The following is a 71,316-nucleotide window of genomic DNA, read 5'->3' as shown; positions in this document are numbered from 1 at the left end:
ACTAAAATGCTACAAGAACATCATTTTCTTTGGAATGGGTCTTTAAAAAACAGCATTGTATTTCCATCACTCCTATTGACCACCGTCAGTGAGGGGTTTTTATTGTTTGGCTTTAAGAGTGCGGGCCAGCCTTTGTTAGATTTTGCATGCCACAGAAGATCAATTTAACTACAGGTCTCTTTACAACCAAAACTCTCATCACACTAGACAGGCTGAAGCAACAAAATGTCCGACTGTGGATGCAGTATCAGAAGAGGAACGGCTACAGTTCTTAGAAATTTATCTCTCCACTATTTTCAAGGTCGGGCTAATATTTTGCCGCTTACAAACGCTGCTAATGGACCTTTAGAGTGCAGCAGATTTATTATGAAGGATATTGATGTGCCTCTATTGCTTCTGGTACCTCTGTGCTCTGGTTGATATCTGTGCCATCATTTCTCTTCGTTTATCATAAACTAGATGTCATTTTCTTGCATGTTTTGAGTTCATTAGTGAACAGGAGGTGTGCCTGAATCGCCCAACAGGTGAAAGTGGAAGATCCGAGTCCACGAGTCTGCTGCAGCTCTGCATGTTTATTGTACAGTCAGAAAGGCTGATTGTTAAACTGCTGCAGCTTTGTTCTCAGAATGAATTGCATTTATTCTTTTAGAATTTTCGCCTATTTTCCCGTTTCTTCTGCAGAAACCACATCGAGTGGAAAGTGAACGGGACAATAACTTGACACTGCCTCATTAAACAGCCCTTTATATCACACACAGTCTTTGTGTTCTCACTCAGCACACTGTTGGTTGCAAAAAATACTGTATAACACATCCAGCTACAGAAGTTTCTATATTGTTTGTTGACTATCATTTTGTATTATTTATGCTTAATTTGGAGTTGGAAAAACACCCATAACTGTATAAATATGGGAATTTTGACTTCTAATAAATGGTTGGAAATTCCTTTTTTTAAATTGAGAACAAATATATATTTTTTGGTTTTCTTGAAGGGTTATTTTATGTATTTTTTGTCATCAGATATCAAACATTTTAACCCATCCAACTCATTCAAATAAAGTTTTTATCCAAAGTTTGTTGCAGGCACTGATAGGCTTGTTTATTTATTAATTATTTGGAAATATTGACTCACAGTAAAAAATGGAATTTAGGTTAGGAGGAATTTAAAATTCTTGGATAACCAAAATCTTTTTGCTTTTGTCACTGTGGAGGATTTAATAGTCTGCTTGATATTTATTTCAGTTGTTTTGCAATTATGAAATTCAAATGTACATTTTGTATTTAAGTTTAAGTTTTATTAATTTAAATGGCACCTTAAAGTGACATCAGTCAAACAAGGCGCTGTACATAAAAACATTTTAAAAAACAGTACAAACAACAGCTAAAATGCTAAGCTTAAAAAAACTCCAGAAACTGAACCATAAAGAAAGACACTGTATGAAAACCTAACTGTTCTGCAGGTGAGCCCTAAAAGTCTTTAACATCTTAATGTTATTTGTTGCATATTTACAACATAAATCTAGGAGTCCACTTAATTTAGCATCAACTTAAGCAAAAAAAAAAAACAGAAAAAAACACACTGAGGGATATTTTTCTTATATAATTGGGGGGAAAAAAGTCTGGCATAAAGAGGTTAAATTTGTCTGTGCATGTGTGAGATAAGTTTGTGAATCCTGCTTAAAACATGAGTTTAATATGCAAATTGTGCCTTTAAGTTAAGCCAATTTGGACTGTGTTGCACGAGTCTGCTAGAACGCCGCTGAAGCTGAAGTCTGACTCCAGCCGCCCAGCATCTGTGAGGCCCCTGCTGCTTCATACATAATCAGAAAAGCTCACAGCAAAGTTAAAGTTTCAAAGATTGCATCTTTTCTGGGATTTAAAAAAACAAACTTTATATGAGGCCTTAAAGGTGATGAATGCTACTTCTCTTTGTTGCAATCATGTAGCCAAAAAGATTCAAAATTTCTTCAAGAAATAATTAAATCCCGAAATTCTTGATGCACAAACTTGTTATTTAAAGGCTGAATTATTTACCCGTGAAGGCTTGAACAGATCAGCAACCTCTTATCTTTACCTTTAGAAGTGTTTACACCAACTATACATCAAATGTTCCTGACCTTTTCTAATTAATTTGACCAGTCGTGCGATGCTCCAAATGCTAAAATGCATTAACATCCCAGTCATTTTGTTTCTGTTTCCCACATTTCACAGCAGTTCAAGTTCAAAAGCTCATCAGAAATTCAAAAATGATGTTTAATTGTAAGATTTAAACATTTATTAACATGTTTTTTGTCTCTGTACTTCTCCCAGCTAAATGTCAGGAATTAATTATTAACCAAGCTCTCTATTTTTATTTGCATTCTACATCCCAGCCCTGCAAGAAGGAACATTGTAGATCTCATGCAATAAGACCAGCACTTATTAGCTGATAGTAATACTTTCTGTCTTATAAAGCCGCGCGCCACTCGCTTTGAGTGCAGAACCTAACCAGCTCGGTGTTTCCACGCAGTATTTGCATCAGCTTCAACAACGCACCAATCAGTTTAAGTGATGATGGCCCCATAACTCATGGTATTTACGAATGAGCGTCTGAATGCAGCACACATCTGACATGGTGCTTCTCAGACACAAAAACGACTGTGTGTGAAGTGATTACTGCAGCTACAAACACTGATGAGATTTCTTTTTCTTCTTCTGTCAGCTTCAGTGTCTGAATGCATCCAGAATAATATAATTATTCCCACTAAGTGTCAAAAGATGTGAGATCGCCTCAACAACTGTGACAGGGATTCGTGATATCAGTCTAAACTAAGCAGAGCGCAGAGTTATTATGAAAAGATCATTTCAAACGATGCGTGGAATAATAACCAAGAAGTTTATTCACAAAGTGATTGTTGAGAAATGCAATAGAGGCGCTGAAACTAATACGATGGGAAATTATTTAGAGATTTTTTAAGGTTAGGCAGGTAAAATATAGTTTACAGTAGTTAGCACCACATTTTTCTGTTAGAACATGAGCTCAATGATTAAAGAAAACATAGTAGTTTTACTTGAGAACTTTGGTCCATTTGCAGTGAAGTTCTCATAAAAATAGATGCTTCACCAACTTCAACCAGAATTCCATTTTCATAATTTAGATCAACTTTGTACATTCATTAACTTTCATCCATGCATATAAAAAGTGATTTATGTCAAATAAACTGATAGTGAAAGGTTTACTTGAACTTAAATGTGATACTAAAGGCCTTCAGTGAGCTCTTTTGAAACGTAGTGGCGGCTTTTTACAGTTTTGTTGTCTTGAAGGAAATCATATCAGTGCACATGAACATATGAATTACTTTTGTGGATATGCCGTGAATCCGAGTGGCCATAACCTCTTTGACTATGAACTTTGTAAATTGCCGGGAGCTGTCGAGTCATTCGACATCTCCCGTATAAATCTGAATTGTAAAGTGAGTATATAAATAATACATTTAATAAATTAATACATAACACTTATTTGCATATTTACAAGCAATTAGATCTCTAGCAGTTGTCTCATACTAAAGTCAGAGTTCATGATACATTCTAATTTATTTTTTTAGTGATTTCACTTGCAACAGTTCTACATGTGATATACAGAATCATCATGCATTAAAAGCAGATTCTTGTTTTAGAGACAAACAAAATAGACTTTTAGTTCCAACTTGAACAAATTTGATGCAGATGAAATAAACTACAGGTTCGCCTGATGAAACATGATTGTCTGCCTAAAATTTCTCAATCAGTCACAAAACAAAATTCAATAAATCAAACTGCATAAAATATAAGAAAAAGTTCCAGTGATTCTACAATTACTTCTTAGATTTGACTTTTCACTAAACTTTATTTGTTGGTTCATTTTTTGCCAACAACGTGCTGGTTTTTATTATAATAACATAGAAACAACAAGTAGCAGTTAAAAAAAAATATATATAGATTCCTGTTTATGTTTTTATGTAAATAACTAGAGAGAAGACAAATAAATGACATCAGAAAACTTTTTGACAGGTCCATTAATGTCATTCACTTATTTTGGTTCCGGACAAAATTCAGGATATAAATACAATAGTTTGTTTTATGCAAAGCAAGAGAGGCAGTTTGAAATGATGAAGAAGATAAGGAATAGACTGATACTGAAACCAAACAGCATGAAGAGTAGGATCATTGTGTTTTAATGGAACAGGTCATACACTGAATTTAATGGTGGACGGATGTTTGAGGGAAACATTGACATTTTCCTCATTTTAGTTGCTTAAATATGTTTGTAGCACCTCACAAATGCTTACTTTTACTTTATAAATGACCCATTCGATTGACAGCAATGTTCAACCCATCCCTTGTATTAATTTTAATTAATTTTAAAGTTCATTGTGAAAGTCTGGTTATTATATAATAACTTCTACCCAAAGATAGGGCTTTAACAAGAAAGAATGTCATTTGCAATCTGATGTCAAAAGCCAGAATGCGACTTAAACGAATTCAGCTTTTAGGAGTAAATCTATGTGCAACAAAGTCACCGAATCGTCCTCCAGGTCTAAAGTTAAAACACTTTTTAGCATTTTTCTTTTGGCTGCCTGATGCGATAGTACTGTAGAGACCCAACAGAAGTACCAAATGCCTGCTGGGCTGAGTGCAGAGCACGGCAGGTAAGACTGTTTCTCTGACTCACTGTAGTTTTTACATATACTAAAAAGCCAAAAAACAAAGCAGAGAGAACAAGACAAACTAGAAAGCTAATCTAACGATAGCAGAGGAAAATGAAACCTCTGCGGTTTTGCAAAAAAAAAACAAACAGCAGTTAGACGATGCTGCTGCTCCAGATGACAAACAGCTGGGAAAATGTAGCAACTGTAAACAAAGCAGAGGAAAGAAGTGATTATTGCGTTGACTTTGTCTTCTGTGTCATTGTAAATGCAATCATGCAGTGATGATATGACAGCACAAACTGTGCATCATCCTTTGAAACAAAAATGAGAACAACATAGTGAAAGGAGGAACTAGAGAGGCTCCAACAGGAACAAACATGAGAGAAAAAACAGCGAGAGACGACAAAGACACGAGTCAAACCTCCCAGGAAGACTAAATGCAAAAGAGAGGTAAAGACCATTGAACTAAAAAGAAACCCAAAAAGAAAGAAACTTTTTTTTTCTTTTTCTACTTGTTCTTTTGTTAATTTTCTCTGAAGATTTTTTTCTGGGAAAATCGTTAAATCCTAAATTGCTCCTGGCGATCTAATCTAATGCGGATAAGAACTCAAAGCAAATAGCACTTTGAAGACTAAATTTAGAGAAACTTTTGAAGTTTAAACTTAAACATGAATTGCAAAGTTAGAAAGTAATTTCTGAGAACCACAAACTCATAGAAAGCGACTGAGTTAGGTTTGCTGCTTTGTTCAGGTTTAAAGACCAAAACCAATGAAAATGGTGTTTTGAGCATGGTGCTTTAGCATGTTTTAAAGAGAATTAAGCTTAAAATTGTATTTCTGAGTATTTATCAGTCCCTCCAGGTGTTGCAATTGCAACTATTAACCCAAATTCAAGCAGACCTGTTGCACACGCTGCAACTTTACATTTTCACTGCAACTTTACTTCAGTTTTGACTAATCCACCGTGACAACAGTCATGGATGATGATGCAGCTTTGCGACTGTTTCCCTTCTGACACTTTGCCAGGATGTTTCTAATGCACACGTCACAATAAAAAAAGTCGGAATGTGAAGTTTATTAAATAGGTAACATTTTTTAGGCGCTTTTGGAAAAAATATATATTAAAAATATTGCAACTTTTGTCGCAACTTTTCACAAAAGGGGGTTTAGGCTGCAAAAATCTTAAAAATCTGCTGCAAAATCCCAGATGGTCTGATTTATTTATTCACATCGTTGTGAGTCAGGAGCAACAAGAACATCATTTTTTTTAAGTTTATTTGTGATCCATTAGCAAGGGGGAGGGGAAAGGGGGGTGGAGTTGCTCAGTGTCAATGTTACCACTTCTCAGAGGTGTATTTCTGATTAACACCTGCAGAAATTATGTCCTAGAAAATGAAATTATTTTTGTTTGTTTTGTTTTATTTTTTCTAAAAACAGCATAATCTTAATTTAAAACCACTGAGAACGCTTTTAGAATAGATCAAAAGATGATCAGAGTAGAACATAAAACAATTACAGAAAGCTAAAATAGAATAGTATTCTTACAGAATAAATGAAAATTGACTTTATTCTTTTTTTTAATCTTTCTGTCACTATGAAGAAAGGCAAAAAATCCATTCATCAGGGCTTCACTTCTAAGCCATCATTTCCTCCCAAAATGAGTGATTGCATTTATAGACAGGGTGGAATGCAACAGACGGGAGGCTTCACGCCATTCGTCAGCACTCATCTTCCTCAGCAGGCTTTCATTTCAACCCAGTTGGTGAACGAGTCAGCCTTTTATTAAAGGGGATAATATTAAAAAAGTAAATGAAAAAAATGCAGACAAATGTAGACGAGTGGGGGTTTTTAATGTGTGCGAGGAAGATTTTGGTGTTTGTTTGTTTTTTTTTTTTCTATTGGAGATCTGTGTTTCTATCCCACTCCGACAACCCAGGCTTCCGTGGACTCCCTCTGTGTGCCCGACTTCACTGGATTTAGCGAAAGAAGCACAACTTATTGGATTATGGAGTCCACCGTCAATGCTCATATCGCTGAGGGCTGTGTGTGTGTGTCTTATGTGTGTGTGTGGGTGGGAAGCTTTTAAACCAAAGTATAGATGCTCATCTGTGATGTATCTACCTTTTTCCTGAGCAGCGTTTCTTCGCGGAGGCCCACTTTTCATGTCCTGAAGTTGGAAGTTCAAGGCTTTCAGGCTTCTCGTGTTGGATTTAAAGTGTTGTGGTTGTGTCAGTGCGCGCTGGATGACATGTTTGCATGCACTGTTTGTCTGATGTTCCCCCAGTTAATGATACAATGTCTGTATAAGTGTACACATGCAGACACATTTTGTAGATCATACTGGGACACAGTATTTTTTTATGCGTGTCCTTAATCTGTGTAGTAAATTCCAATTAAACTGATTTTTCTCCCCAATGTTGACCTCCCTCTGTCCTCTTTTTTTCTATTTATGCCATCCTTCAGTGTGGATGTATATTTTAAATCATCATGATAGCTGTAGGATATTGAGTAAGAGCATTTTGGAGCTTTTTTTTTTTTTTTTGCAGTGAGTCATTTATTAGAGCAAAATATTGAGGAATTTTGGAAGAAGCTTTGCATGCTGTTGAACACAGGAGGGAAACGGGTCAGCTGAAAATGTGCCGTCCTTGGAGAGAGATCTCAAAGTAGAACACGAGAGCTTTTCCAGTTGGATTGAAAGAGATGCACAGACTAGCATCCCCCAGCATGCAGGGATAACGGAGGGGGTCCGGTATTGGTCCCGAATGTTCTATCATGCAGGGCGTCCTAAAGCTGCTCCTCAAGGTTTCATCCTTTGAATAACACGTGGATATGTCTAACAGGCTCTTTGGCACTGACACTCCATGAGTCACATTGTGTTATTTTTTCAAGTGTTTTGCTGCTGACAAGTCCAGACTTTCTCTCGCCTCTCCCCTCCCTGCTTTGGCCACTTGTTCACAGCCCCCGCTATGCTGTGTGCGTGCAATTTGGACATCTGTCAGGGTGGTTTGTTTTCCGCCCGTGGAGTGATTAAGCCACCTTTGCCAGATTTGGGAAGACATAAGCGGACTGGGGCAAATCTTGGAGGTGCCTAAAGCCATCAACAGTTTCATCTAGCAGGCTTAGAAGGATAATTAAGGACGCATTAAGCGAGGAAAGGGGTGCTCAGATGCAACAAGTTCAGAGCATTTAGGTCATTTGTCACGCATGTAGGCAGCACTCTGGTTCTAATCTCTCCTGTTCTGCCAATGCTGGTCTTATTGAGTGTCCCAGTAATGTCTATTTGATCCCACCTTGTCTTGTCACAGTCTGGTCGGCTTGCCGCCCTCTGCCAGAAACACCTCCTGAACCAGAGGGGGGGGTGGGGGAAGCGGCGCAATTAACCACCTGCTGGGAGAGCAGCCATACCTTGCAACCTGACACACTAATTAAACCGTGGGAGCTGCAGGGTTGCTCGTGGACATCTTTGCGATGCAGATTTTTTGGGGTGTGGCGCTCGTCAGGCGGATCCGGTGCACAGCTTGCATCAGGAGGGCAGGACTGATTTGTAATTTGCTTTCTGAACATGCACCATACTGAGCACTACTAATTTGTTCATACTCTTAATGAACATTATTGGCAAGATCCCATTAACCCAGCACTTAAGTTTTCTAATGGCTAACGTCACGCTCCGCGCTCACATCACACTGCACAGGCTGCTGTAATCAATACTGAAGAATTCCTTCAGTCTCCCTTTTCATTTCTGGATCATCTCAGACACTTTGAAAGGTTCACTCGAGATCACAACTCTTCCTTTTTTGTAAATCATAAATAAACATTGTAAGACAACCGTCGTTCAGTTCCCGCCATTTGAGACTCATCTGACAAGTTTAATCACTTAACAAAGGCTTGGAGCATTGCTGGCAGCTCTTTGTATTTTCTAAAAACAAATCTACATAGTTCTTTTCGGTGTGTCGCCTGTCCCTGAGCAACAACAATAGGTGTGTATTCATTTGTTAAGAAAATATGTTAAAAAAGGGCTGGGGCAAACAGATACACAGAAAGATTCATCCATATAACCCTTTCATGGTTGCTGGAGCCTATCCCTACTACAATTGGGTGAAAATGGGGTACACACAGTTTATGTGTTACACTTTAGAGTAACTAATTAACCTCCACACATGTAAAGAAAGGTCCTGGCCAGATTCAAACCTGTGACTTCCTGTGAGGCCAGAGTGCTAACTACTGCACCACCTTATAGGCTCTGGAGGAGGTTTCAAAGAAATGAAATACATTCGGATAATTGTAAAAGTTTTGGTTTTAGTTCTGGAGGAGAGCAGAGAGAACAATTGTTTGTCATGTGGAGGTGAAACTACACCGAAGCATGCTTCGTTGTTGAGTCACTCCTGGTAAAACATCAACAAAGTTGCTCAACAACTCATATGTTTAATCATCCTGCCATGACGACTGATTGTTTAATCAAAAATCCTCCTGTTTGCTGATTTCAACATTTTTAATAAATTAGTTTCTAACAAAATAAAAATGTAAATATTTTCTTAAACGTCAAACAAGTTTGAAGACACGCTTTATAGGAGTGGCCACAAAATGAACTCTGATCGGAGAAGGAGTGGCCATGTTCCCTCTGCTGACTTTGACACCAGAACACCAGCAAAGTGACAGGACACCCAGGAAACACAGTTGTTTGGATCGTTTCTCCTCTTTCAGGTTTGTACAATTTATCCTGTTTTTCTTTAAACTGGTGGGCTGATTTTCTTGGTAGTTTTTTTGTTCTTCTGGTGAATAGTGAGTCATTTCAGGACTCAGTAGATCCGAAAAAATAGCTAATTAAAAGCTGTTTTATTGTGAAGTGTGTGCTAAAGTGTGAGATTTCACACTGACAAAAACCCAAAAGACATTTTATATTTTTTTAATGAACATATTGTGCTCTCAAGGTTGTGATGAAGCTTTCATCGTCAGGCCTGCGGCCAAAGGTGGCTGTGTTGTTTCTGGTCTTAATCCAGCTGAGGACAGGTGAGTCTCGTCTCTGAATGTTGATTTAGATGGTAAAGGGGAAGCAAATTTGTTTGTTTTTTTTCCCTCTTCCTTTTTCCAAAGGACATTGACATCAGTGAATGCTCTGTTAGAGAGCAGGTGTTTTCTGAGGGTTTTATCTATGAGTCACACAAAACTCAACACTGACGATCAGACAGGTGAATCGCATTCTGACATGAGGCCAAACCTGTATGCACGAGCTGTGCGGGTGTCATGCTTTGCATATCCTTCTTTTACTGTACCTGTGGATCAACCCTGAGTCGTTTTTTTACTGTCCTCCAGAGTGAAATTAGTCCTGGGCCTCCTTCCAAGCCGTCTATTTTCATCTACAAACAACATAAATCTGAAGTCAAATGCTCAAAGCAAAGCGAGTAAACTGAATCGCAGTGTTTCTAAAACCCCACCCAGCAGCAACAAAACCCACACATTTTCTGTTTTAGAATCAGCTGTTAAATTGTTGTGGAGCTCGATTGATTCCGAAAGTTGTAATTTAGGCCCCTCCCTCTCCAGTCTATTACAGCACGATGACGCGCTGCCTGAGCTCCAGAAAGAGGGCGCAGGATTGAAATATTTTCAGCTCTTTGTATGGAGCTTAGCGAGGGAGCTCATTGTGAGGCTGGGAAAACACATCTTCCTGACAGCAGTGTTCTGCCCAGGGGGGGCTTTCACAGTGTAAAGCATTTGACTGACTAATTTCAGATTTATTTATTTATTTACCTTTTCATCATGTCTGCCTTTTACACAAATTCACAAGAAAAAGGAAAAAATATGTTTGTTAGTGTGGCGCTGAGTTTAAAGCTGATCTGAAGATGCTGTCAGGAAAAAGTGAGTCAGCTGTGTGTGTCCCAGCCAACTACTTCTTTCATGTTTACTCATCTGCTTTGAGTTTGTTTTTTTTACTCCAGAATAAAATTAAGATGTTACCCCACTTTTTTTTTTTTTTTTTTTTTAAATGTCCCTTTTTATTTTTTTTTGTACTCCGGCTATAAACACTTTCAATCTCCAGTTTGACTTGAGAAGCCAATTAGTATCACATCAGCTCTGTTGCCCGACTCTACTTGGGAGCAGAAGCCCAAAGCTTGAATGTCATTAAGTGGGGAAATATATATATATTAATGAAATTCAGGGGAAAATTAGCTTCTTTCTGTCTTCCTCTGTTTGTCTTGTGAATGCATGGTGGACTTGGTTACTATAAAAACTATTCAAAATACATTTTCCTGACAGATTTTTATATTTTATTTTATGACAGAGGCAATGCAGATAACTTCCTCAGGGCCACAAACTATTCAGAAGCCCGTGGGTGATACGGTCCAACTGGGTTGCACCTTCACCCCTGGTTCTCAAGACACCGGAGAGCTGGATATTGAGTGGAGTAATGTCAGTCCGGATATGACACAAAAGGACAACCTGGTGAGCTATTTTCTTTAATTGTTAACAGTGATAAGATATTTCCTTTTTGTTTTTATTTGTCAATCATTTGTATGCTTTGCACTCCAGATTTTGTCATACTCAGCGGGTCAGACCCACTACTATGACATCAACGCGAACAGGATCAAATTCAGTGAAAATCCGGTGCAGGGCGACGCCTCCCTCTCCATTTTCAGCGTGACGCTCTCAGACACAGGAACGTACCAGTGCAAAGTCAAAAAGTCACCTGGCGTGGACATGAGAAAAGTGACCCTGGTGGTGATGGGTGAGGAGGAGGAATTTCCTTTTCACAGGTTTTACCTGTTCCTTATCTTAACTCTTTGGTTCCACTTTTAAAAGTTGCCCTCATATCAGAGGAACATTTTTGGCCAGTGAGTTCACATTTTACACATACAACAACAACAAATCTTTCAAAACATGAATAAGGTTTGATAATCTACATGGAAAACATTTTGTGTAAGCCGTAAACAAAGTGTTTACTCAAAATAAAAAGAGTTTAGGAGGCCTTCTGTTTTGGCAGTTTTCTGAGATGTTTATCTCAGATTTGTGTTTGTGAAATGCTAAAGAGGGCTTCTGCTCTGATCTTTCAGAATGAACTCATCCCATAGAGGAATTTTTAGAGTTTCAGTAAGATTCCAAAATAGGAAATATCTCTAATAATTGGAAAGTGAACTGAATCGCAGATCGGACAGATAATACGAATATACTCGAAGTATTGAGAAAGAATTGATCTGAGATAAATAAAAAGAACTGTTGTTCACCTTTTGGTATATTCTGTCAGGAGTTACCACAGCAAATCACCTTTCACCAATGATTTGGCAGTTTTACAGCAATGCCCTTCCTGACACAACACTATATTATACCCGGGATGGGGACGGGCACATGGAAACCCAAACCCAGGCCTCCTTGAGGGTTCTTTACACTGGAATAAGCTCATCGCGCCCTCTGGGAATCAAACCCTGGCTTACCCTGTTAGCTAGTTGCAGCCTATTGACCCATCCAGTCATTCGTTATATAAAAAAGGAGCATATTTTGAAAATTGTGCATAAATGACTTAAATAATAAATAAAAAATTACCTGTGATTTTCACATTTTCCCTCACCCTCCTTGTCCTGCTCCCTGCAGAAGATGGTATTTTTCCCCGCACCTGCAGAAACTAACCTTATGTCTGCACGTTGTTCCATCAGGAGGTGGGAAATGCTTCAATTTGTAAAACTAAAAGCATCAAATCAATTTATTTGTTTGAAAAAATGTTTTCAACTCATAATACAAATCAATTGATTTTATTGTTTGGTGGTTTGAACTTCGCTTAGCAAAAATGGTACACTTTGGAAAAATAGGCATAGCAAGTGTACTATACCATGTACATGTAGAGTGAAGTATACTAACTAAATACTTCTTCCGGCTTAATTTGAACTTTTTAGGTAAAGGCTCCATGTAAACCTCAAGGGAGCTGCCTCACTTTTATGTAAGACTAATACATTGAAATAGACTTTTTGCTAAGGGTTTACAAAGAGTTGGACTGAAACCAGTTTGATTTTGCACAACACTCATTCCAAACATACCAGTGACTCATCAACGAAGTATCTCAGACAGAACAGATTCAGCAGGTTTTTTTTTTTTTTACCTGCACTAGTTTCTGGTGGAAATGAGAAGAAAATCACTTTGATCAATCACAGACGGGGCCCATTTTCCACACTTTAACCATGTTACATTTCAATAATCCAATCTTTAAACTGAGCACTGGTGATAACTCAGTACTGAGTGTGAGGAATCTATATCACATAAACTCACGTTTAACTAAATCTGATGGGAAACATAATAATCTGAGATGAGACCCAACTTTCCGGTATCCGTGACACTTAAGAAACCGGATTATTGGGTTACTTGAGTGCATGTGAACACACCTGAAGTGTTGCAAAGACGCTCAACCTTCAACTGAACTGAGTGGTGAGACCTTGATAGAGCCGTGTAAGAAACAAAGACTTGCAAGTAGCAATAAGTTGAAAAGATTTGAGGGGAAAAAAAAGGCTAGGATTCCATCTAAACTATGTGAGCCTGACACAGACTCACTGGAACCAAAGGCAGTCAAAAGTGGTTCTACTGGCTTTTCAGCAGCATGGGGCGTGTTTGTGTTTCCTCAAAAGTTGTTGAAATTCTTTTTTTTATGGTTACATTTATCATCTTTTGTGTTAGATAAATCAATGTTGTGGCTACTTTCTCATCCCAAAATCTGCTGTTTTTTTTCTTTTTAGTCCCCCCATCAGTCCCAAAGTGTTGGGTTGAAGGCAGTGAAGAAAAGGGTGGCACTGTTTCTATGCGCTGCAACTCCTTGAAGGGATCCTCTCCTCTCATGTACACATGGAAACGAGAGACCGGAGGTGCAATGCCAACCACGGCAACCCAAGGTGCGTGCCTCCACCTGCGCTCACCTGAGCGTTCATCTCTGAGGTGTTCTCAGTCTCCTTTTCTTCCCATGCAGACCCACAGACAGGAGAGATTCTGTTTAAGAACCACACAGACAGCAACGCTGGGAAATACGTGTGTGAGGTAAAAAATGCAGTCGGTCAACAGCAGTGCGCCTACTTTCTGAAGGCATACAACCGTAAGTCTGACATTTTACTATAAGGAAACACGTTTTTCATTTGCTTTTGCATGTGATGCAGTATTTATGCTAATTCCAAAATCCCGCCAGAGACTTGCTGAAGCTGGGACTCCACAGAGAAGTCCTCGCACTTGTTTGATGTTCACACGCGCCGTGTCCTGTCTTCCAGCTACCGATAAAGTGGGTGTCATAGTGGGTGCCGTGTTCGGTGCTCTGCTGCTGCTGCTTCTCCTGCTGTTTCTCATCTGGCTGCTGATCTGCTGCTGCCAAAAGAAGCGCTACCAGAAAGAGGCTGCAAATGAAATTAGGTATTGCATCAGAGCTGGAGACTATCTCAGGCCCAGAGGGAGGGGAATCTCACAAACTGAAACCATGTTTTTTTTTTTTTTTATTTAATTTTAGGGAGGATGTCCCAGCCCCAGAGAGTAGACCCACCAGCAGACAATCCAGCAGACGCTCCACCTACCAACCGGTGGTGGGATACCGGACTCATCATGGGTTGCAGTACAACTCCTTGGTGACCCCCCAGCCCAACGGCAGTGAACTTGGCATCACCTCCACAGGAAGCATTAATGGACGAGCTCAAATGAGTGACACTGCTCCTCGCCTTCATTACGACCCTCAATATGGATATGCTGTGTGACCGCCGGCATGAAGCTACCTGTCAAGTTTAGGACGAGTGACTGGGGGTGCAATAATACATTTAGGCGCTGAACAAAAGGAATGTCTGTGTTACTATGGCTCACACGGAGTCAATGTCTCACTTTTGTAAACACTACAACCGTCTACATCAATTATTGTAAAACTGGATGTAATCTGTAAATACAGAAAAAACATTTTTTTATCTTTTTTTTCTCAAAAATGGTAATGTAACATTTTATTGTTTTTTTTTAAATATAAATATGTACAGGTTTTAGTGAAAATAAAAGAAACATTTGAACAAGTATGAAGATATTTTGGCTTTCTGAAGTCTGAGCAGACAAATCACAAGAAAATAATAGTCTGAAACACATCTGCCCTTGAAAGCAGAATGAGCTGGCACCACACATTGGTTTTGTGTTGACACAGAAAATTAAGTGTGATAATAAAAAGTCGCTTCGTCGACGCGGTCAAAAGGTTCAAAGCTACTTAATTAGAAATGGTAATTTATGGGGAAATGATAGAGACATGTGCAAAGCACTTACATTGGTGCGTGGATGCTTTTTCTAACCGTGAGCTATGAAGGGAGAAAAAAAATGATGGCATCCTTTTTGTCCATCTGTTCCTGACTCCCTTTTTTTTTGGAGAACAAAAAGATAACCATGATTTTTTTGTGTATTTCTCTTGTATTTTGCGAACTAAGAAAAACAAATTCCAAGCTGAAGTGAAAGGGCGCCTGGAGCCTCATCTCCAAAGGAAAAAAAAAATCCTCTGCAAAGCCTTGATTCCACCTTCAAACTCGATGTGTTGAATTAATAAGAAGAGCCAAGAGTGGTGTGTGTTAGTGGGCTGTCAGCAAAAAGATCTTCCCTTGGTCCCCTTAAGGACTTGAGCCATCTTGTACTATATGTAGAACCGGTTTCTTTTTTTGTGCCATTTGTACTCTCACCCCATTCCCGCCCACACAGCTGACTTTGCCACTTCTTCACTTCACATTTAGACATATTGACCCAGGGCATGTACATTTTAAACATCTATCTGTTTGCTCAAATTAAATGTTTCATCAAGTGCAGATCCTCCAGGGCTTTTTATTTGCACAAATTAGTGCGTCCTGTGATAGACATGCATAACCCAGGGAAGGAGATGAAGCAACTTACTGCAAATATTATTCTTGCAGCCTTGTTCCAAAACCACATAATCTCTTTTGCTAAATAAAAGTCTCATTGAAGAGCAGAGATCTTGACAAGTTGTCAGAGCACGTTTTTCACATCGGGACACAATGGGTGTAAAATGTTAAAAGGGGCTATTTTTTAGGGGTGACACTATTTTAATCTGGCCTGTAAATGATGCACAATTAAAGTAATATTCTGGAGAAAAGATGAGCTGCATTGCATTCCCTTTTTAAACTTCAAAGTGATGCTGCAGCCCAAACTGCAAGAGGGATTTAAGATTAAAAATGTGTTTCAAGTCTGTCCAAAAAGTTACCCTGCAAAAACTGCAGCAACAAGGCCCTGTATGACCTCCGTTCTTGAAGGTGAGCTCGAGCGGATTTACTTGGCTTATCAGGTAAATAGGTGGTCTGGTGTTTGCAAATTTTGTGGTGCTGCTGGCGGAAAAGTGATTTGCAAGCAGGCTGGAATGGCTGAGCTGTCACGCTGCCCTGAGAGACGAACAGTAGAGTCCCATCCTGCCCGACCTGTGTCAATGCAAATACCGTTTCACCACTACCTGGGCTCTGGTTTGATGCAAATTGAAAGCTAACATATAAATCCCTGTGAGAGACCTCTTGAACGCAAGGGTTTTCCCCATCTTGTGCATAATGCACACGGCTCCATGTAGTGATTAATTGTTAACAGAGAAAAAAAACTTGTGAATCGAGCACATTGGAGGATTCAGCAGATAAGCAGAGACCTTGTGTTGGATTCGGAGGGATAAAAAAGCCTCATCAGACGGGAAAGAGGCTTCGTTTGAGGTATAAATGGAAGCCGTTTCCCGCACAGATCACTCTAATCTTATTTAAGTTTGGTTTTGCATCTGCTTTATGTTGCTCAGACGCTAAATGTGTGACTCTTTTCCGCAGGCTCCTCTGACAGTGTGACGGATTCCCTTATGTGACAAATGAAATAATCGTCTGGTTTGGAGCGCGTGCAGAACTTTTTGCCTGCTTGTCATCTCAGAAGAAAACAAGTTTGCTTTTACTCTGATGTTTTAATCCCCGCTGATCACACATCTGCAAACATGTTCGGATTGAGCAAATTGACCGTTTGGGTTTTTACAGGTTTGGTAGCCACGGCGACCATCTTCTTCAACTCTTACATCTTTCTCGTGAGTCTGTGGCGCCAAAAAGACAAAAAGCAGAGGAGCCCCAGTGATATCATCATCATAGCTCTGTCGGTGTCCAACACGATTTATCAGCTGGTGTCCTACATCTGGATGACCATGGATATTATAGATGTTCGGTGCCGCATTGACCAGATGTTCTACACCATTCTGTTGCTGGTCATCATGGGTTTGAAGTTCACCATCTTATGGGACACCAGCTTCCTTGCTTTCTACTACAGCACCAAACTGGTCACCGCGCCAAATCGCTGCTACACGCAGATCCACACCGCCATCCTCAAACACGTGACTCTGGCAGTTTTTGTCATCGCTCTGACAGGCCTGGCCACCTGCATCCCGGTGCTCATCGTGTTCCACCCCAACAACCAAACCGCCGTGAATAAGGATTGTGGGATTTTACTGCCCGATTCCACAGCTGGACAAATTTACAACATCGTCTTTTTGATCCTCTCGGATGTCCTGCCGGGGCTGATCATGCTGAAGTGCTGCGTCTCCATCTCCTTCCATCTGGGCATGCATCTCCACCACATGAAAGCCAGCACCAACGGCGCGCACCCCCCAAAGCTTGGCAGTCAGATGCGGGTGATCCAGATGGCTCTGACTCTGGTCATCAACTTCCTCATCTTTCTCATCGCCGATCTGTACGTGAACTACCAGATCGTTGTGAACCACGACAGCTCAGTCGGGGTCACAATTCTGGTCATGTCAGCTTTTGCCGCCGTTACAGCCACAGTGCTCATCTACGGGAAGAAGACACTTTGGAAAGCTCTGATCCATGAGATTAACAGCTGTCTGGATGAGTATCCATGTTTGTCCTTCCTAAAATTGCCCGAAAAAAAGGCAGCGCCCCAAACTCCTGAAAAAAACAGGTGAAAAGTTCTTTGATTTTCTGCTGAGGGTCTTTCTTCTGCAATCAGCCGGTTGAAAGCTATTCAAAAATGTGAATAAGTTTTCCCTTAATCTTTCCTGTAAAAAAAATAATAAATCGTGATGTTCTCTTGAAGAATCACTTTAGTTGCTGGAGCTGTGAGGCATTCAGGCTGAGAGCTTGCTGGGGCAGAAAAGGTAGATGCTCAGAGCAGCGAGGTGACTGGCGTGTAATGCAAATCACAGCCGTATCAAACTGCACCTGATGAATATTAATATTTCAGCAGAACAAATAATAGACAGGCCCACAAAATGTATCTCCAAGCATGGCTGCCTGGACATGATGTAAGTCAGTGCCCATCTAAAATGCTAAAAAATACATGCGACTGCAGCGAGAGCGCGGGGTTTATTAATAAAACAAGACGCCACACGCAACCTGACTTCTTCTTTTCTCTCATGACTGAGCGGATGAGGCTTTTCTTCAGCCAGGTCTGACACGGCTGAACTGAGGGACCACATTGACTCGCCTGGAGTTGGGACAGCGCCAAACACTTGTACTTTTTGAGCAACCTCAGTAGAGGACGGCGTTCCTGCACTGCACACCTCAAAGGGTCGTTGAGCGGCCGTCCAACGGTGCATGTCATCGTGAAACTGGGCATCCCTATAGAAAGCTCTTTTCTGAGAAAAAAAAAAAAAGAAATTGCAGCAGACTTCTTTCTGACGCTACATTAGTTCACACCCTCTGGCACCACCTAGTGAGGTTCAAAGCAGACACAATAATGCAGCTAATCCCAATGCATACAGACACTTGGGATCCCTCCAGCGCTTAAGTGGACAAAATAAGAAAGGGCACTTTTTTTTTTTTTTTCCTTTGATGCAGGGGAATTAAGTCGTGCCAGGGCCTGGACCTCCATCACTGCCATCTTCCTCGGACTGCTGGAGGGAATTCAACATGACGGGGCAACAGTGTCTCTGTGTGATAAAATGTCTGCAAATATGGATGGCATGAGCATTATTCATTTAATAATTTAGTTTAAAACGTGTCAGGGAGCACAAGAACTTTTACAGCACAAACAAGATTGTTTTCATTTTGGTTACACAGATTTACTTCAGCCTCTTTGAAGACCCACACCAAAGAAAACTATGATTTTGGTGTTTTTAATAGGGATGGGTATCGATAATAATTTCCAGAATCGATTTTATTCATGATTTTTTTTATTATTCTTACGATCCACTCAATTCAATTGGATTCAATTAAATTTTGAGTTTACACGGTTTACACATTTAGACACATTTGCTTAGAAAAACATTTGTAATTTATTTGTACGTTTTGAAAATATTTACATTAGTCTGATACAGTTGACATACTGTAAACTATGTTAGGTAAATAATAAGATTTTGAAAGCATACATGGATTCTCAAAAGGAGAAACTCCAACAAGAATGAGCAAAAAAAAGTGTTTTAGATCACAAATGGTTACTTTAACAAAACTATCCTTAAAGAGTTTGGAAAATTCATGTTTGTGAGTATATGAAGATGTTCATTTAGTCAGCAATGTATGTTTAGGTTGACTGAGCGTTAGCATTAGCCGTCCTATGGGAAATTCATTAAACGTTAGCATCAAGCTAGTAGACTTTAGCATTATGTGCTAAATCAATCTCTATTCTTATGGATCGATTATTGATCTATTAAGCTTAGATTGATTCAAATTGATTTTATCAATGCAGCCTTGGTTTTTAACATGTTCTTGTGTCATTTTTGTCATGATGGAGATTTATAAAGAAAGTTTTAAATTGCATTTGTGAGTTTTCTTTATTCAAAATGTTATTTGTGACATAAGGAATATGTTGGGTGGACCACAAGCTCCCTGCCTGGAGCTCTAAACAATCCACCAAAACATTTGGCTAAATACTGAATAATCATAACTGAAACACCATTAGGAATCCTTTCAAAATAGATCAGAAGATACTCAAAGTTTAAAGTAAATTGTTATTCATATAGCCCTTTTTATGGAGAGCAACTCACAAAGTGATTTACAATATTAAAATAAAAACAGAAAAATAATACAAGTTGTTTAAAGCAGGTAAACCCAATAAAACATTCTCAGACATTTTATGTAAAAAGATTCTCATCAGGGGACCATGAAGGAGAGTTAAAAGATCAGAAATGTAGTTGGGGTTTGTCCGTGCAAGGCTTTAAAACCAAAAATGACCTATTCTAAATTCAACAGGAAGCCAATGTATAAATAAAAGAGCAGGACTTTATCTTATATTATTCTCCAATTTCTGTTGGTATCTCACAGCTACTAATTTATGTTTGACAAGATTATGATTTAGTTTGATTTAAAATGTTCATTCCATTTTTCATTCCCAAACCAAGTTTTTTTCTTTTAACAGAGCTCACCTTTGGATGAGAAACTAACAGAAAGAAGTTTTCCCTCTCAGAAATATTTAACAAAAAAATAAAAAATAAAAAAGAATGGCAACATCGGTCAGTTTTAGATTTTTTTAAAAATTGGTTCAAACTGATAAATCTTTTAAAGATCATAACTTTATTGACAGACATCCAACTTTATTAATCTATAAAATCCACAAAGCAAAGTATTTTACAAGTAAAACTTGTTTAAAGGTGTCAAAGTAAACAGAAAATGAGTGCTTTCTGCTTGTTTAATCTTATTAGTATGATTTATTTTTAATTGCATTTTGGCTCACTTTGATGCAATACTAGCAACAGGATGTGAAATTATTTTAACTGAGAAATTGTGTATTTTTTCTCAACTGAAACAGAAATCAAAGAGTTTTGATTGTTTTTGTGGATTTCATAAGTCCATTAATAGAAAAAAAAACCTATTCAGGTGTATTCCTTATCAGAGCTTTTCTAAGTTCATTGGATGCAGGTTGCTTTGAGAAAACAACAACAAAAAACTCTTCTGTTCTGGAGAAGCAGCTTTGTGGGCTGCAGGGAGGGCAACACTTTCCACAGACCACAGGTTAGGAGTGCAGAGACTCTCACGGCTCCAAACACAGCAGAGACGGAGCAGGAAGACTGCAGCCCAAACCCCCACACTGAGCTGAAATAACAAAAGGAATCCACAAATATATGGAGAGGATTCTATCACAGTGAGGTCTACCTTCAAAAGTAGGACTTATTCAGAGGATTCTAACATTAGAGCTGTATATTTTTCTTTAACATGTCGGGCTCTTATAGCGTGTTTTGACAAAATGCTTTTACACCTGACAGAAATTCTGATGGAGAAATGTTAAAAACGTTGTTGGGAGCAACGAATAGAGTCGAACTGTGGAAAAAATGTCAGAGAGAAGGGACTGTGAGGATTGGTGCCGTTTAGTTCAGTTTTCATGGGTTGCTTGGTGTTAAATTAAGGTCTTGTCATCCCACCCTCCGCACATTCACATCTTGATTTGCTAACCATCCACAGCTGATGCTGCTTTAGTCAATGAACCCGTATGGCCTTGGTCAGGTCATCTGTGACATCATCTCGCTGCTCTGTCCCATTTTTTTTCTAGGTTTCTTCCCCGTTAAGTTCTTTTAGTCACATTAATAAATATTAATCAAAAGAGTTTCTGCAACAAGTCCTTGTCCTGACAAGAACAAACCAAATACAAAATTGTGCAAAGCAATAATACTTGGCTTTTAAGTATTTTATGGCTTTATAGTTTATCATTTGTACATCTTTACACTTTCCATCTTTTAGTCTACACCTTAAAATATTAGCTACAGCATTTCCTTCCAAGATATTCTACTCTTTGGTTGTTGTCGCTTTTAATCTATGATGTCTTAAGCAAGCAAGTATATTTCTAAAGCACAATTGTAACCCGAGGCAATTCAAAGTGCTGTACAAAAAAATCATTCATTATAAAAAAAAAAAAATCAATTGTTAAAACATAAGTAAATTCATAAAAATCAATAAGATTAAAACTCAGAAATGTAAAAATGGTTACATGCATTGTAAAATGCATTGCTAAATAATGAAGTTTTCAGCCCGAGTTTAAAGGGCAACTGAACCCTGAATCAACTGTTTTTGGCTGTTGACCTCAATAAATGGAGCTTTAAAAGTGTTGTTTGTTGGTCATTGCCAATTTTTTGACGAATTAAAATAAAACTTGAAATTATAGTCATAAATGGTCTGTGTGCTGCCCCCTACAGGTTGAATCGAGGTATTACAGTTGTATTTCGTGATTGGTCAAACCATTTGAGTTCTGTTATTTCTGAAGTCCCACGTCATGAACTGCAGCTCCAGTAATAGGTGTGTTTGAGATACATCGTCGGACCAGCGCGTTAATAAAAGGTGCTCTACAAGTAAAGTGATTGATACAAATAGTATCAGTTATCAATAAGTTGTTGCTTACCTCGCGGCATATCCGGTGAGGGGTCACCACAGCGAATCAGCTCTCACTGATCCGGATGTTTTAGTTTGGCCAGATGCCCTCCCTCACACAACCATGTATTTTTTCCTGGTTGGGGACTGGCACAGGGCCGCCCCATAGCTACATAGGTAGGCAGTAGCCAGAAGGGTCTTATCTTAGGACCCAAATTGGATTAACCTCAAGGTGTAATTTAAGCAATTGAAGTCTATAGTGGAATTATGAATATATAAATACTTTCTGAATCCTTTTTATTCTTATTATAAATAGATTGAATTAGATCTTTTTTATGACATAATTAAGGAGATATTGGAGCAAATCTGAAAGCATGACACTTTGATAAATGCATAAAGAACTGAATGATGAGAAGAAAAAATGTAGTATTATTTCAGAAAACACTGCTGGGTGCAGCCTCGCCGTACTGTAACTTATGAGTATGCACGAGGAAAAGTTGAAGGTTAGTCAGCTGAAACGGAGCTGCAAAGACATTTCTGATGCAAATGCGGTGAACAATACCGTAAAGATTTAACGTCCTCTCCATCAAGTCGGAATGAAGTCGTAAAGACGGCGCATTGTGGAAACGGTTTCCATGGAGATGTTCCTGAGCATCCAGCTACATTTGGCAGTTACAACACCGCTGTCCTCGGATGAGCGAGCATCACTGCCATTGTTAACCGCTCTAAGACTTTCATGCGGAGTGACGTCCCCCACCGGACGGGAGCGAACAGGCCGTTAACAACCCAGATTATCCTGACCGGACTCCAGCTCGCACAGCCAGCAGAGACACGTTCTCCCTGCAGACGGCCTCCACACATAAGGAGTCCATCAGCTGGAGAGCTGCAGCTTGAACATTTACTAACATTTATCCAAATTGAAATGTGAAGTGAATGAATCTCCAGCGTCGGATGCTTTGACCTTGAATGTGTGATTCGTCACGCTGGAAGCATCATAATGAATAGCCTGTGTGCGCACAGAGGGAAATGTGCGCTCCGTGTGTTATTAAGATCACAGATGAGTAATGGAGAAGACACCTTACAAAAATAGTCAGCCATCAAGAGATGAGACTTGGCTGGCCTTTCAAATATGCTTTTATTTTGATTCAGTCAACAGGAATTTGATCATTACAAAAAGAAACAAAGGTCTCTACATCTCTTGAGACATTTTTACACATTTTGTACAATGTCGTGTAAAACACTTTACATATATAAAAAAAGCATAAAACCTAGCATCTCAATAGGCAATGCTAATCATATTTAAAAACACTATGCATGCACAGATGAAGCTCTCCTAAGATGGTTCATTGTTTCTTTAAAGAGATTATCGGCGGTGCGAATGAAGCCGTGTGATAAGAAAAAAAAAAACGCTTCAAAATTATTTCGTATTAAAAATGTCTTTGTAAAAATATCTGTTATAAAAAAAGGTTAAGAGATCAAACAGAATTGAAGAAAACCAGCTTTCAAAAAGGAACAGATTTTTAAAGAAGATCTGAAATATTCAAACATCAGAGAAGTGTTCTTGGCTCTACAGAGGTCCAGCCTAACATGTACAAAAAATATTCTCATTCATGGTCTTGAAACCAAACTTCTCTGTTTTGGGGTTGATTTTTTTGTGGATCCCAAAGCAGCAACTTGGCAAAAAGGCTTTTCAAGTTATTATGATTTTAAAAAATCCTTACATTTTTAAAATTTGGTTTGCAGGAAGCAGAGGAATGGATAGGTTCTTGACAACAAAGCAATGTTATTCCAACAACATTTTCTAACTTAATTTTGCACAGTTTACAGAGAATAATCCAGCTAATAATGGCAGGTTAAAGCAAACCTGATGTGCTGATGTGGTGGTTTGTTTACCACATCCACACTTCCACCAGGAAACAGGATGTAGCATATTTTTGGAACTTTAGAGGTAAAAAATAAAAAAAATGCACCACATTCAATAATGCCATCCAGTGTCTCTGCAAACCTCACGGTTTAAGAAAACTGCTTTGGTCGTCTCAGTCGGCGTGCACGACATAAACACTTACATTCTGTACATTGTATTCCCTGCTCTTAATCAAGTGTATAAACTGTAGCTTTTCCTGATCATACGTGACTGCTGTCACACAGCAATGAGGAAGAACAAGTTATCCAGTGTCATTCCAATCCACGCACACATAAAAAGAAAATATCATTTTGCTCGAGTCTTTCATGTCTTTTCCCTGGCACTCAATATAAATAAACCATACCGACTTATCTTTAAGCAACAGCTGCTTCGTTTCCCTAAAAAGCGCACGCACCACATCCAAGACTGTACCCAAAATGTGCCCCCAAATCATGCACCTATTTCTGCTAAACAATACAGTAACCATGCAAATATTCCTGCTTTTTTTAACAGCTCAAAATCTGAGAAACAGGAGGCTGCTTGGAATGACGTGACCTGCATCAGATCCCGGCAGCAGAGAACGTTGAATCCGCCCCACGCACTCGATATTGGCACCCTACTGTGGCACTTCCACAAAGCCGGGGAAATATGAAACGGCCAAATCAGAGCGCTGCTGAAATTTTTAAAGGCCTTTTAAAGGTTTAGGTGTCACCTTGCTGCGAAGGGCTCTCCTATGAGGGAAACATTGACTTTCTAGTCTTGGGAGGCGGCGGTGGAGGCTTGCTCTCAATTTTCGTGGGTAAAGGAGGTGTGAACTGCAGGAGAAGAGAGTTTCTGTTAGGACTTGGAATAAAAAAGGGAATATTTTACATTTATTTGCTATTAAATATGCATTAGAGAAGGGCTGCTATTTTCTCTGCGCAGATGTACCTCTGAAGACAACCCTGGGTTGTCAATCTCGTGCGGGTGTTTCTTGGGAGGCATGGGTGGGGGGGTCCCTGGGGCGTCAATAGTATTGGCATTGTTGTCACTGAGAAGTGATGAGTAACCTAGCACAGGAGGAAGGAAGGAAAAGCCTTTCAGACCACATGCATCTGTGCATCCTTGCAGGAGCTGATTAAGAATATGCTTACACAAAGACAGAAATATTCAAATATTCTCTCATTTTTTGTGCAAAAAGCAAAAGTTAAAGGAAGAAAAAAAGAGAACACTATTGCATGTGATACATACTGGAGCTGCGCGGCGTGTGCGGAGTGTTAGGAGAGCCGGGGAGTGGGCTCAGTGGGTTAGAAAGGCTGAGCTGAGAGCCCTGGAACAAGGAGAGGGTGAGGCGTCTGTCTCCAAACTGTAAACTTTTGGGCCTCTGTTGCTTCTCTAGAGGAGTCTGCAGCAAAAAAAGCAGAAAACAGATTGCCTGTACTTTCAAAAGAAACGGCACAAAGCGTCCACAAAAGCTAACCTGATAGAGAAATGCTCCATCTCCATGAGGAGATGGAGCGTGGCTCATTCAAACTAAAGCCCTTTCATGATGCATTTCTAAGCACACTGTAGTTAATTACTTTTTTAAATGTATTTACACAAAGTGAATTCTAATCACACACAACCCTTTTGGTTTTCAAGTAGCTGTTACTCTAAAAACATTTACCTTTGTCAGTCACGGACTATTCCTAAAATAGCTTTAGTAAACCTGCAGGGAAATTTCATGGTTATTGGATTCAAAGACAAAAATAACGCTGATAAATACCTGGAACCACTGTGCATCACGGGTTGTCATGGTAACGACATGGTTAAATTTGCTTCCTTGTCTATTTAGTGCATTAATCCATTATCAAAGCTAAGAGACGGTTTTATTTGTTGCTTTTTTTCCTGCACAACCAAAGAAAGCTTCATGTTTAGAAAATTCTGCTTCAAGACATGAAGTTTTAGGCTTTGATTTTTGCTCAAGAAGAGATACTGGTCAATTATGCATAAACCTGCAGTTTGATCACGAAATTATTCACACCATCAAACTTTCTAGTGACAATTTTTTAGGTAGGAGCAAGAGCAGACTGTTGTGATCTTTATGAAGGCAGTGATCCAAAGTAGTTTAAAATTCCTGATGTTTTACAATTGAGATCAGCATTACTGTCCTGGAGCATGTTCTTGTTTGATTTGGAAATAAAATAAAATGTTTTGTCATTTTTTTGGGTTTAAGATTTACTGCTATTTTTTTTTTGTGAAACTGGCTACATGGAAGAAGGAAATGAAAAAAGCTCTCTGGTAGTTTCAGTCTTCAGAAAAAAAACATTGCTTTGTAATGGCAAAAGAAATGGAAAACATCAATTTAGAGAATAAGCCAATTTGGTCCTTGCTTCCTCCAACAGAAGAGAACTCGTAAGGTTTCCAATTTTTGTCTCCATGTAATGTTGCAACTAGATTCACAGCTTCTAGTTGCAGCAAAAAAAAAAATCTAACTCTGTAAAATTAAAGCAATTGAGTGAGTACATAAAAAAGCCTTTTGAGGATCTGAACCCAAACAGAACTCATGCACAAACAAAAATAAACAGTTCACATTAGGCCATACCTCCTCTGCGTCTGACTGCCTCTCTGCTATGACCTGGGATTTGCTTACGCTCCACTCCTTCCTGTTTTTTCTAGCAATCCTGTTGTCGTCCTCAGCGCGGGACAGAACGGACGCCCTTCGATCGCTGGGATGGGACAACAACGAACTGTGTGTGAATATTAAGAGTCAGTTTGTATCGGACAGATAGTGTCTGTTTCAAAATGGATGAGAGGGGAAAGTGGGTTGATGCGGGGGGACTAACTCTTGGGAGGAAATGCAGGAGGGTCCGTCTGACGACGCAGAGCCACTGGAGAGGCCTGAAGAAGCACTGGAGAGGGTTGAGACGTTGGACATGCGGCGGAGGGTGGAGGACAGGATGTAGGGCATCACCACGGAGCCCACGCGGCTTTTCTTACTCTCAGTAAGAGAACAGGGCTAGGACACAAATGGGATTAAGCATCATTGGGGGATATTGGCAGGAAAGGAGCAGAATGACAGGCAAGGGGCAGGATGGAGCAGCCTGGCTAAAGGAAGATTTATGGCAACGCTCGAATATAAAGCACGCTCTGGTTTGAATGAAAAGCATTTGATAGGAAGGCAAGAGGACCAATAGCTACAGCTGGCATCCTCTTGCATTAAATCGAGTTCACAGTTGGCAACACACCAAGGTTATGACACCGTAATGCTTCTCCACTTTCTCCCGAAGGTCTTGGAAGCATGTAACCAGACGATTGTGGAAGGGCTTCAGCTGCTCCGTCGCCTTCTCCCCGTGGATGCGGATTCCATCTGCCAACAGAGGGATCTGATGGGGAGGGGGGGAGATTATTCAGCATGCGAGCCCCACAAAAATGTGATCCTGATTCACGAGCGTTATAAAGAATTTTACCTGCAGTGCAATGAGATGTTTAAGGACCTCAATGCGATCGTGGTCATCCGGATGATCTTGCATGTATGTGTCTGTAAAGAAGGCCTGCGGTAGATAATAAAACTGGATGACAATTGGGAAACATGTTGACCACGCTCACTAGAATATCACAGCCAGCAGCAGTGAACAGTTTCACAGCATAAAAAAAAATAAAAGACACCACAGTGACTCCCTAATGAACACAAACTGTAGCATATAACTAGCTTGAGGCCGGCTAGAAAGTTAAATAGACTTATTGGCTGATGGTTAGTTGTATAACTTTCCTTCAGAGGTGTAGCTTAGAATTGTAATGTGAGCTTAACCTGATTGAGTAAACAAGCATTGAAGACTGCACTGACTAATAAAAACCACTTTTTCTTATTTCATATTATTGCTAAAGTTCATTTCAAATTTTATGCAGAATAAAATGATTGATGCTATTTTGGTCAACATATTATAAACGTACTTTTCATTTTCTTTTTTACAGGTTGTTAGAAACCAAATATTGCGACAAAAATATTTGAAATACCAGTAGTAAAAATAGTGGTTCAGTTAACTTTCTGAAAATTGTGATTATCTAAGTGTAATTTCTTTCATGTCCTCGATGTGTTTCTGAAAATTTAAAATAATGGGCTCCTAACGCAAACCAATTTCCCTGCAGAAAAATACCTTCTAAAACCAGGCTATCATAATCTGTTACCATGGTTACAAAAACCAGATTCACATTCAGATGATGTATAGGAATCCAGCTAACTTGAGAAAGAAACCTGGTTATCTAAGCTCATCTGTACAGCCAAAAAAAAGTGAGCAGAAACTTCCCTGAACCAGACCACACTGTTCACATCTGGAAATGCAGATTTTTTTTTCATTTCCAAATTTTCAATACAAAAATTAGACCTGTATGAAAAACTGTGTAATTTATAAATCCCACTTAATAAGTGGGAGTTTGTGTAAAAAGCTCTGAAGAACCTGTTAAGAAATAGCACTGTTTTCTTATTGTGCAGACGGAAGCTTTTTTCTGTTTCAGTTTGTAAAGTTTGACATTTCACTTTTAATTCTAAATTTTTATTTCAGGTTAAAGTGGAATGTATGCCTCTCAAATGAACCCATTTGCCTGCCAGTCAATGTATAGTTCACATTCAGTGTCAGTCAGCCTGACCTTTACCAAACAAAATGTCATCTCGACATTTTATCCCGTTAGACAATGGCTTCAGACTGTGTAATAATTAGCTTATGACTAGTTAAAAGAATGTTGAACTTCATGTTTAAAGGAACAGCAGTAAAAGAATTTGCCTAACGGAATTGTTAGCAGTGCTAGTTTTGAACCTAAGGAGGCATAAAACAAGCAAAACGTGTATAAGACTGGAACCTTTTCGTAGTTGGAGAACCCTCCCATGACAGCGGGGTCGACAATGCCGCTGAGCATCATGGACAGCGGGTTGATGGACAGAGAGCGATCAAAAGCTTGTTGCTGCACCAGGTTGCCCAGCTTTTCATTGGTCATCTCCATGGCCTCTATGGCATTCTCCAGCGGGCTAAGCTCCTCCTGCCACCAGCCATGAATGGAAAAATTACTAACTATAAATCAATATTAACAAAAAAAATAGAAATAAATAAAACAAGTAAAAGCATTAAAGCTGTTCTTTACCACTGAGCTAATTTTGACTTCAAACCATTTGAGGATCCCTGGGAAGCGATAGGCAGTGATGAAGGTCGTTCTCTCAATCCACATAGTCTGTTTACAGGATTAAATATTTATATTGCAATGCTTCCACACTTTTATTCATGTATAGAGAGAAGTTTGAGCATATATATATAGTTTTGCACAAAAAAGTAAATTTAAGGAGAGCTCACAGCAAATTCGTTGTCTGGGTCCTTTTCACCTTTCCTGAAGGGCCTGGAGTACTGGAACTGATCAACTTCATTGGTTCTGTAATAGCTGCAAGACAAAGAGAAAAAACAGCAAGAAGTTAGAAAAAAGTGGCTGGATATTTACTCTAATGAAAAAAAAAATGGTGGAACTGACTTTAATATTTGTTCTGGAACTCCCTTCTCTTTAAGATGCCGTGGGACTGTGAAAACAGCCTTGACAGTGAAACACTGGATGTCTATCAAGTTTAGCTGAGGATGAAAACAAGAACGAGGAGGAAGCAGAGACGACGAGAAACTAGCCTGCGTCATTATCTAATCTCAAACTGTCATGTCGTAAAGCTTCGCTTTAGTAAACACTGTGCTTACAAAAGAAGGGCCAAAAGTTAGGCAGCTTCATCACATGTCATCCATTGTTCCATGGCAACAACAAGCAATAATTATGGGTATTAGAGAATACTTTTTGCTATATTTTGGACTTTTGTCTAAGGTAAACCTCATGCGGCAGCTGCGTTTCTGCAGCTTTTGAAAGGATACGCTGGGCTTGTGAGTTACAGATTTCGTCTCCAGGGGGCGCTGTGCTGGTCATGCGCACTGCATTTGGGAACTGAGAGAGCAGCTTCATACTGAAGTCTTCAAGAAAGGAATACTCTTTGCCTCTGTAGATGAACATCTTGTTCTGTAGCAAAAATAAAGCACTCAAGTAAAAAAAAAAAAAAAACAGATCACCAAAAGACAGTTGGTTATTTTAATATTTAACAAAAGAGGCTCCGCCTCTTTTTCAAACTTCATGAGTGCCACGTTTATTGCACTGGGAGGACTGTATTCATTCTGACATTCTGTTGTGACATCAAAAAGCTAATAACCTTTACGAGGATTATTGCACACTGCCTCAAGAAATATTTCAAAATGCCAGCTTCGTGCATAAGGAGGGCAACATGAGGGCTTCTCCAAGTCTCCATTTATTGAAATAGGTAATCATTTTCTTACCCTGAGGAAAGACGGAAATCCAAGGCCGTAATATCCAACTGCAAAGTACTCTGGCTGTGGTCGCATCTCATGCATTATTTTCTCGTAGAACTCTGCTTGTTTTTTCTGCAACACAGGACAAAAAATATTTATATCCTTTTTTGTAATTAGAAGGAGCCAGATTAACATTTTTAAGCCCAAATAACCTTGTGCTGCTTTAATGCTTTACACCGGGATCATAATTCCACCCAAAGACACAATTCAGGGTGAAAACAAGTCAAACTTCAAACGGTTGAAACTTTTCACTGATTCCAGCACTGAGCAAGCATGTGCATCACTGCTGTGATAAGATTTGATTTCCTTTTTGCATAGAAGATTCTGCTAAAACTAACTGAAGCTGATAATGACTGTTTTCATGTGACACCAACAAGGAAAACTGTTTGCTTTCATTTCAATGTTTTTGCTTTTTAGACTTTTGTCAAACTGTAATTCTTAAGAAATCTGCTTAAATTTGAGACAAAGTTAACCCATGTAAACACAGCTTTTTAAAAATGAAAATATTTTTATTTTATCTCGTGAAAAACTAGTTCAACCTGCCTGACCATTTTTGTAAAGGCAACAACATCTAACTTGCTTTTAATTAATAATTGCCTTAATAAATTACCTTCTTTTTTCCTTGGAGAGCTGGATTTACTTATTCTTTTCAAACCAGGCCAAACATCATCTGAGCTCAAAAACTAACACACTGCCAAAACCAAAGAATTTCAAAAGATAAATTCAATATACTATTAACTTGAGCCTACAAGAACCTCAATGAAAGCCATTCCTCACAAATAAGACAAACTTGGAATTTGGACTTTTCCAGTGACTCAAAGTACGCCATTAGAACTTGAGGAAATGTTACAAACATGTAACAATAGCTGCAGATAATACATACATTTATGATTCAACAAGGCTGGACAGAGTACCAAAGTAAAAGCCTATGTTTACCAAAATGTCTTCCAATTTATATGTGGATGATCTCCACAACTTTTGGCAAACTCATCTAGGCATTGATGAGAACAAAAATGAAACTGTCTGTAAAGTGTGTCCTGATAACATTTTACAGAAATGTACATTTTAGAATAACAAAAAAACATCTTAGCCACAATCAAACACAGAGGTGGTAGTATCATGTTTTGGGCTGCACTGCTGATTTAAGATCTCAATGACTGAATGCAAGAAATAAAATCCTGAATTCAATGCTTTTCCAGAAAATCTTCATGGTGACTGTTGGGTCGTCAGGTTGCAGTGTAAACCTGAAGTCAATGATTCTAACTGTACCAAGAAGTTTCTCTAAGCATGGCTTCAAATTTGAAAGATTTGGGGATTTCACAGACAAAGTCCAAACTTGAATGCAGTTTTTTCCAATATTACTTTTGCTTGAGAATTGAAATAATTTAAAAATGTGACGAATAAAAACAAAAAGAAAGAAACCAGAAATATTTATTATCAGCACTGCATGGTATTAGTATGTGACTAAAACACTGCGACTAACTGTTGTGAAGTCCTAAAGTTCTATTGTAGACTCCAGGAAAGCATAACATCTGGAGGATATAGCAGGTAAAGACACTCCCTTATGTGGTTAAATTCTACATTGGTTGAAAAGATCAAATCCAGTGGCTCCAGCAGATTGATAAAGTCAGGTATCTAAACAGAAGAAAAAATAGCACGATCCAAATTAAGCTCCAGCTGTTTTCACAGCAGTTCATGGTGCGGAGTCTTTCCGATGTTTTATAAGCGATGACGTCTGAATCCCTCAGCTCGTGTTCTCTTACCAGCAGCTGGCTCAGCTCCATGAAGTCAAACATGTGGCTCTCGTGCATCTTAGCCAGCTGTTTGCACAGCTCAATGGCCTTCTCCCACATCTGAGAAGACGTGAGAAGCACTTAGTTAAAAGGCAACCATAAAACATTAACATGAAAACAGAAGCACATGCTAGACTTTGCCATCTGGTTTAATGAACTCCCCTCCGGTTGTGGCCTAACATGACTTCCTGGCAAGAATCGAAATACCAAGTACCAGTTCAACATAGCTTAAAATCACCTTTCCCTTATCCAGGTAGCAAATGATTTCCTGGAAGAGCCTTTCCTTCAGCTCCTGCTGGGTCCACGCATGCTCCCTGTCTCGAGGTATCAGATGAGGTGCACATGGTTTGTCTGACCACTGGGGTGGAAAATGGGCACAAAGAACAGTTTGAAAAGTCAAACAAAAGCTCATAAAGAAGATCAAAAATGTATTAATTTAGGTTAAACTTAAAGGTGTTAAATACCTGCAGTAATTCAGCATGTAGCAGCAGAGTGTAAGCTGCTTCCGTGTAGTTCTCACAGTCCAGGTGCAAATCTCGCAGCTTATACAAATACCTTGGAACAGAACAAAAAAAGTTAGATGACATTTCTCACTTGTTAAAAACTAACTAACTGACTCACCGGATATAAATGTCCTCCCTTTTCTTTTCTTTGTAGAAATTCTGGAAAAGAAAAAAATCCAAACATCCTATCACATAATTCCTCACAGGCTGCTAATCAGGAATGACTAGGGATTTATAAACTTGGGGTTAAGTCGGGTAAAGACATGAAGGCTTACCAGCACATTGACGGTGCAGCTCATGCGGTGCTCGGGACTCTCGTCGTGGGTGATTGTGCGGTACGCCAGCAGATTCTCCAGCAAAGTGCTGAGCAGCACAGCCAGCTCCTCCCCCGACTGAGACAGGTATCTGTGGCGTCTGCAGTGCTCCAGCAATCTGCATGTAGAAACAGGTAAGAAATTCGGCTTCGCTCATTTGCAAACGAGTCCCTTCTGAGGATCGTTTGATATTAGAAAGCGCATCCTAGAGAGTTTCCATTGATTTGATTTTAATTCTGATCGTCTCATCACTGTTCTCTCCTGAAGACTTGATCAAAACACAATGAAAAAGCCTCTGAGGTATTGTAGGAGTGAATTTCCCTCTAGACTACATTAAACTTCTGCCTTGTGTGTGTTACTGGAGCGGTTTTCAAAAAGAAATAAATGTGTGATCTACTTATCTGCCTTACGTTTTCTCCAGCAGGACTTTGTACTGCTCATCCCCTCGGCCTCCTTCCACCTCTTGATCCAATTTCATGATTAATTCATTCTCAAACTGCAACAAAGCGAAAAAAAACGGGTGAACATGACATCTCAGTTAGCCAAACAAGTTAATTTAAAGGTTAGGAAACAAACAAAAACATGAGGGAAAACCCTAAAGTTTGTGGATTCTTTGGGGCAGGGTTGTACCGTCTGAAAAGTGCGTCCGGGGCTGAAGTTGTGTTCGCACTGCATCATATCAAAGAAGATGGGGATGGTGGCCTTTCGTAGCTCCGGCTCAGGCACCAGCGTGACCTCCAGGATGGGCCCGACCATGGCTGGGATGAACTTCATTTTGTGGGGGCCTGGGAGGCAGCAGATATTGTAATGCAGAGAAATCTTGTAATGATTTGAAGAGGCAATATGCTGCATCTTTACTTTTCGACAAACAGAGGGTAAATCTAATAACGTGGCAAGGAAAACAACAGTACACTGTGAAACTGGACAATAAAAACATATTGCATTCTTATTTCCCCTTGCATTATTGGCGGGCACTGAATAATCAGTTCCAGCATCTCTTTGATAACAGCAGCGTTGTCAGATTGCAGAGGACACTCACCAAGGTTGTACCACATGTCCCTGATCTTAAATCCCATGGTCTTCCTCATGTCTCCATATCTGAGAAAAAGAATTCAATCAACCAGCTGATGATGTAACTTCTCCCTTTTTGAACAGATCTCCTCTGGTAACCTAAAAATCTCACTTATTTAGTATCTTATTCCGCCTCTCTTGGGAGAAGGACTCCAGCTGCAAGGTCTTGTGAGTGAGGAATGCCACGCACAAATTAAAGTAGTTATTCCACAGCTGGAAGGGAAAGGAGACCATTTAAATATTGATGCTGCAATTATCGTCTCGCAGCGCTTCACTTTGATTGTGTGTTTGATGAGAAGTGTGATCGGCGGGACACAGCACCTGTAGTTCAAAATGCGTCGGGTCCAGGAAGTACATGTTGAGCACGTTGGAGTACTGGTTGATGGCCCTCAGGAACACCTGCATTTGGACCATGTTCATGATCACCCAGTCGGTGGGGAAGACGTTTCCCATGAGGTCTTTAAACATAATGAACGTCTCCATGAGGAAGTCCTAAAGCCAGAGGAAGAACAAAATCCTCAGTTGAAATGAGTTCATCCCATTTATCTCTTAAGAATCCAGGTGATTAAAGCGAGGCTGGTGAAGCAGCAGCAGGTACGCGTCAGTCACACACGATGCCCCCGCAGCTTCGCGGAAACCCAACGACAACCTCATCATGTCAGTGCAATCAACCGCATGAAATGTCTGTAATCAATACTCCCTTAAGGAGCAGTAAGTGGCCAGGGTGGTTTAAAGCCGGTTATTGATGAGATGCTTCAGGACAAGATGTAGCCAACAAGGGAGGAACCGAGACACTTACAATGATATCTTGTCTTGTTTTGAAGGTGCTGATGTAGTGGGTGTAATGCATGTCATCCATCTGCTTCAGGATGGCAGTCATGCAGGCGAGATAGTGGCCCTGCCAAAGACATGACAGCTATTAACTCCAGGCATTTCACAGGAAAATTATCCTTAAAAAAAAAAAGAAAAAACACATTCGACAGATTCGCCAAAATCTCAACGAGTGCACTCTTCAGCAGGAGCATCACAGCGGGCCTTACAATGAGAGGTGAATCTCGGTCCATGCTGATGACGGTGCGATTAACCCTGCGGAGGAGCCGCTCCATTATCAGCTGAATGTGCCCTCTGGTGGGACCCTGCGCACACAGAAGAGCCTCAGGCACAAACACAGATACGCCGACTTATCGGGAGAGAGCGCTCCATTTGGGGGAAAGGTCAATTATGTTAACTTCATTACGCTTTCATAACAGGTTTTTCATTCTCTCGCAAATCTTCTTCATATTTCAGTAGACACGTTTGAAGTCTCAGCTTTTCCAAGATGTTACACAACTGTCACTAATTTAACAGATAATCTAATATGTGATCAAATATCAATTTATTTAGAACTACTTAATTATGTGTTTTCTGTTAAAAAAAAAGCTATTTTAAAGAGTGTTTTTGTCCTCATTATTTTCTTCTTTAATTATATTAGAAGTATTTTTTCTCTGATATAAATTTTAGTCATAATATTTGCTACCTGTTTAAATAGGAACTTTGTTTAACCACTCACACACCTATGTTTGGTCTTGTGTAGGGAAAAATGTATTAAGCAATATATCGCGATATTTTGTTTGGTGATACTTGCCTCAATTAAAAAAGCTGACAAGATGATCATTAATTAATCATTTATGAGCGTTGTTCGACATCTTTTGTTTTCCACCTAAAGTCCGACCACTAGTTGGCAGCACACTGAGCCTCTTTGAGCAGCTCTACACCGTGACCAACAACAACGGGATGGGTACCGAACCAAAACTCTGTGCAACGTTGCTGCCAGGATCCTTTAAAAATACGGCTTTCAGTGCTTCGTAGCAGCTCAGAAAAAATTTACAATTTTCTAAGCCATACTGTTTTATAAAATTTTTTTTTTAAAAAAGCAAAAAATTGTTCTGGTACAGTCGTGGGATATATCATGATACGTATCGTATTGTGAAACATGTATCAGGATAAGTATTGCATCACTAAACTCTCGTCAATCCACATCCCTAGTCATGCTGCTAGAGGGGCTGTGCAGCTTCTTGTATCTTGTTTGTTTTAATTTGTTTTTCTTAATTTTAACAAAGTATTTTAACCCTGAACAACCCACGGGGTCAAATTTGTCCACCGTTTTGTATTTTATTTGATTTTCTCTTTTTTTTGGCTGTGGTTAATTGCTGCTACTCAAAATGAACAAACAAATAAAAGGTCAAATTACTTTAAAATCCCAGAAGAAAATCGTCCTTGGATTCTCCAGGGTTAATATTGTATCAAGCGAACTACTATAGTGGAATTTTGTTACTCAGACTTAAGAGTGGATTTCCCTAAAATTGTGTCATGTTGCTCAGCCTTGAGAAGCTAAATTACTTGTAAGTTGTAGAAATATTATGAAAAACTGCCCACCACTGTGGATTGAAATACGGTGTTAAGCTTCCAGTAAAATCCCTTTATGTTTTTGAACTCCAGAACATCAAACCTGACACCTGAAATTGAGGGGGATATCTTGACATTTTTGGAGGAAAAAACATTTGTGTGGTTTTTCCAACATGACCTCCATGTTTCTGGAGAAAATCCTAACTTTATACATTTATGAACACATCATCCTAAACTGTCTGGACAATTTTAAGATCATTTTCTTCTTAGTTTCCTCATGATTTAAAAGCGATCTCCTTAAAATCATCTTTCTTTTGGCGAAACCTACATCAAACCTTGTGAAGGTCTAAAATTTCTTCATATATTTCAGAAGACAACAGGAGGTCAAGATGAACTTCAATGGAGGAGGTGACAGGTGCACTTCAAGTTTATTTATACATGGAGGCTTTGTGTGAACTTACTATGCTCTAATTACAATATTCCAAACTTAAATGTAATGATATTCATCTTCAAATATGCAAGTGAATGAGAATTACAGAAAAAAATGTGGGACAGGCATAAATTGATTTGTTCTCTGTTGATTTCTCCTTTTTTTATTTTAGCAGAAAAAAATATAAATAAAACTGCATCTCTTTAGCATTTAAAGGATTTGACCTGCTCACATTCATACTGCCACTTGGATACTTCTAGGTCAATTCACTCCAAAACAAAACAGCCAAGAATGAATGAAAAAAATGCAATATAAATATGCAATCCCTCTAGCAAGCTCTGGGTTTGCCCAGGGGCTTCCCACCCCACTGAACTTCCTGCATAACCCTCACAAAAGCTTCCACGGGTTTCACAAAACAGCAGCTAAACTGTGAGGAGCCCATGGGAGTCTGAGCTCTGAACCTTGGCTTCTGGAGCAAACAAAAATTAAAATAGCTCAGCCGTCTACACCAGCTCCAATTTTCTGGGCTAAATAACAAATGAATACATTTTGCATAGAGTTGACTTAAATGTATTCAGTTAAAGCATGAGAAGCTGAGTATCTTGGGTAAAAACCGTTTTACTGTAACAAATTCCTCCTTAGACACTCAAGCATTTACATTTGTGATGCTTTAAATGCAAGCACAATAAATCAAATAAAACTAATCTTTTTTCCTCATGAACCTTAACAAATATTATATAAAACATAAAACTAGAAAGACTGGTAAAATCAAGTCTTAACTCCAGCTTGTAAAACGTTTAGTAATAAAAGGATTTCTGTGGAAATGTTGCAACCTGTTTGTTTTTGCATCTTATGTTGTCTCAATTGTTGGTCCATCTGTTGATGGCATCAACAATTTCTTATTATTCACATTTCTAAGATTCTAGCATTTGGAAATGTAGTAGCCATTAACACTATCACTAAGAACTACAGTTTCCAATCATGAGTGAGCTTGTTGGAAGTCCATACCCCTTCCACTAAAAGCGACTTGGGAGGAGCTGGCAAGCATTTGAGGTGGGGCCAATGGGCACCACATGCTTTTGCTAGAGAATCTGATTGGTCAGTTTACAACTTCCTGTATGGATTTTTTTTAATTAGGATTAGAAAGAAGATGCTAAGAATAATGTATCAAATGTAGAATAGTTATTCTGACAAACAGAATGACTGAGTAATACCTGTCTATTTCTCTATAGAAGTCTATGGGATTTTGACTTCTGGAAACCCACAGGTACTTCCTATTTAGCATTTTGCACTGCTAATGTTAAGTTGGAATTGTGAGGCTGCTAACCGTTTAATAACCGTTATTGCATTTCATCTTCTCACCACATCTTTGCGGTCCAGGTTGTCCAGCACTGTGCTGAGCACTTGCACACAAGCCTCATAGTCTGGTTTACAGGAGTGGTCATCCAGCTGGCCACTCAGCTGATCAGTGACCAGCGGCAGCAGCACGTCGCGGCATTCTGTGTGATCAGACAGGAGAGAACTGATTCACATAGCAGGTTTCTGCCACACAATAAAAGAGTGTGGCTGTGCCCGCCATTCAGCTCTCTTATACTTTTAATTCTGTTTCAGCTCGTTTGAAATGTCATTAGATGGTTTCAGCGCTGTGAGAACTCCTACCTGGCTGCTTGAAAAGGTCACTCTCCACCATTTTACACATGCAGCCCAGCTTCTGACGCACAAGCTGCAAGTCTGGGATGCTCTCGATGAACTTTGTTAGGAGAACACTGAAAAGGGATCGAAAAGGGAAGAAAAAACACCTTAAGAGCGGCTGTGACAATTCGAATGCAAATATATTTCATATCTTGCAATTAGAGAAGCAATAAGCATCGCACATGACTGACTGGTTTTACAGCAGCGGGAACGGAGAACAACACCTTTACTCAGAAGTACGGAAGGTAATTTGCACCGAGACAGGCAATTTTCATTTTCCTGTTGTGCGAACTCTCTTGCGAGTTACCTGAGCTCCACGGGATCAAACACAGTCTGAACGTCATTAATGATGCTGGGGAGATATTTCAATATTGCACCCTGCAAAAGCAAAGAATCGGCTTGCATCAGAATACTGCTCAGGGGTCTTTTTAACACACCAAAACAGGCTTTCATCGCTACTTTTTCTTATTAATGACATCACCAACAGGGAATTCAAATTGTTTTGCAATCAGTTTCTATTATATTTCAATAACTTGTTATTAGGGGTGGAGCATTTTTTCACAGCTGGATTATTGTGTACTCATGCAAAAACAACAAAATGAAATGAAGAAATACAAACTCAAGACATAAGAGGAAGCCCCCACACACCACATGACACATTTGGAAATGTTGTTGATCTCTACAAAACAAGAACTACAGCTGAAGAAGGGAAAGGGAAAACCAAACATGCATGTACCTTTATCTTCACTCCTTCATCCAGAGGTCTGTCCATGAGAGAGTTAAAGGAGAGGAAAAGCGTACGGATCGAGTTCAGGAAATCGTCGCCATCCTCACTGTTTCCATAGAACCTGAGAAAAAAATACATGAAAAAAGGCACAGCTTGCATTACAAGACGTCATCTTTGAAATATTTAAATGCTTAATGGATTTATGTGTGGCAGGACTCCTCATACCTGAGATAGAGGACTCGGGATTGTACTATAAACCTGAAAAGATACTTGAGAGCTTTGAGTGCTGAGAAGAGTTTCTCTGTCAGGCTGGGCTCCTCAGCATGGCCCACGTAATAGTTAAGCACCCCGGTTAGCTTCCTGAGAAAGCAGATGAGGCATTAAGGTCTCCTGGTAATTTGGGCGTGGGTGGGTAAGAAGTGCATTGGAGCAAAAAGTACTAAAAATAAAAAGCATCCATAAGCCTTTAAAGGTGGGGGAATCTAGAGCGGGTACTCACAAGTAAGCCAAAGTGGCACTGAAGTGCTTGCTAATGTAGGTTTCCAAGACGGGGTTAAAATGCTGAAATTTGATGTCGCCAATAAGCGTGATTATAAATACCTGGTAATAAACAAGACAAAGAAACACAAATCAGAGCACTGTGAGAGTAAAAAGACCAATGTGAGGTTTGTAAAGGCCTTGCAGCACAGCAGCGCTTCTGTTCATCGTTTACAGCAAAAGACGTCAAGCTTCATGTCATTAATGCCGCATGAGATCCGTATTAAGGTGCTGTTCTTGTGAACTACAAACTCATATTTGTGCTGCGTTACATTAGAAGGCTGGTTTTGCTGCAGAATAATTCATATGACATGTTGTCAGCCGACATCAAGATGCAAACATGTTTAAGAGCTACTTTGAATGGCCGTATTTGCAGCTGCAGGCATCAAACGGGGGGATGGAGCGCGTAGGACATGACACTGCTTAAATATAGAGACACGGTTTCTGACCGTCTCTCCTTGATAGAAAAAGTTGTCTAACACATTAAAAAATGGAGAGTTCAAAGTAAAAGTTTGAATACTAAGTAATAAAGCTATAGAAGGCAAACACCTTTAATGCAAAATCAGCACTTTTATCACCATACATGCTGTTCCGATACTATAAGCTGCCTTTAAACTGCATTAAAGACCCACTCTGATGAAAATGGTGCTTTAGCATGTTCTTGTATCATTTTTCTGATAATGGAGGACATACATAAGGAAAATTAAGGTTAAAAATTGTATGATGCAGAATTTCCTTATTCAAATCATTGTGAATCAAGAGAAGACAAAAAAAATACTGGGAAAAAAAAAAAAAACAGTTTTATTGTGACGTAGAAATGGTGGGTGGGGCACAAGCTCTTTGCTCCAAGCTCTCAGCAAAAGGAGAGAGGTTAGGGGGCGGGATTGCTCTGCACCAACAGTCCCGCCCACAACTCAGAGATGAATTTCTTATGAAAAACTGCATCTTTGCAGAAACTATGGAGAGAAAATAGTAACACTGCGATTTGTTTGAGTGTAATTCTTGATTTGTGCGTAAGTTTGAATTTGTGCGTGCATAATTCTCCATTTGTAACTCATGCAATACTTCTTGCTCGTAACTAAAAAATGTCAGAAATTCAAAAGAATACAAAATCTTAACATGCACAACTTAAAATTACAACAGCTTGAAACTAACTATATGCACAAAAGTTTAAAAATTACACAAATTGCTTGTTACGCACACACAAAACCTCTGTTATGCACAAATCTGATGTGAGACTCTTCATATCTCAGAGAAAGAAAATATTTGTCTGTGAGTGATGCGTTTAAATGCTGCTAGAATGCTGGGTCATCAGAATTTTCCTATCAGCTGCTTTGAACTCAGATTGTGAATAATATCTGGTAAAACTTGACATTTTCCCACTTTCTTAAACAGATGTGCTGCTCTAAATAATACTAAAAAGTCAAAATAATAATTTTTAAAACTCGTATCTGCGAAAGCGCTGCAGGGAAAGCGCAGCCCCGAGGCAGCACCAAGAATAGAGAAACTTAGTACATGAAGATGTCTCAGTCTCAGTTTGACAGTTAGTATAGTATTTTAAAAACACATATTTAGACTTTTCTATATTACGTATCTGGCATATCTGTTTGAAAAAGTGGGAAAATTTCAATGTCAACTTTCACCAGATAATAGTCACAATCTAAGTTCACAGCGGCTAGTAAAAAAAACTGATGACCCAGCATTCTACCAGCATTTAAACGCATCTCTAACGAATAAATCTTTTCTTTCTCGTAGATATGAAAAGAGTCTCACCTCAGATTTGTGCATAAATGCAGTTTTGTGTGTGCGTAACAAAGCAATTTGTGCGTAATTTTTAAAGGTGTGTAGTTAGTTTCAAGCTGTTGCAATTTTTATTTTTGTATGTGTAAATTGTATTTTATATTTTTTTTAATTTCATATTTTTTTTTCACTTATGGTCAAAATGTGTTGTATGTGTTACAAATCAAGAATTATACATGCACAAATGCAATGTTACACATAAATCAAGAATTCCGCAACCAAAAATCAAGAATAACACAATTTTAAAATGAATCAAAAGAGGATCAGAGTGGGTTTTTAATAAGATATTGTGCCTTTGACGTGTTTATCGGAAACAGAAATCTAAGCAAAGCATTTTAATATCTTTAAAAATATATATATATATTTTTTAGCTTGGTACAAAAGCTTTAATTAAAAGTTTTCAAAAGAAAAATCTAAAGCTCCAACATCTGAGTGTTAACGACCTCCATAAAATTAAACAATATTTAAATGAAGACCAACCAGAGCATCAAACACCAAGGTGTCATATGTGTCCTTTTGGGAAGTTTCCATCATGATGTTGAACAAAGCATCGAGAGTGTCCTGGAGAAACTGAAAGAAAGAAAATCGATCCATACAGAGTAACAGCATGTACAGTAAAGCATCTTATCATATAACATGCAAGGGTCTACCTTTACTATTTCTCCTCCTTCCACCTCCATGAGTCTTTGCAAGATCTTGTCAAGATCTTCTGAGTTAGACCTCCAGTTCAGAAGGCCAAGCAGGTCCACTATTTAAAAAAATAAGATTAATTCTCCCTTTGAGGTAAATGTGCTAAAAATGTTAATACAAATTCAAAATTTTCTATACATCAAAAACACAGATCCACTCAAATGCAAATCAGTTTTCTTTGTTGAGGTAACAGCGATAGCACCGCTGTGCTTATCTATCACAAATTCAGGCCCATTTCTTTGGGATGACTTGTGACACAACATCTATTATTTATCAAAGTCTTAGACTAGAGTAGTGGGAAAATTTGATGAGCCCCGGGGTACCATTCTGAGTGAGTTTAGTGGAGCAGGTGAGAGTGGCGATCTGGAAGCTGTCTTTAGTCACAGGAATGGCTCCTGAATGCTGAAACGGCTTCCCCGTTTGGTTCTGCTTCTCCTCCACTTCAGACCAGGTTGCCGGCAAGGTGAGATAAACCTTTGCATCCTCTGATTTTTTCACATCCGCCTAAAAAGTTCACAACACGGGGAATGAGATATGCATATTGATTGATGGACATGTAATCTCATATTTATTGATCAAGGAGAGATTCATGCATAATCCATCAACCCACTGGCAGATTTTCATGACATAGTTTTGCATAATTAGTTTAGATAGTCTGGTTAGTTTATCTCTTAACCCAGGACATCAAATTTACTTAAAAAAAAATCAAATATTGAAATATTACCCTCTACCTTATAGACGATAAGGTCATGCCTGCCGTCTCTCAGTGTGGTCCCATCTTTTCTCATGAGTCTGACAAAGGCCATGCCGAAGGGCCGCTCTGATTTGTCCCTAGCTGAAGGATACACAGAAGCAGAGAGCGTAGAACTATTTAAAAAAAAGGCTGTATTCAACAGGGGAGCAGGATCTATCAGACACAAACATAACTCACAGTCTTGGGAGGATCTGTGCCGCAGCGTCATAATCAGGTGACAGTGGCAGACATCCTCGATGGGAATCGTCACCTTGAAGAGATGAGAAAAAAGTCAGGGGAAATAACTGAGTTGTGAATAAACTGTTTTTTGCATGAGAAACAGATTCAATTAACTTTCTGCAGAAGGTCTATAAAGCTACAGAGAAAACCCTAAAAAAATGCAAATACTGGAAGCATAGGGGTTGTTAAATTGATCCTACCTTCACTGTTTCGTTCCAACAAGGCTGCTTCACCTGGTAGTATATGACAGACTTGTACTCCGTCATGCCCTTACAACCTGCCCCTGGAAAAATCGCTTTCTATGGAAAACGAATGAGTGAAATTATTCACAAGGCAGGAAAGTTATGACTCCAACTAAAAACAACTTCTTAATGTTGTCACTGAGTTTTATAGTGTGTTCAGTGCAAGACAGAATCCTGCACAAAGTCAAAAGGATAAACCCTTTAAAGTTCCACTACGATCACATTTTGATCTAGTGTAAGATTGTTCCCAGTGGTCTTTTAATTATGAATATGCCCTTTTTAGCCCATTTTTATAAACTGCCTTTTTCTAGGACATTGTTTCTGCAGAGCAGCAGTAATTCATCAGAAATTCACCTCCGAGTTGTGAATGGCACCGTTGGCACAGAACAACTACAAGCATTTTCAAACTACAATTTTGTGTCTACTCCTAATTCACAGAGATACAAATAAAGAATTACTCACAAATGTCATTTTAAGCTTAATTTTCTCATATATATCATAAAAATGCCACAAAAACATGTTAAAAACACAATTGTAACCACAGTGGCTCTTAAGGAAAATTTGAATATTTAAACAATACTTGCCACTTTATAGACAAAAGAAATATAATACAACAAAGATTATCAAACAATTTAGATTACTTATGACACAAAGAGGAGCTATGAGATTAAAGGGACACTTGCCAACATCTGATCAGATGATACACTTCATTTCTGTCACTTCATTTCTGTATGAGAGCACGTTGTGTTTCATTTGAGAGCATTAATGTACCTAAGAATATTTGATGCTGCCATTAATTATGCAGTTAATTGGTAATAAATAGAAAGGAATGACACATCTTACAACCTGATGGACCTTCATGAAGAGTGACCCACAGGACACGCATCCCATTAGGACCATAACTCATAAACTATGAATTACAAGGATGACTACAGAAGGATGCTACCTTACTTTAAGACTAAAAACCCTAAAAATAAGTACTAAAATGACAAAAAGGTGTGCTTTTTGTCTTTTTTGTTACCTCCACAGGCCTGCCCTCTTCATCGTGCACACTTATTGTGACCTCGACATTTTTGGGGGTCTTCTTTTTCCCGCGGTCAAACTCTCCCTGAAGCAAGGTTACATAAATATCATTTCTGACATTTCCTGGAAAAAGAAAAAAAAGAACAGACCATTTGTTGAATGTCCAGAGAATTAAAAAAGAAAAACCTTCTCACAACTCTGGGTACAATTAAAATAGCCATGACTGAGCAATGCCGAGCAACAAATGGGCCACCTGGGAGGATGATCTCTGGAAAGCCCATTTTCCTGACAATAGCCACGTTGCGATCTACAAAGTGTGGGTAGTCCTTCCTGACTTGAGCGAGATCCCCCGGGAGCAGCTTCAGGGTCACGAACAGTCCTGGCGAGCCGATATGTAAAGAAATTCAATGAGACAGACCCTAAAAGGACACATCTTTATATCCCTCACACATCATTTATCCCCTCCTCCCAAACACAAAGGTTAATTTAGAGCGACCCTCTGAAATCACAGGGGAGAGCACCGTCTGTGAGCACTTCATTTTACCCTGGCCTTTGTGATTGACCTCCCGCGTGGCAATGACTTTGTTGAAGACAGCCGTGAGCGGCTCGTTCTCTCCTATGACTCTGGAGGGGATGAGCGGAGACATGATGAGCTGCCTCTGGCGGATGTAGGTTTCCATAGCTATCCTGGGGGAGAGATGGTGGGATAAGAAGAAGAAAAATTAGCTGCCAGCGTCGCTGACAGGTGACAAATAAATGGACAGAGGAGCCGCAGAGGAAACGTGAGACTGTCTGGATTTATTGACGGGATGCACCATTATCCTTCCAAACATGTCACATACCTCAAGTGGCCAAAACAGGGAAATGGTAAGCAGTTGTGTAGTACTGCTGAGCTTCGCACAGCAGGACTTTTTTTTTTAATTTACAATTTAATTAGCTGACTTTTTTCTTTATGAAAGGCCCTCCAAATACCAAACCAAGTTTATTTTAATTAGGGCTGTCAACGTTAATGCGTTAACGCACGTGATTAATTAATCCAAAAAACATTTATGCATATTTATTTATTAACTCTAATTAATTACACTCAGCAAAGCAACCGTCTTCCATCAGTTCAGGGTCCACGGCGTGCATTAATTTCTGATAATGCTCACTTCATCGAGCACTATGCTACTTATAACATGGTCACTAACAAAATTAATACATTTTCAATCAATTTTTAATATTTAATTCTCATTATTTTTTAGGTTTAAATCACTTTTTTACAAATGGTGGACTATTTGATAGCTAGCGGTTAGATAGCGGCTTGTAGTCATGGAAACATGAATACACATCACTGAGCCGATAGCAATCTTGACTGCAGTGGCAAAAGAAAGCAAATTTTTTTAAAAAAGCATCAATTCAGAGACTAAATTCACCTCTTACTGCTTGTTTTTGTCCAGATCACGAAGCAAAAGCTTGTTTTGAAGAAGTCTGCACATATCGAACATTGTGACCGGAACTTATTTTCCAGGCGTGCATCTACACTCAGCAGCCAATCAGAATTGAGTATTCACCCGGACCATTTAAAGTGCAGAAACACAATGTTGGTTCCTTATGGCTGTATGTCAGCATCTTTGTTATCATGAAGTAATACTGCAGATATAAAAGTGTTAAGAATTCTGCTTATCTTACTGTTGATGCGTTTTGCCCACATAAATTACACTTCTGAGTTAACACTTTATACATTTTAAACATTTCCAACAGTGAAAATGAAGGGACATATTTTCTCTCTGGCCTATTTTTTTTTACAAAAGTCGTCATATAAAATTTACCTCATAAAAAAATGTGATTAATCAAATTAATCACAACCTAAACGTGTTATTAATTTGATCACCTTTTTTAATCGACTGACAGCTCTAATTTTAATCAAATTTTGGTTAACAAAGGCTATATTTCTTATGTATTTTATGGGTTAAAAACATGTTTTTTAGTTCACTTAAAAAAACAGGGAAAATTTCAGAAGTGAGCAGTCATCCATAAAAAGCAGTGTACCAAAAGTGGCTAATTTTGAATAAATAAATTGTATGCATGAAACAAAAAGGCAATGTCAACACAAGTATATGCAAATAATCTGGCATCACATCCCAGGCTTTTATTAAAGCCATTTAGTTGGGCCAAGTGGACAAATAATGCGACTGTTGGTGAAGTTACTTGAATATACAGCATGAAGACAGGCGATCAGCAAATGAAAAGACAATTCAAAGAATTACTTTTAGCTACCCATATTTACAGGAATTCTTAGAGGCAAGGTATGCATGTTTTCACAAAATTTTTGAACATTTAAAAGTTATAATTGAGGCAGAGCAAGTCTACCTAATGAATTTGCAGTTTACAAGAAACATCCGTTCTGTGCAAGACTGACAGAGGAAATGTAATTGCAAAAGCACACCATTAACTAGACATCACAAGTGCAGCACACTGTCTGTATGTGCAGAAGATGAGCAAACTGTCTGAACATTATCTAATAAAAGCACTTATGTAGCTTCAGTCTGTGGATCCTAAACAACAATATACTCCCTCTTAACGTCACATCTAATAGACGGCTAACTTTTCAACTGATTAGTTATGAACTATAGATTATCTTAAAGTAAACAAATGTACTATTTCTTGTTTTGTTCTTTTTTTAATCGTTCAATCATGTTCTGATAATGTTAAATCAAAACCAAAAAAAGACAGTTTAGAGCAACTCTAGTGTAAGAATACACTTTTACATATAGTGCTACAATGTGTGATAATGACAGTTGACTTATTTCCTTTACCTAAGTGAGAGTGCACTTCTACAGCTTTCACCTGACCTGTCCAACATGTTCAGGAAATGCTTAAGTGGTTTATTTTAGTCTTTGTTCCTTACCTTTCCGGCTTAAAATGAATTCTGCTATTTAAAGCTTTCGGATAATAAAAACAACTACTGCCTACAGATGTCTTTCCCTGGTACTAAGAACCCGAGCCCAGCTGCTGGAAATCAAACTGAACACCCAAATCCCTTTTTTCCTGCAGCCAGAGACGTGCAAATTTCAAAAGCCACATCCCTCCATCAGATGGAGACGTGTGCTCCATCAGCTCACTGCATTAGTCTTTACATTGTATCTGGTGGTGTATGGCTTACTTAGCCATTATTATTTGTCATTCAATGAAGCTCTTTAGGTTGTTTTGAGCTACACTAAAGGACATGTGAGGTTTGAAGTGTTTTTTTATGCCGTAGTGATGACTCTGCAGAAAATGTATGATCTCTGTTCACATTGAACATCAGTACATGATGAAAAGTTTCAGATGTTTCCAATCCTTTCACTTAACAAATATATATATATATTCTACTCTTGAAAATTTAGTGTTGACATCATTTATAGAACAAATTTAAACAGCATCCCATCACAACACTGCAGTGGGATCACTGAACTCCTGGTACATTCTGTCACGGATGTTTGCAGAAGCAGTCAGCATGCCTAGGTGATGATTTAAACACCTGTGACTGTGGAAGTAACTCGAATTCAACTCTTTGGATGGGTGAGTGTAGTGATATGCTATTAATCTGTTAAATGGCGTGTTAATTAACACGCTCTTAATGAGGTGATGACAGCCAGTGATTTCAGCATTTTCTTGTTATAATAGCAAAGGACATTCTCTCACACAAGCAGCAAATGTGTTAACATCTCCAAGATAGAGCCCCACCGTGTTGTGACAAGCATGTAACTACAGCTCTTCAGTGGTGTTTCATACGTGATACACAGTAGTGACATATGGGGGAATGTACAGTTAGTACTCCCACAACACTATAGTGCCGTTAAATCATTATATACAGAGGGCGGTTACCAATTCTGCAAGTTGTTCCCTTTACAAAGGTGAGTTGAAATCACAATGTTTAATTTTTGAAGAGTATATTGGTATAATAATTCAAAATAGTTACTAGAAAACAGCTATTTAGATTCTAAAAATGAGAAATATTTCTGCCCTTCACAAACTGGTTTTTAAGCTCTTCTATCCTTCATTTTTTATTTGTTTAAATGGCACCGGATTGAACTGGTAATCTGTATAAAATACACCTGTCCACAAGCCTAAACAGTCAGACTGCAACCTTTCCATCAGCAAAGAGCTGCTGTAGAATACCAGGGACACAACTGAACAACCTGAACAAGGGACTGGGATGAATCAATCTACAATAAGTAAGCAGCTTGGTGAACTGGAAATCTCCTTCCACCTGGAGCTCTGCCCATTCTCAAGATTATTTGTTCTCCATCAGGTGAGCAAGATCTCACCTGATGGAGAGCAAATGATCTTGAGAACGGGCAGGAAAAACAGCTCAGAACTACTTGGCTGGTCATTAACCTGAAGAGAGCTGGGACAACAGTAACAAAAGGCTACTATAGCAACGCACTACATCGCCATAAATTCGAATCCTCCAGAGCTTCAAAAGTCCTCCTACTTTAACCATCACATGTCCAGGTCCGTCTAGAGTTTATTAAAAACCATCTGGATGATGCAGGGGAAGATTGGGAGAATGTCATGTGGTCAGTTGAAACCGTAATTGGAACTCTTTGGTATAAACGACACTCGCCATCTTTATAGGGAAAAGAATCCTGAAATACATCCCGAGAGTGACGTACTCATTGTGAAGCATGAGGGTGGAAACATCATACTTCAAGGTGCCTTTTCAGCAAAGAAGACAGGAGGACTGATCCGTATTTAGGGAAGGACAAATCAGGCCATGTATGACAAAAACCTCAATAAGAGCATTGAGGATGAAACAAGGATGGATCTTCCAGTATGGATGACATCTCTGGACCTCAATCTGATAGAGATGTGTGGACAGAGTTAAAGGTCTGTGTTGCCCAGCAACAGCAATTAAATAATCATAGTTCTTGAGAAGATCTACATTGAATAAAGTTTCAAAATAGCAGTATGTGTAAACCAAAAGAAGACCTACAAAAACCTTATAACCCTTTACAAATAAACTCATTAAAACTCTTATAACATAATTTCCTGGTTTGTTTTTTTATTTTTTTGTCTCCCAAAATCACAGACCAAACTCATCTTTTAAAGTTGGACAATCTGCAGAAGAGGTGACTGCCAAACTCTTGTTTGCCACACTGTACAAGGGTAAATATAAAGATTTTGTTTCCAACAAAAACAATTTTCTGTCAGTAGTTTTCATGCACCGTGCATTTATAATGCTAATGTGAACCACTTTAAAGCTATTGTGTTATCTTGTTCAAAATCTGGATGTGTCATTTTCTTTGACGAAACTGCTCGTCTTTAGCAAATGGCTGATATTAGGCAGTATTGATCTCTGTGTCATCATCCTGAGTATTTTGGCTTCTGTAATAAATATGAATAACTGCAACATTTTGCTTTTGCTTTCTAAGCAGTTAAAAGTTAAAAGCTTCACTCCTTAAAACATAATGACAAAAAATAAAGGCAGCAATTCAAATTGTCAATTGCATATCTCCAACAAAAATGAGAAATCTTGGCTTCTTATGGCAACTAGTAATCAGAATTATTAATTATTATTAGTACATGTCAAAAATGTCAATTGGACTTCAGAGCTAAAACCTTAATTCCATGCATCCATACGGGAGGTTGAACCTAACGGGTGCTGCAGGTTTTTGAGTTGTGGCTCGTGGAGAGGTGTGGCTGCAACTCAAGGGAGCATAGGTGTGTCTTGCAGTGTCCCTCAACTTACCCTTGCGTGTTAAGTGTTAGCTATGACCTGTCACTTGCAGCATGCTCATATACAAGTAGGGTTGGGCACCAAAATTTTGTTCCAAGTAGGAACCTTTATGATTTACGCGGTTATACCAAAACCGAAAGAAGCTGCTACAATCAGTTCCGCATTTTAGGGTTTAGTTTCAGTGAAGGTCTATTTGTCTTAGGACATGTCAATCACTTCTACTCTGTTTAGTACTTTGAAGTTCTAGACCAGGGGTCACCAACCATTTTGAAACTGAGAGCTACTTCATGGGTACTGAGTCATACGAAGGGCTACCAGTTTGAAATAACAAATTTTGCTTTGTTATAGTTAGCTATACATTATTAATAATGAATAATGATAATCCTCTATATCAAGACACTGCTTTCTCACCATAATTATCAACAATGACAACAATCTAGGAAACAAATATCAACATTCAGCACTTAAATGATCTCAGTAATTGTTACACTTTCAGATGATAACTTACATCACTACATTTCATGGGAAAAACATCCCCTTTTTACTATATTGTAACATGTTTATCAACTAGGTAATGTTAAAGAAAAATCAATTCACACATTTTTAAACAAATCTTGTCACATTTTGAACTAATTACCAAATCTGCGACATTTTTAACAAAATTGAACTGGAGTAGGTCAGAGGTCACCTAAACTTATCTATAGTTCATGTATTATGAACATATTTTTAGGACCTTTAAATTTTTAAATCTATGTAAATGCATATGTACTTTGGAAAAAAAAAAGCAACAGAATAAAATTTAACTTTAGACGCAGCTCACAAGTGACTTGTGCTAATTTTAGAAGAGACCTGAGGGCACCTTGTGTGGTTCTTGGGGGCCACCTGGTGCCCGTGGGCACCACGTTGGTGACCCCTGTTCTAGAGTAGCTATAGTGCTCAAATATATGGCTGCATTTCAGAGCAGCTCACAGAAGTTTGACAGGTCGCTGCGTCGAATCAGCCAATCAGGAACTCTGTTTTGGGCATGTGACGTTTTCAGTGACTCGATCAGCGGGTAAAATAGTAACCCAATACGAGGGTTTTTGTCCTGTCGCAGTTCCCATTAAATCAGAGCTCCCCAGACTCCGAGCCGCAAATCGGTGGGGTGCCACTCTTTCATTGCACGGTGAATTTGCTGCTCACCGCCTGTCAAACATGTGATCTTGAGGTGGACACCGCGGCTGAGGGGCCACGGTGTCTGAGGGGTTAACTTGGCTTTGATCTCAGTCGGGGGTGTGTCTGGATGATATCGATACCGTGGTATTTCTATGTCTCAGTGACTGAAATGAGAACAGCCAGCAAACCAAAAAAACGACGACACCCAAAGTGTAAATTTTTGACGTGGAAGTCTTAACCATGCGTCAATATGTGATGACTTGGGAATGAACATGTGTTGATTTGGGAAGATGTAGGTATTATTTTTATTACTGAAGTAACAAAATTGGCACCGATTAGGAACCAAAACCAAAGAACTGCTTTGAAACCGAATAAACCCAATCAGTGCCCAACCGTATATACAAGGAGAAAAAAGCCCAAAATTGAAACAAATAATAAACAAGACAGATTCTTAAAACGTTGCTTTAAATGAAAACAGTGGTTTAAACTTTGGGATTTAATTGTCCGCTGCTCTAATTTGAATGTTTTTTGTATTTTTGTATTGAATAGAGAAGTAAAATGCAGAAGTATCAATGCCTCGTTACTACTCTTATCTTCTGCTTGTTTGAAAAATGTGTTCAGTGTGACCTTACAGTAATAACTCTGGAATTACAAAACCTTCTGTATGGAGAGCCAAATAAGATAATATATCAGTTTAATAAAACTAATTTGCCAGGTTCCGAGAGTTTAAAAAAGTTTTTTGTCATAGAAACAAGAAAGCAGTCTTAAAATGTAACAAAATGAATTTCTGATTATATGTAGCACAATTCCATCAAAAGACTGTTTTTTAAGAAAAAAGTAAAGTTGTTAGAAATTTTTCATGTTTCTAAAAGTCAACACATCCCAAATTATTTCCTGAGTAATTAGATCATGTGTACATGTTCCCTAAAACTAGAGAAAAAGGTAAAAGGAAGCAAAGTTGAGATGTTAGGACTCAATTACATCTTTAGGTGTGGAAGCAAAATGTGCTTTTTTTTTGCAATCAACTTCCCTAACAACCTCCTTTACCTTTTTGCACAAACAAAACAAAACGAAAACTGACTTCAGGAGAGCTCAGGAGTTTTGGCACCAAAATACTCACTGCTGAAAGGGGATGAAATGCTGTTTGTCTTCATCGTCAACTGTGCCGTGGGCAATGTCTGTTATGTCCATTACTGTAATGATAAGCACATTAATAGAATTCAGATGCTAAACAGTTTTAATATTTACTGTCAAAGCCAACACAACATGTATTTACCTTTGTTGTTTTTAAAAGTAACAGCATAATTTCCTCCTTTTACAATGAGAGTGTAGCCAGGTGGTGCATTTCACTCATTTACTGCATGATGCAGCATTCAGTCAATAAGGTAAATCAGATGGATGGTTCTTAATCTCCAGCTAAATAAAGCTTCTAAAGTTGTTGTTTTCTTAGAAAGGAGGGTTTAAATGTTATTTCAGAATTTGGCTTCAGTCAATTTGCTGAAACACCAGCGAGAACCATTTATCATCTCCCACAGCCAATCACAAATGAAAAAGTAGTGACTGAACCATTTTCTGCAAAAAATCTGTAGTTGAAAGCTTTTATTGGGGGATTGGGGGGGCTCATAAGGAAAATGCTGCAATTTTGCTTGACAAATAGCTCTGTCATTGGTTCACAATTCATTCAGGAGCATTACTGCGGGAGGGGGACATAAACTGGGACCAATTTAAAAAAAAAAGCAGCTCACCGGCCACACCGAACGGTCTCCTCAGACCGCCGGTTTGTCTCTTGCCCTCTTTGAGCTCCATGCTGCCCACCCTGATGATCTGACACACCAGGAAGAGTCGCTGCCTCATCAAGTCACTGCTGCTCAGGTCCTGAACACAAAGATAATTTGTTATGGCACATGACATGAATTAGATACAACAGGCAGTGACCTTCTCTTTTCATCAGCAGGTGATTATGTGTCATATGGCACCAGCCCAGATGGCGAATATTACAGGATGAAAGCGTGTCGTAAAAGAGTAAACACAAGCACCGCTCTCCACATTTTTCTTTGCTTTATACTTCTTTATTTTTTTATGTGGAAGGGGCATTGATTTGCACTCTCTAGGGCAGAAAATCATACCTAATATGTAATCTCTTTTTCCTGATTGATGGGCTTTTATTACACTCCAGACAACCACCTCCTGGTAGCACATATGCAGGACACTGTTGAGTGTGCCATAAAACAATCGACAACAAAGCCCCGGAAAGAGACGAGCAAACACCATGAGTCTACGCTGAAAATTGAGTGAGGGTTTGGAGTATAAATTGAGCGATGCCCGGCAGCAACTTTTCATCGGTTCCTGCAGATTTCAGACCTTTGCTTTGTAATGGAGAGAACGCGGTCAGCTGGTGGGGATTCACTTACTGTGAACAGGGCTGGCAGGTTGTTGAGCTTTGTCATTTCTTTAGGCATCCCCTTACTGTCCCAGTCCGCCAGAAAGTTCTCGCTGCGTGATTTCAAATAAAAATCACAGTTAGAAAAACAGATTGTCTCCAGAAGAAAGGGGAAAAGGAACCTAGCAGTGCAGCATTTGTTTTTCTGTCAGCTCATGAAACTTTCATCTAAATCCTGTCGTTGGATCTTTTATTTAGCGTTAATGTATGAATCAGTGGAACTCTTCAGGAAAACAATAAGTTTCACTTTCTCGCCCTACCTGCATTTTTAATATATTCTTTTAAACCATTCTTTAAGCATCATATCATTTGTACAATTTAGAAAGATTCTAAACAGCAAATTGTTTAGAATTTAATCTAGTCTAATTACTTACAGTTTAGCAAGCAGTTGCTTTCTATTCCATACAACAAAAAGCCTTCACTTTTGATTGTTCATTGAAAATGCGGCAGAAATAGCAGCATCTTAACATAGCAACTTGCAGAATTTTCTATCAATCACCAGACGACAGATAATAATAACTCATTTTGCCCTGCTTTGGATAACTGACAATATAGTGTCATTTACAAATGAGAGCATAAAACTATAGATTTTTTTCTATATATTTGTAATTAAGCTTTAGAATTGAGACCTGATGAATTCCGATTGGTCTGGGTCGTAGAGGGACATGAGCAACTCCGAATCTTCCCCGATGTTGCACACAAAGTTTCTCAGATTCATGAGAAGGCTGTAGGTGTGAACCGAACTGAGAAGGGTTTGATAACTCATTTTCCGGTTTTGAAGCCTAGTCTGCATAAAGACAAAAGCAGAGATGCAGCAACGTGAAGAACAACTGAGGGGGTCTGGTAACAGAAAGACAGCTTAAACGAATCAGATTGAACTGTGCCTTCTCCTCTTGTATTCTTTCATCGATGCTGCGGGAAGCGGTCTCGTGAGCCCGGAACAGGCTGACCGTACTGGTGCGGTCGGGATGAAGCATGTTTCCTGCCTCATCTCGCACAACCAGGTCCAACCCAAGAATCCTATGCGGCAAGAAGAACCGGACAGAATCTCATGAGGACAACAACAGGGATGTGACTAAGGCATATAAAACTTTACAGTAACATTTACAAGAGATTTCATATGACTGCAGTGGAAGGGGACAGCAGGATTCATACCGGTTTCCATAATCAATCTTCGCTGTGACTTTCTTTTTTAACTCTACAAGGTCATCTTTGGGCAGCGTTCCTGACACTATCTGAGATCGATACTCAATGAGGCTGTAGGCCATTTGCTGCACACTCCTGAACAGGGTTATCTTGTTTGCCTGTCAGATAAACATGCATATGTTGCGTTATAAATAGAATTGCTTCAGACAAATGAACAGAAATGCAACATTTTCACCAAAATGTGTCTAAAGAGTTCAGAACCGAGCAGGGGGGAGAGAAGTCTGCACGTACCACGTAGAGCTTGTGCCATATCTGCGCCCATTCCCTCAGGGTAGCCCCAAGCTCCTGCACCAGCGGTAAATCTGCTGGAATAATCGTTTCCTGCCGGCTATCAGCCGCAAAGACAGAAAAATAAAATACGGCTCACTCCTCTTAAATCATGCCATGTACTCTGAATGACAGCATTCAAAACAATTTCATGTGAATCATAACTGGATCATCATAGTACGGAAAAACCACTACAGAACCCTGAAATGTCATGATTCTACCAAAATTTTGTTTTATAAATGATGATGAACAAAAAAGTGCATTTTGATCAAAATGAAATGTTTACTGGTGTATGATCTCACCCTGATCCTTCAACCCTAGCCTCCTTTAAGCTGATGAAGGAAGCTGGGAAAATACCCTGAGGAAACAATTAATTAGTATCCACATAAATACTTGATATATACTGATACGTCAACAGTATTTAGGATGAAGTTAAAGTAGTAATACAGCACATACCTTCTGGGATTTATTTCGTAGTGAGTAACCCCTATACCAGCCTGAGGACATGGATGAACAGATTTCTTTTTTAAATGTGTCAATGGGGGTGGAGCATTTGAATAAGATTTGAAAGAGAACAACGTGACGGAAAAGGCAAAGAGGGATATGTCCAGGCCTGTTTTCTACTTGTACTCACCTTCAAATTTCTCAAGTATGTGCACTGGGTCCCCCACCTGAAGACACAGCTCCTGCTCCCCATTGGAATCATAATTGTAGATTGCTGAAAGGACAGTTCAGACCATTTCGTTATGAGAATAATTTACTTCTTTAGTAAGGTAAATTCAATTATTGCCAACAGTTTGACTGATGTGCCTTTTTCCCCTTTTCAAGGGCTGCTGGATTAAAAAAAAAAACTAAAATCCTTCTCGGTCACTTTGTCCACAGAGAAGCAAGTCGGTTTTAAAAGTTCTGCTTCAAAGATTGACAGTTTTGGGGTATTTTTAAGGAAAATGAAGCCAATTCGCCCTTGTTGTGGTTGGAGCAGGACTTCCACTTGCAGCACTGAAGATCTGGAGCTTTGATTTATTCCTCATCTTGAGCCAATTTCTTGGTTACCATGTCTGCTCATGCACACGGCCCATCTGATGCAAATAGTGTTATCTGCACCAGTCTGCCAGGGTTCTGTCAGTTCCTCTGCAGCCCAAATTATCTGCAACTGCATGCATTTTCTCTGCTAACTACATTGGTCCGTATCAATCTTTGATTTAAAATACACACCAGAAGGCAAAAGGCAAAATCAATGTGCATTAAAATGAATAAAAAATAAACAGAAGCAGCTTCTTTCAAACCTGTGTTGAACCAAATGTGAATATTTGAGTTGTAACATCTTTCTGCACTCAGAGATGATTGCCATGACAGCAACAGCAATTTAAAGGTTTTAGAAGGAAATTGTGAGAAAGGGATGCATAAAAGGTTTGGTCACGCAACTCCTTGATTTGAACAGAGCCAAGTTCAAACGTTTATGATTTTATTTCAGCTTCCCGGTCATAGCCATCTTGGCCAGATATATTGATATAGAATTCTGCCCCCCACAAAAAATGGCAGGTAGGAAGGATAATGATAGTGTTCTGTTTAAAAGATGGAACATTAAATATTTATTTTTTTAAATCGCTCCCAATACAGTTTCCTGAACATAACATGTACCCACAACAGGAATGCACAATGAATCAAGAATTATCCTCATCGCGATATCAGCCTTTGCAATGCGCGTAACGTAAAAGACAGTGTAAACTTCAAAAAATGTTAACTAAATGCTTACACAATCTCATAGCTGCTTTAAATATTTTAACATGGTTTAAATAGCATAGACTAAATAGCATAGCTTTATATTTTAAGGCCATGTAATGTATATATATGAGCCATAGTTGCAGAAAACAATTTGTCTCTTGTCCTATAATAAATGTCCCTGTATTAATTTCTCCTCTTCCTTTTCTCTCTGAGCTGTTCTACCCGTCACAGCAGACGATCGCCCCAAAGTTTTTAGAGTGTCACCCTCAAGCACTGTTTTACACCAGCTTTAACTCCCAAACTCTCCTGTGTCTCAAAATAAAACTATTCTTGGACGTTTGACACAAAATATGACACAGCACCAATTAAAAAGATACTGCAAAAAGGAAACCAAAAAAAAAACTCAAACGAAGTTTTTTGGTCATGACTTAGAGATGTCAAAGATAAAGAAACTATAGCAGGGCTCTGCCCTGGCTTGTGTGGTGGAAATACTTCTGACTTGAGGCCAGATTTCACAGCACGCTTCAACTGGCTCTACTCATCACACCAAGACTCGACAAACAACTGAATGAGAATACATGATCGTCTTCATCGCTTTTCCATCGCGTGTAACTTTGGCTATCTTAAAAAAAAAAAAAAAATTAAAAAAAAAATAAAAAAAAAAGAAAGAACACTTCACAAGGTATCAAGTTTGGTTCTAACCCAGTTTGTAATTACATAGTTGGTATTCTTTTCCAGCTGAGCTTTCATATTATGCAAACTTAATTATATTCATTAGCTTTTTCTCCCCCCAATAGCTTACAAATGTGTCCCCACTGACTTTGAATACACAATAATTATTAGGCCTATTTGTAGGGCCACAAATAGAAAATGAACGCCACAAATAAAAGTGTGTCTCGCTAGCCTGCTGGTTCAAAGACAGGAGTGTCATTAATAATTTTCATGAGGACAGACGGTCACATGAATCACCAGGAAATTACACTGAAAAAAAATGACAACTGCCTCTAGTCATGCCAGGAGTGACAATAGTCCATTCAGCAACTTGACAGAGTGTTGGGGCCTCACGACAACATGGCAGGGTTCCAGCCGTGGGAGCCCCGTGGAGCATGTTGTGATGCCACACGTTTCTAAACTAAAGGCTTCAGTCCAGGCTCTCACAGCACTTATCTGTGCAAAAAAAAAAAAAAAACCTGGCTTTCCCAGTTTTAGACACAAAGCCTGTAAATTCCAATAAAGTTTTATCGCCACGAGTCCACGTCAGTGCGCATACTCGTTTAAGTCAGTCACTGCAAAAGGTTTTGCTTAGAAGTGGATTAGAGAACAATTAAAAAAAAAAAAAACACACCACGCCTGAACAGTTTGAGCGACTGCTGGCAGCTCATCAAAGTTAACACAATACAAAATGAATCTATTGTTCTCATCAGCAACTTAGCAAGAAGGCAAACCACACAATAAATATCCTATCGTGGCTATACTATAAAGGCAGGAACAAAGAATACAAAAAGCATAAAAAGAAACCCACAAGAAAGTACTATCAACTAATTCTTAAAAATATTTTTTTTCCCAGCCAATAAAAAAATGTTAATCCAAGATAAAACCAAAAAGACAAACCTTGTATTGGCATAAACAAATGTAATGCTGCATCTGAATGAAAAAAATGACATGTTGACTTTATATAAAGCCAATTTTTTTATATTCTTGTACTAACAAAAAAAGGACACGAGTACAAAATAAAGGACAAACATCTTAGAGTAACTAGTGATCTGGAAGATTTCTGAATCACTTCTAAAAAGTATTAAAATCAACTTCTGCCAAAGTAAGGAAAAGCTACCTTTTTTTACGATTAGATAAATGTAAGTACGTTTGTCTTCAGGCCAATTTTCCTCAGACACCGTGTCTCCAAAAACAGCCTCAACAGAGAAGCCTTGTGCTTCCTACTTGCTGTCTAGACAGTCAGAAAATGATATGTGGCTCTTAAAACTGAACTCCTCCTAATAAGTTCTTATAGGCGACCCACATGTCAGAAATTTGACTTTGAACCTCAAAGCTAATAGTGTAAAAAGGGACAAAATTAGATCAGCATGAAGCTTTGTCTTTTAATTCAAGTTTAAAAAGCCAGCATCGACTCTTAGCTATGACAGGAATACAAATGAATGATAGAGATGAAGTGGAGGAGAGAAAAAAATGAGACTCTTCTCCAGATAGCCAAATTACTAAAATCTAAGTTGTAAAAGTCTCGACTTCTCTTCTGTATGGTCAAGCCCATTAAAACTAAGAAAGGTCAGCTCGCACCTCCAATCATCCCCAACAATCTGGGCTGACGTTGTGAGGCGAGCAATCAGAGATGTGATGATTGCAATCTTTGTATGAGATGAAAATCTGAAGCGCACTGTCCTCTTTTTTAATAAAAAGATGAAAATTAAATTAAGATGAAAATGTTGCATTTGTGGGGAGAGTTTTTATGCTGGAAAGTTTCATATAATTTATTAGGAACCTGGTAAAAATCCTGAATGAAGGTTTTATATGCTTTTACTCTGAATTTATCAGCCCGAAAAAGGTTTCCATGGAGAAAATTCAGGGAAATAATAAGACTGCAGTGCTGCTTAAACTTAAGCTTAAGTATTATTATTTTAAGAACGTTCGCTAACGATATTAGAGTTCTAGATGTTGCACAGAACACGGCTTTTGAGGACAACCAATGGATCAAACCTGTCTCATTGATCCACCACAGGGCTTCCTCCCCACAGAACACAGAAACAACACCTCACCAGAAAACACCCTGACCCAAGGCCCAAACAAACCCAGCTTGATGTGGAGGAGCAGGACCTCGACAGTGCCTCTCCTGGATCACTGAGCTTCTAGCACTATCTTTACAAACCAATCCAGCTGCCTGTATCCAATATATTATCCCTCGGTTCAGTTGCTCAGCTTGTGACCATAGGTGAGGGTAGGAATGTAAATCGACCAGTAAATTCACAGTACCTTCTTCTGGGTCAAGTCTTTCATCAGTGCACAGTCTGCTGTTCAAGTCATGCTCCATTTCTCTCAATGCTTATCATTGATCTGATTTTGTAATGATTCTAAACTTGAATATAAAATAAAAAAATAAAAGAAGCAATATTGATTAATCAAATCAAAAAAATACATATCTTTAAAGCTAAAGCTGATTAGTTAGGGGGTTATTTTCAAGATGTTTGATGTTAGTTTACGATGTCAAAAAATATCACAATTATATTAACGTTCACTTTACAGCATTAGCTAAATTGTTTTCTAAACAAAAAAGATGTTTTAGAAGAAATTTAGACATAATCTGTGGTTTGTGTTGATCCAGTTTGGGAAAATGTAAATAAAAATCAAATTATTTTGACAGTCACATTCAGCTCAGTATAACTTTAAGTTGTTTTTTTTACAAGTAATGAGCACAATGATCAAATAAAATAAATAGGTTATGATGACAAGGGCCATATCATTGCTGCTTCTGACCATATTTAATTTCAGAAGTACGCAAAAAAATAATTTCCACACAAATAATGAATGGAAAGTAGACAATAAAAATGAACCAAAAAAAAGGTAATATTATATTCAGGTTTGTGAAGAAGCCATTTACAAACTCTAATTAAGAAAACATTGCACTTTTATATTTATTAAAAAAAAAACATACCTTTATATTAAATTTATTTCATGTAAGATTTCAGTCTTACACAGAATATTTGAGTATGCTATTTCAGCAGCAGATAAATAAAGTATGGCAGAAACGTGTTATCTAAGGTCAAAATGTGAAGCAAATATATTTATAAATGTACTTAATAACAAGCAGTTTAGCTTCATCCATCAGGAAGGAAAAATAATTGCAATGTGAAAAACTTTAAGTCAAAACTGCTGAAACAAGATTAAAAACGTCAAAATTAGTTACCAGCTTTTTGAAAGGATATATTTTGATTTTGTTATTCTGCCGTATTATTGTTTGTTACCCTGTAATGTGATAAAGACTCTTTACAAATTTGAAAAAAAAAAATCTCTTTGAGTCATAATCATCACATAATTTAAGCCCAACATAAGTTAAAATAAACAGAAGAGGCAGCTTTTTAGTCTCCGTCGTACTCAGTTGATATGTTGGATATCAATGTTTATGTCAGGACAAAAAAGACTGAACAACTAGAGCTACAGGTTGAAATAGTTGCTTTAAAAAATTATTTTCAATGTAAATCGTTGACTGTTCAAGAGAACTGGACCGTGTGAGTGTGATGTCACCCATAAAAACTTCCAGCTCCAATTAAATTAACTCAATCCAGTCGCTTTTTCTTGTTATATGGATTTCGCCTTGTCAGAGCTGAACAACATCAGTAAGCAGTGATTGGTCTGAATCGGTCTGAGTCATTGTTTCTATGGCAACCACTCTCGCCAATCAGGAATAGGTTTGTTGCTAGTCCACACCAATCAAATGTGGGGGCCAGCGGGCACCTCTTAATTTTAATGAAATAGAAAGTTTAAATAAAAATCAATGGGATTTTGGTTTCCTGGAGTTAGCAGGTACTTCCTGTTTGAAACGCCATGGGGAGGAGTCGCTTGGTCCAGTTCTCATTTACAGTCAATGTGGGAAACGCAGCAAACATGTATTTAAAATTAACACACACACAAAAACGGCGTAAAAACAATCCCTTAGGTAACATCTCAGCTGATGCAACGGAAAAACAACATATCTGAACAAACAGCCTGCGATAGCTGTCAGGCATGGCGGTGTAGGAATGATGATTTGGTCTTAGTTGGCAGCCGCAGTGCCTAATCTCCTCACAGTTACTAAATCCACTTCAAAATCCCCTGGAATACCGATCTTGAGTCAAATGTGACGCCATCGGACAGGCTGTGCTTTGCTCAGGTGGGATCATGTAACAGCAAGTAGGTCAAGCATTCTACAAAGTCTGAAGCAACACCTAAAAAGGTCAAAATAAACCTGACAGAATGGCTCCAACAAATGCTCACATAGCTTAACTAGGAAATGAGCAGAATAATCTACATAATGTGAGAAACTGGTGGAATCTTTATTCTTAATGATCCACTCTAATAAAAAATGTGTTATTTGGTGTTTTTAACATTTTCTCGTAGCATTTTTCTGATGATGGAGGATATATATAAAATATTTTAGGATTAAAACTGCATTTCTGAGTGTTTCTTTAACCAAATTGAGATGGATCAGGAACAAAAATAAAAGTAGTTTGTGACGCAGAAACTGGGATTACGGGTCAGTCTCACGGCTCCAGTCCAACTCTGATGCGTCCACTTGCAGACATTTACTTTAACGTCTTAATTTTCCTCATCTAAGCAGTCATCTGGCTCAAAACTGTACAGCTGCATAGCTTCAATACTGCTTGCTGTTTTTTTTGTTTTTTTGTTTTGCTACACAAATGTTAGCAGAGGGCTGGGAGGGACTGTAAGCTAGCAGGAGAGATTGTAAACAAAGGAATGCTGGGATATCAACGTACGTAGGTATCAACAGTCCCGTTCACAACCCAGAGGTGAATGTCTGATGAACTCCTGCCGCTCTGCAGAAAATACATCTTAAAAAATGATGCAAGCTGTTTTATTTTGGCTAAAAACTGGATAATCATAATTAAAAACCACAGGGGTATTATTTTACAATAGATGAAAATAGAGTTGGAGTGGGACTTTAAAGGAACTTCTCCCTTATAAAATCTGACACGTGTTCTGTTTTGCGATGTATGGGTAGATGCACTAACAGACAGATTTACGTGCTGTGAAGGGCCAGATGCTTTGCTTTATTTTCCACACATGGAACACCTTAAAGCTAACATTTAGTGCTTTCATTTTTCACGCGCCTACGGCTTGTAAACTCAGTTTTTTATCACTTTCCGCTGCACCTGATTTTTATTTTCCACAAAACCCAAAGACACCGCCTAATTGACACCACTTGAAGTGATTTGCTAGAATTAACAGCAGTCTTACTTTAAGCTACATATAGATCACTTCCCTCTTTTCAAGTCCCGGGTGCCCTCCATGCAGTGCTCACTTTTCAGAATGAAGAAGTCATGCTATTAATGAGCGATATGTTAATCCCTTTATTATCTACATTTCCTTGTTAGGAAGCGTGACATTGCTGATGTTATCAAATACCTAACAAACTCTTCCTCCATCCCAAAGCGTAGCTTCTTGTATTTGAGCGTAGCACGGTTAACTAATCGGATTAAAAAATGTAAGCCCTTATACGGGATCCTGACATAATTTTGCAGATTAAGTAGTAGTGACTACAGTGTTTCAGAGGGCAAAAAAAGCATGTGAGTGACAGCTAAGTGGGGCAATAACAGACAGTAACACTTTATCATGAAGATCTCAGCATTGCTAGTAAAGCAAAGGTCGTGTGGGCACAGGGAGGAGCGCTACTGCACGGCTACACTTGAAACAGTGGGTACACATATTTTCAGTCAACACACCGAGCCGGCCACAAAACACTCCGCTAAAATAAATTAATAAATAAATCAAGGTTAGTCACATTTACAGGTAACAGAACATGTTCATGCTGTGATTCACTGCAGTTAAATGCTTCCTCTGTTCTACATTTGCACAGTAAACAATAAGTGTGTGTGTGTGTTGGAGATTTTGTTTGCAAAGAATAACAAGTTATAATGTGCTGACAGTACAACTATTACAATACACCTGAAAAGAATTTGCCTAGAGGGTGTGTGGAGCTTCCTGATAGCTGCAGATTGCAAACACTCAAATACAGGTGAAGAGGGAGGGGGCGAACACACACACCTTGTTGCAACATGTGTTGCCTATTTTTGGGGAACTAAAAAGCACCGTGAGGGTTCATTCCTCTGGTATAGACCGATGTTAAAGTGTCTAAAACAGTTAGTCTGTTTATCTGTTGTGCAGTGTGGCCCCAGCAGTGGCTCCCATGTAGAGTCTCTAGTACTAGAGCTCTAAAGGGTTCTGTACTAATAAACTTTTAATAAAAAATGAGGTTTAGTTAACTTCTACCAGTCTTCTTAGGAAGATTAAGCAGAAAAATGGCTGGTATGTATGCTCACGGAACTCTAGGCTCCTTTCCTCTAATGCCAGAGCACCTATTTTGAACTATTTTTTTAGCCGTTTCTTCAAAATGTGTATCCGCGCAGAGAACCTGGTGGTAAAAAGAGTCAAAAACGAACTTTTACAGTTGAAAAAAATAACTCTTATGTGGAACGTCAGCTCCCGTAGCTGCAAAGTTGTTTCCCAACTTCTTTTGAAGTTAAGTGTTGTTGCTGGGAGTTCACTCCGGCGAGCTCTCCCCCTCCTAGCAAAACACGTAATTAAATAGGACCACTTACCGACTCCATACTTCTCTCTTTTAGTGGGAATCCAGCGGGTCATAGCGGGGAGGAGGCAAGAAAGTTGGTTGAATAAATAAATAACTATGTACACTTGCTCGCTGAGGACGGGCGGTGCACTCCTGCTCGTCCCGAAGCCTACAGTTCCGCCATCATAACTTGGGTTGGGGCGGGGGGAGGAGGGCGCCGCGCGGCTGGAGCGGGAAGAGGGTGAAAAGGCAGGATCACGCCGCCCCGTTCCTCACTACAAACCGCCGCGCGCGCGCCACGAGGAGCCACCAGAGGGGTCCGCGTGCCCCGTCATTTACACGCATCCGCAACAGTTTGGAATTTGCAAATTTGCTCAAATTTATTTCACCCAAACCCTACAGGGTCTCAAGAGTTCCCCGTTTGGCTTCAAGGACTCTTCCCGGTAGTTCCCTTCCAGAGTGGGACTGCACACAATTTGACATTCTTGTAAATAATTAATCTCGCCAGAGTTATAAATCACTGATGTGTCATGAATAAATGATTAGCCGGTTATTGTTTTTAATTAAACCGAGATGAATTGCGATGCAGCGACTCAAAGTGACTGCTTTAAATGAGACCTCCTCCAATAAACAAGACGCCTTCACAAAGCATTGGATTTAAACAGGCTGAATATTCCTTACAAGTCCCGCAATTAATTGAAGCATCTGTTGGCTTGTCCATCAAGATGAGAATCACAAATTGCATTCCCTGCCCAGTCATTTAAAGAGGCATGTTTCAGCTCTGCAGACATAAAAGAAAAAGATGCTTCAATAAAAATTGTGTTTTGTCCACAATGGAAGACAGGGAGACTATAAAAAAAAATTAAATCAAAAATTGCTTTTTGAGCATTTATTTATTCAAATCACTTTTAATCACGAATTGTAAGAAGCTTGTGGGTGTGACGTAGAAGCTACAACGGCAAGCCACAAGAGACATAAACAAATGGTAGACAAATAGATCCACCAACATATTTGTTTTAAACATCCAAGCTGGTATCTGGCTCAAAACTGAATAGCTAAAAAATTTTTAAAAACACATTTAAACATGTGTTGTTGCTTTTTTAATTGTTAAACCGCAAGGCATTTTGGTCTATTCATTAATGTAGTGAGCATAGATGCACGCTAGATTTTCACCAAGACTTATAGAAAATTTCCAGTGCACTCGATTTTGGAATTATAGATTCCGACAGCACTAGAAAATAGTAAATGCACTATATAGTGCATTATATAGTGAGTAGTGAAGGAATTCAGACATAGCCAAAGAGATGATGGGAAGTGGGGGTAGACTTACTCCATACCAATAGTCCCGCCCACAACTCAGAGGCAAATTTCCAATGAACTATTGCCGTTCTGCAGAAATTGTAGGAAACTACACGTTTTTTTTTGTTTGTTTTGCTTTTGTCTGGTTTTTTTTTTTTTGCCTAAAACGGTAAAATCCTGATAAAAATAAAACGATAGGTACGCTTTTAAAACAGATCAAAACAGGATTGGAGTAGGTCTTTAATGAGATGTTTCAATCAGTTGTGTTTTAGACAAAAAGAGAAACAGTAAAACAAGCAGGGCAGGGTTATTTCAGGACCAGGCTTCAGAAAGAGTGATTTAAATCAGCAGTTGGCAGTGAGATTTCTCTTTTGTTTGCCCATTATGTGTGCTTATTGCTGTGTTGTGGCCAGTCAACCAAATGGTGCTGTCAGTAATGTTTGCCCGTTTAAAGCTTTTGTTGCTTCTTCTGACAGGGCCCTGTCAATCACATTCCCACAAACACACCATCATCTGCTGCAATGTGACTGCTTTCCACAGCACATTTGGAACCAACATGACATCCAAGCAAATCCAAATTGCACAATTTTTCATGTTAAGAGCAACATGACTTTTATTTTTCCCCAAATACAGAAGTGATGTCTTTAACAGCTTCTGTTCCATTCAGCTTCATTAACAGAGATGTATTTTTGCAGCTATATGTAGACTTTCCATGACTTGAAGCCTTATTCGAGATTATTGTGACCTATTTCTGGCTCAGCTGTGGGTGCTTGCTGAGTATTTTTTTGATTTATTGTAAAGAAAGGAGAGGTGGGGAGGCCACACACATCTGCTCATGCCAATTTTACCTTTGATTCTCCCTATGCTTTTGGCAAAAAAATCTCCCACAGTGAAAGTAAAAAAAAAGCTGTTTTTACCCAATCAAGGCTAAACGAAAAAAGGAAGAAGTGAGTCAGAGAAAATTACCTGTGAGCCAAAAAAGGAATGCAATGTTGCCATCAACTGACTGCTTTGTGTTATTACATACAATAAGCCATTAACCCACAATTTCTCCACACATCATGTCTTATTATTTTTGGATTTACTGTTGTATTACAACATGAAAGTCTAAAAATAATTGAGTATTTAATCATAAAAAAATGTGCTGCACTTTTACTGACACTATCGTTAAAGGGTGAAACCTATTTAGGAATGAGATTGAAGAGTTTAAATATCTAATCATGAGTTTAGAAAGCACAAACTGTTAGGTAATAAGTACAGTATAGGTACCCATGTCTCCAGTATGACATCAAAATAAAGCTTGACCTGACTTAACTCCATCACTGACTAGAACTGTCGAATTCAGTAAACAGAGTTTTCTTGAGTGGTGTAAAGAAGAACAATTCCTCCAAGACTGTGCATGAAAGACAGATGGTATTAGAGGGATAGGCATGCAGGCCCCACTTAAGGCCTCCATTCCTGAGACACGAGCATACAAAAAAGCTCTAATGGATTTATGGGTCTACAGCCAGAAGAGACCAATGCCAGAAGCAAATAGGGGTCGAGCTTTTCCCCGGCTCTCTGACTGCAAAATCAGGTACAGTAATTGCTCAGTCTAGCAGCGCATTGAGGATAGGTTAGTGCTCTATCTGTTACCTCTTACTGCCATGTTCATACTTTACAAAGCTAACATCATCTGTGGTGGTTTCAACACATCTGTAAAATGCATGTCCAATTCGGCACAATGGAAAACCTGTTATAAGGAAAAAACAGCACCTGCTGAATTACTGGAGGAGGAATACACTTTAATACAGATGATTACAAAGCGGGATTGTATGCATTAGTCAGCTTCTACACATTTTTATTCATGTCTCAACCTAAACCTTGATGCCCTCATCCATTCATAAATTAATCTAATAACTAAAATAGTAAATGTATTTACACCAGAGAAAAACAAGTGTCTACATTTAGAATGCAAGTGCGATGTTACTCAATCATGAAGGGTTTTCCTACAGATTCTCCTAATGAGGTGATTGTGTCACATCAGTAGAGGGAGCCCCAACACTTAACAGCGTTCTACTTCCTTTGTGTAGACAGAGTGTGGCCGTGTAATACTTAAAAAGGCCGTCTGGGCAGATCAGAGGGCTGACATTCTAAAATATTATAAGAAGCACTTCTCTATGAATGAATAATATTATGAACTATAGCATCAATTCTCTTTTCAAGCCTCTTGATTTTATTTAATTAATAAATATTTGCCTTTTTTGATGATGATTTATGCATTTAAGTACCACATCAATTTAATAAGCCTGTTTTGAAGGTTGAATGGCAAAATTGCTTGATTTCATATAATTAAATGTAGGATTTTAGAGAAGATCTCATTGATCATTTTTGTTTTTATTATTGTAGAAATTATATTTGCACTAAAGCCAATACGTTAACAAAAAATGTCCAACTGATTTTGAAATTTTTATTGCTAAAATTGTTCGATTTTAAAAATGACACTTTGATAACCCTCATGTAGTTTTTCATTTTTCCTAAAACTGTGACACTTTCTATTCGTGTTGTTCAGGAAACTTAGTTGCAGCACCCCACAGTGCTTCAGCACTTTATGTCTGAAAGGTCTCCGAGTAAATGCCCCCCCTGACAAGTGGGGAGTATGTGAGGTCCTGAGATTTATGCAGTTGTCAGTTTTCTGCCAAAACGTAACAAATGAAACACAGGTGGAAAGTCAATATCAGATAAATAATGGAGTTTAAAAAAGGGTTAATAGAACAGGACTTGAATAATTCCCATTAACTATTACCCACAGGGCTTTCTGATGCACCAGCACACACAGAGTGCTGAATGTGGTTTTAACTGCAACCTGAGTGAGATCAGCTTTCTGCCATTTGTAAGGAGCTTATTCACCATCTCCGCTGCCGCTGTTTTTGTCCAATAAGATAACATTTGCAGCGTAGCTTTAAGTGTCTAATTTCCCAACTGAAGCAAAAGCAAATCTGCTGTAAGTACAGTGTCGAACAATTAAAGTGAGTGCTGTGTTGGACCGAGTTGAGTCCTGTGACAGTGTAGTGCAACAGAAGGCGGAGAGAACAGAGCGGTTCAGGGTGGGGTAAATTGAGGATAGAGAAGGGGGTAAAAACATGGAGAGGGAGGTGAAATCCTCTTGGGACGTTGCATTTACACATGCATCATTTAGGAGAACATTTAGCACCTCTGCTGAAGTGCCCATTTCTGATTATGCTGATAAGTTAATGCACTACACAAGGCCCTCCCTCTACCTCCTCGTCTGTTCAGATGTGTTCATCCCAAAGATGGAAAGAAAGGATGTATTCTCCTAAGTGCATCTCTTCTGTGTATTTACCTCTCTGCAAATGCTTAGGAAGCCCCTGGCTCTTCCAGCCTGTTACCTAATAATAAACAGCCTGTCCTCCGTCAAGGTTTAGTGCGGTGATATGTTTCTGCCGCTCGCTCTATATCTCACTCTGGGTCCCTAATGAAATAATGAAATTGCTCCCCTCTTTTATCTTCCCTCCTTCGTGCCTCTCTGCTTGATTTGACACATGGCCAGATTCTTGGTGCAGCAGAAGCTGAGTCATAAAGGTTTCAGTGAGTCTTGATTTATGGACATTGATGGGTGTGGGGTGGGGGGTCCCAGTTAAGCATAGGGGAAAACACTGGTGTCAGCTCACTGATGTAAAAGACACCCCTCTGTTCAGACACAATCTGCTGACTTCAGATGAAGAATCAAATCTTACCGAAACTCAAATCACTCTGGACTCTGCCAGTCATTAGACGTCTACGGCTGAGAGGACTTTTCCACGTTGAAGCTGGCGTTTGGCGTTTCCTTATCAATCTCCTCCTTTAATGCTTTTTCATTGATTTGCTGACTCTGCTGGTCGGTAGAAGTATTCTCTTCCTGTCAAGCATGGACCGGTTGATCAATGTGAATGGAACGAAAGGTCTTTTGCTTGCCATTCATGCATTTTTTTCCATTACCCCCCATTAGAATCCTGCAGAGGAAGTGGCTTGTTTTCTAGCCCGGAATAAAAAAATAAAAAAAGGAGGCTTGAGGCTGAGAAGCATAAAGATCTCTTCCCTTGTTTATGATTCACCAAGCTCAGACAGTGAAGATAATTTTCTGCTTAGGCACTTTCTTGTTGGTTAAATTGAATTTGATCTGACTCCTCACCGCAGCTGCTTGTTTATTTAGCAGAAATAAAAAGCTGGGAGCTGTTGCTTTATGCAGACAAAGCTTCAAGGCTTTATTGGAGTTTCCGTGCAGCACATCAAGGACTTACAGGACTCAGTGGGGACTTTAAGGCAGATACAGTATTGCCCATATGGGCAGTTGTACAAGCACATTTTAGTGACAGATGAACACCTGCAAACACATTTCTGCAAAGCAGATTTTTTCTTCTTCTTCATCACAGTCAAACTTTTTTGTAGTTACAGTGGATGCACTCAGAGGCTGATCTTGACAGACTTTAGTTGTCGTGAATGGGAGTTTTTTAGGTATCAAGATCCAAAGAATTATAACAAATTTAAACTTTTTTATCCAACTTTTCATTTTTTTCTTCAGGTTCCTCCTCTTTCTCGGTTTCTCCCTTCTTTTTCTCATCATCTTCTTCCTTCTCCTGTTCAGGTTGACTCTCTTCTTCTCCTCCTTCTTCTTCTTCATCTTCCTTGTCTCCCTCCTCCCCTTCTTCGTTTGCTATAAGGATGGAAAAATCAATAGAAAATATTTTCTACTACTTGGACCCATAAATTAGGCACAATAATAATACTAACCTTCACTTGGATCCTTCTCTTCTTCCTCTTCTCCCTCCTCCTCTTTTTCTACACACTCCACTTCCTCTTCACCCTCCTCCTCTTCCTCCTCCTCTTTCTCATCCCCCGGCTCATCCTCTTGCTCCTCCTCCTCATCCTCCTTCTCCTCCACCTGCTCTTCCTCCTCTTGAGGAGGGCTAGCCTCTGCCTGCTGCGCCTGACTTGCGGATATTTCCTCCTCCGTGGAACGCAGGGATGAATACAGCCGGCTGCTCAGCAGGTATGGAGCAGCGGAGCTCAGCTGGGACTGAGAGGAGACCTGCACTCTTCCAAAGCATGGACCGGCGTACATGCTTTGAGGGTAAAGGGAGACCGATCCGGATCCAGCCACACTTAATCGATTTTCCTCTCCTTCCAGCAGCTTCCTAATGGAGTTAGAAATACAGAACACAAGCTTTATTTAAAGTGTACATTTACAACACAGAAGATCAAACGTACCTGTATGCTGCAATTTCAATGTCCAGAGCCATCTTCACGTTCAAAAGGTCCTGATAGTCTTTTAAGTAGCGAGCCATGTCATTCTTGTTGGCCCTCAGTTCCTCCTCCAGCTCCCCTATAGCATCCTGTTTAACAACAGAAACAAAACCATTAGATTAAATACATCATCAAATATGGTCCACAACAAAATAAGACTAAATTATTAACCAATCTATCAGTAATAACTGATAGATTGTCCAAAATGGCAAAAAACACCTCAAATGTTTCACTTCTGCTAGTCACAGAAACTGTTTTGTTTGTGGTTTACCTGCAGTGCAGAGATCTCAGCACTCTGCTTCTCCTCCACTTCCTGCAGCTGTTTTTCTAGGGCTTGGTTCATCTCACGGCAGGCATCAATCTCCAGAGTTCTAGCTTTGAGCAGTCGGCGATACTCTCCAGCCTCATCCTTGGCACACCGTGCGCTCTCGGTGTTCCGAGTGGAACCCACCGTCATCACACTCATCTTGTTGCAGAACCACTCTTCAGCTGATTGCAGGTTACGTTGAGCCAACTTCTCATACTGACCTCGAATGTCACGGAGAGCGGTGGACAGGTCCGGTTTGGAGACCTCCATGTCCACTGACATCTCTGAGCTGAACTGAATTTGCACCTGC

The 71,316-nt window shown here is 39.1% G+C and overlaps 4 protein-coding genes across 5 annotated transcripts in view; 2 read left to right on the top strand and 2 right to left on the bottom strand.

Annotated features, from left to right (window-relative positions):
• Positions 1-9,215: 9,215 nt before the first annotated feature.
• On the top strand, positions 9,216-14,562 carry vsig8b (V-set and immunoglobulin domain containing 8b). The gene is made up of 8 exons (XM_024274735.2): positions 9,216-9,366; positions 9,594-9,672; positions 10,943-11,103; positions 11,191-11,386; positions 13,377-13,529; positions 13,604-13,726; positions 13,896-14,034; positions 14,129-14,562. The coding sequence occupies exons 2-8, from the start codon at positions 9,600-9,602 to the stop codon at positions 14,367-14,369; spliced, it is 1,086 nt and encodes a 361-aa protein (XP_024130503.1). The 5' UTR covers positions 9,216-9,366; positions 9,594-9,599; the 3' UTR covers positions 14,370-14,562.
• A 2,041-nt stretch (positions 14,563-16,603) lies between these two features.
• On the top strand, positions 16,604-18,254 carry LOC112148057. Its single transcript, XM_024274844.2, has one exon. It carries the CDS (start codon positions 16,604-16,606, stop codon positions 17,576-17,578), a length of 975 nt encoding a protein of 324 aa, XP_024130612.1. The 3' UTR covers positions 17,579-18,254.
• Positions 18,255-23,024: 4,770 nt separating this feature from the next.
• On the bottom strand, positions 23,025-64,430 carry dock5 (dedicator of cytokinesis 5). Of its 2 annotated transcripts, none has more exons than XM_024275419.2 (51): positions 64,149-64,430; positions 55,736-55,819; positions 55,558-55,598; positions 55,404-55,459; positions 55,066-55,162; positions 54,784-54,932; positions 54,513-54,648; positions 54,258-54,415; positions 53,600-53,681; positions 52,934-53,063; positions 52,309-52,381; positions 44,874-45,016; positions 44,583-44,708; positions 44,328-44,452; positions 43,265-43,363; positions 43,023-43,095; positions 42,823-42,926; positions 42,415-42,595; positions 42,052-42,149; positions 41,882-41,971; positions 39,564-39,664; positions 39,290-39,424; positions 39,074-39,185; positions 38,645-38,715; positions 38,305-38,411; positions 38,008-38,144; positions 34,871-34,966; positions 34,630-34,728; positions 34,152-34,322; positions 33,943-34,043; positions 33,799-33,857; positions 33,390-33,544; positions 33,170-33,255; positions 32,721-32,877; positions 32,564-32,604; positions 32,407-32,497; positions 32,181-32,300; positions 31,913-32,002; positions 30,117-30,221; positions 29,664-29,805; positions 29,284-29,365; positions 29,112-29,196; positions 28,906-28,992; positions 28,627-28,803; positions 27,240-27,323; positions 27,018-27,155; positions 26,616-26,788; positions 26,375-26,519; positions 25,042-25,195; positions 24,742-24,860; positions 23,025-24,626 (listed from the first exon to the last, which is right to left on the bottom strand). In XM_024275419.2, the coding sequence occupies exons 1-51, from the start codon at positions 64,189-64,191 to the stop codon at positions 24,543-24,545; spliced, it is 5,592 nt and encodes a 1,863-aa protein (XP_024131187.1). In that variant the 5' UTR covers positions 64,192-64,430; the 3' UTR covers positions 23,025-24,542. The 2 variants fall into 2 exon arrangements, with proteins under 2 accessions (XP_024131187.1, XP_024131188.1); XM_024275420.2 differs by having other exon boundaries at positions 26,375-26,498.
• Positions 64,431-69,631: 5,201 nt separating this feature from the next.
• neflb (neurofilament, light polypeptide b) overlaps positions 69,632-71,316 on the bottom strand; it is a 2,595-nt gene continuing 910 nt past the window's right edge. Inside the window, exons 1-4 of the mRNA XM_024274699.2 lie at positions 70,971-71,316; positions 70,664-70,788; positions 70,187-70,590; positions 69,632-70,109 (exon numbers count right to left, since the gene is read on the bottom strand). The exon at positions 70,971-71,316 is cut by the window's right edge and continues 910 nt beyond it. Coding sequence (XP_024130467.1) covers positions 69,940-70,109; positions 70,187-70,590; positions 70,664-70,788; positions 70,971-71,316 — 1,045 coding nt within the window. The 3' untranslated portion in view covers positions 69,632-69,939. The remainder of the gene's footprint in view (positions 70,110-70,186; positions 70,591-70,663; positions 70,789-70,970) is intronic.

The sequence above is a fragment of the Oryzias melastigma genome, linkage group LG9 (assembly GCF_002922805.2).
Source record: "Oryzias melastigma strain HK-1 linkage group LG9, ASM292280v2, whole genome shotgun sequence".
In the NCBI taxonomy this organism is placed as follows: Eukaryota; Metazoa; Chordata; class Actinopteri; order Beloniformes; family Adrianichthyidae; genus Oryzias; species Oryzias melastigma.
The sequence above is the reverse complement of the archived record's forward strand: the minus strand, read 5'-3'. Positions and strand labels throughout refer to the sequence as shown.

Coding starts and splice junctions, on each gene's coding strand:
- vsig8b (XM_024274735.2), top strand. CDS start 9,600: ATGAAGCTTTCATCGTCAGGCCTGCGGCCAAAGGTGGCTGTGTTGTTT. Junction 11,104..11,190: donor TGACACAAAAGGACAACCTG/GTGAGCTATTTT, acceptor TTTGCACTCCAG/ATTTTGTCATACTCAGCGGG. Junction 11,387..13,376: donor AGTGACCCTGGTGGTGATGG/GTGAGGAGGAGG, acceptor TTTTCTTTTTAG/TCCCCCCATCAGTCCCAAAG.
- dock5 (XM_024275419.2), bottom strand. CDS start 64,191: ATGACCCGCTGGATTCCCACTAAAAGAGAGAAGTATGGAGTCG. Junction 53,064..53,599: donor ACCTGCCAGCCCTGTTCACA/GTAAGTGAATCC, acceptor CTTTGTGTTCAG/GACCTGAGCAGCAGTGACTT. Junction 32,878..33,169: donor AAAGTCCTGCTGGAGAAAAC/GTAAGGCAGATA, acceptor TTCTACATGCAG/ATTGCTGGAGCACTGCAGAC.
- LOC112148057 (XM_024274844.2), top strand. CDS start 16,604: ATGTTCGGATTGAGCAAATTGACCGTTTGGGTTTTTACAGGTTTGGTA.